At 38.1% G+C, this 72,089-nt stretch overlaps 1 protein-coding gene and 1 non-coding gene across 2 annotated transcripts; both read left to right on the top strand.

The window, feature by feature from the left end:
- The first annotated feature begins 13,692 nt into the window (after positions 1–13,692).
- LOC141636460 (small nucleolar RNA R71) lies at positions 13,693–13,799 on the top strand. Its single transcript, XR_012541068.1, has one exon. It is a non-coding gene; the product is annotated as a small nucleolar RNA R71 (small nucleolar RNA).
- A 29,919-nt stretch (positions 13,800–43,718) lies between these two features.
- LOC141628900 (uncharacterized) lies at positions 43,719–44,735 on the top strand. The gene has a single exon (XM_074441985.1). The coding sequence runs from the start codon at positions 43,719–43,721 to the stop codon at positions 44,733–44,735; it is 1,017 nt and encodes a 338-aa protein (XP_074298086.1).
- Positions 44,736–72,089: the final 27,354 nt, after the last annotated feature.

The following is a 72,089-nucleotide window of genomic DNA, read 5'->3' as shown; positions in this document are numbered from 1 at the left end:
CTTGTTGTCCTTCATGTTGGTCTTGATCGATAGCATTACCAATGTAGGGATTGAAAATCCCTTCAAACTCATCGTCTCAAAGATCACAAACTTCGTCTACTTGATCATTAAAAATCTCTTGAGTTGATAGAGACAACTCTCATCCTTTCTTGTTTTGGCCAATGAGGCCATCCTCTTCACTTGTCATGGGTGAGCTTTTCAAGCTCTCTTTGTTACAATTCTCTTGCTCTTTTGATGGATCATCATCAACTTTCTTTTTCCATTGGAATTCCGACCTCTTCCTCTCATCCTTTCGGCTATAATGATCTACCATAAAACAAGGTTCATGCAAACGGGGAGCTCTCATGGTCTTGTCAAGATTAAAAGTTATGCTCTCATCCCCCACTTCTAGAGTGAGCTCTCCATGCTTCACATCTATCACCGCACCCGCGGTGTGCAAGAAAGGTCTACCTAGAATGATTGGAATATTGGAGTCTTCTTCCATGTCAACAATGACAAAGTCCACCGGGATAAAAAGTTTCCCAACTCTTATGAGAACATCTTCCCATATCCCTAATGGTGTCTTCGTTGATCTACCGGCCATTTGGAGTATGATATTGGTACATTTAAGCGCTCCCATCCCTAACCTTTTACTTACCGAATACGGCATAACACTCACACTAGCCCCTAGGTCACATAAGGCTTTGTTGATTGTTGTGTCGCCAATGGTACACGGTATTGAGAAGCTTCCTAGATCTTTAAGTTTCGGAGGTGAACTCCCTTGAAGGATTGCACTACTCACCTTAGTGAAGGCGATAGTTTCAAGCTTCCGGATCGACTTCTTTTTCGTAAGGATGTCTTTCATGTACTTTGCATAGGCCGGCACGTGATTGATTAATTCCGGGAAAGGAATCGAGACTTTCAAATTCTTCACAATTTCCATAAATTTTCCAAGTTGGTCATCAAATTTGGGCTTGGCTTGACGACTTGGAAAAGGAAGTCTAATCACAATGGGTTCCTTCTCCTTGGCCTTGTCTTCACTTTTCTTTGAAACTTCTTCTTTTGATGGTTCTCCATCCTTGGAGTTTTGCACAACTTCTTCTTTGTCACTAGCTTCCACAACTTTATCCTCAACTTGCTTCTTTGGTGCTTCATACCTCGTACCACTCCTCAAGTGGATGGCAGTAACCGTTTCATGTCTTGGGGGATTACTTTGAGGTGGTAATTTCCCCTTTTGTCTTTGTGAGCTTGAAGATGCTAGTTGAGTCAATTGGGTTTCCAACATTTTGGTTTGGGTTTCCAATTGGTTGACTATCCTTTTGCATTTGGGTGAAAAACTCTTGTTGATTCTTTTGCATTTGGAGGACCGCTTTTTGAACATCAAAACCTTGGTCATTTTTTTGATTGTATGGAGTTTGATTTTGGTAACCTTGGTTTTGGTTGTAAAAGGGTCTTTGATTTTGGTTTTTCATGGGAGGTGGGGTGTATGTTGGTTGAGGGTTTTGAACATTTTGACTTTTGTATGAGAGATTTGGGTGGAATTTGGTGTTTTCATTTTAATAATTTGAGTAAGGGGTACCACTCTTGTATGCTTGAAAAGAATTGACTTGTTCATTTGTTCCCTTACATTCACTTTGGTCATGTCCCAAACTTCCACAATTCTCACATATCCCACTTGGGATTGATGAAGATGCCGCCATGGCATTAACATGATGCTTTGGTGATTTTGAGGCTTCTTGAAGTCTAGCCATAGCTTTTTCGAACTTCAAATTGATGGTATCAATATGAGCACTAAGTTAAGCACCCAATTGAGAAATAGAGTCCACTTCATGCTTTCCTCCTCTAGTAGCCTTGCGAGGTGTTGAACCATATAGTTGATATGTTTATGTTTTGATGATGTTAAAGTGTTTTACATTTTATATACTTGTTGCGTGTAATCGTTTGTTAAGTATTTTAGAACTAACCTTTTATGAGCAACAAAGAAGAATGTGACAATTGCGTAAGAAGTTCAAGAGCCTTCGTTCAAGATCAAACGATTCAAGATTCATTCAAGAACTATGTGAAGACGAAGTTCGTCTAAAGTTTAATCAAGCTTGGATGATGACGTAGCCTATACTCGAAGATCTCCTTGAAGATTAGAATAGTATAGGTGTTTATCTCGTAATGGTAATCAAGAATGAGTTTCTTGATTAGTAAAGTTATAGCTTTGCAGCTATAACATTACTAGTAAAAGAGCTCAATGTTATAGCTCTTCTACTATAACATTGAAAGGCTGAGTTTTTATACATGACTTATAATTATTTCGAAAATTGTTTTTTAATTGTTTAAAGTTTGTTTTAAATGTTTTAACAAAAGTATTTATATTATAAAGCCCGGTTTAGTGAGGAGTCCGGTTTTATAGTAAACGTTAATTGGTAGTCTTGATGGATCAACTTATGAGTTGGACCTTGCTACTAATTAGGGTTTATGTATAGCCTCTCTTAAAACCTAAATTCTAATCATATGTTAAGACTAGGGTTTGCACGAGTCACGAGGCACATGAGCCGTGACATCTCGTGTTACCTAGGATATATTAGGTAAAGATTTTATTCTATAATAATATCTTTACATATCTTATATATCTTACTTAATATATTTGTTTATGGTAAAAAATATTCTTGTTTTAGGAAATCTTATCATAATCTTAGAATTTATAGTAAAGATAATATTTGGAAAGATTATATTCTATCTTTTAGAATATTCTTTTTTATCTTTTAAGGCTTTTAGGAAAGAGATAATAAGAAGATATAATTTTTTTTATATCTGAATATTTAGGCTATTAGGGTTTGACAAAACCGTGTAGCCTACTCTTCCTTCTCCTATAAATACTTTGCTATTTACAACATCTAAAATAGAGACCTTAAGCATGAAAATTGTTTTCATCCTTACAAAGCAAAACCGTGTGTTTTAAACCGAAAAACCGTTTTGTTATTTTGAAAGGTCGTGTGTCTTAAAACTCGCATACTCGTTCTTCATTTATCGTTATAAGATAATAGTGCTTAGTTGAATTCTTAACTTGTTCATTAACGTGAATCTTTGTTAGAATCATTAGTGCTTTCTTATTAGCGTAAGTTAGTCAATCGAGTATTTAACGGTACTCATTGAGTTACAGCTAGAGTTAGTTGTACGAGTTGGGTTAGTAAATTTGTAATTCGTAGAAAGGTACTAAATTTATTAATCGAGAATAGTGGACGTAGGTTTCGACTTGTGAAACTGAACCACTTCAAAAACCCTGTGTCTCTTCATTCTTTCGTTTGTTTCGTTTATTACATTAGTTGATTAGTTAAAGTTTAATCAATAAACTTTAAATAATCAATTACATTAGAATAATCGAAAACGCTTTCAAAAAGTTTTAAATCCTCAATTCACCCCCCCCCCCTTCTTGAGTATTTTGGATCAATAGACTCTTCAATTGGTATCAGAGCCTCGTGCTCTTGATTGCCTAACCGCAAAGAGGCTGATCTATCTTGTTTTTCATTTATCTTATCGTTTTATATTCCGCTGCCTATCACGTGATAAATGGATTCCAAATATCTCAAGTGTCCCGTCTTTGATGGGAAGAATTACGGATTGTGGAAAAACATGATGACTCACTATGTGAAAGGACACGATTGGGAGTCTTTGCCGAGGATTATTCAAAACGGACCGCACAAAATTCTTGTGGCATCTGAGGAAGGCACTACCTATGAAAAGAAAGAAGAGGACTATGTCGAGGCCGACTACAAGAAGGCCGAAAAGAACTCCAAAGCGATAAGTCTTCTGCAAAACGGAATGACTTCTACTGAGTTTGATCGGTTCTCTTCATGTTCCGCGGCCAAGGAGATATGGGATGGGCTCGAATTAGCTTACGAGGGTACTTCCATTGTTAGGAAGCATCGAATAGATTTGCTTATGCAAAAATATGAGCTATTCATTATGGAGCCTAATGAGTCCTTAGATAGTATGTCCGCAAGGTTTTCAAGTATAATAAATGAATTAAAAAACCTAGGTAGGAAATTCTGCAGGGATATTGCTAGAAAGGTTCTTAGGAGCCTTACTAAGAAGTGGCGTGCTAAGGTCACTGCAATGGAGGAATCACGAGATCTTGAATCTCTATCCTATCAAGAACTCATTGGTGCTCTCATGGCCCATGAAATTACTCTTAACAAAGATGACGCTGAACCAAGTCGCAATAAGAGTATGGCCTTAAAGAGCGAAGAAGTTGACTCTGAACTAGAGGATGAAACTGTCTTGTTTGCACAACGTTTTAAAAACAAGATATTTCGAAATAAACAAACAAAATCATCCTATAACAACAATAACAACAAGCCATTCAACAAAAAGGTTAATGACTCGAAGGCGTCCTTCGCAAATAGAGGTTGCTTCAAGTGTGGAGAATCTGGTCATATGATCAAGTATTGTCCAACATGGGAGAAGATAAAGGACAGGACGAAGCGTGAAAAGACAAAGAGAGAATTCAAGCAAGTTATGATGGCTTCGTGTTGGGGAGACCTTGAATCAGAAGATGACGAGGAATCTGAAGACGACGAAGTAGCAAACCTGTATCTCAGCAATGTTAGTCTTGACCTAATCTCCGACAGTGACGATGAAAGCACAACTTCTCATTCAAACTATTGCTTTCTCGGAGAATCAGACGAAGACGACGATGAAGAGGTAAGTTATCTTGAGCTTAAAAAACGTGTTAGGAAATTGTCTAAAAGTGCTCTAATTGAATTCTTTGAACAATCTCTTGATAAGTGTCACGAACAGGATTTGGAATTGAAAGATCTAAAGGAACAGATTCTCGAAATCGCGGAAGAGAATCATACTCTCAAGACTAAAGCTAAGAAGTTGAAATCTAAAGTTATAGCTGAGAAAGCTACAACATTAGATTCTATTATGGCTGAAAAGAAGGAATTAGAGTCCAAAGTTATAGCTAATGAAGCTATAACTTCCGACCTAAAGCTTAACATCAAGCACCTTCAAGCCAAAGTTATAGCTAATGAAGCTATAACTTTAGAACTTAGAAAAGTCAAAGAACTTTTGGAAACTAAGGTCAAATCTAATGAAGAAGTTATCTTAGATCAAAAGAAAGAGATAGATTCTCTTTCAAAGCAATTGAAAGAATCTAAGACCGATATGATAAATGTTAAGAAACACCACACCGATGTTGTGTTCATTCTTAATAAACGATTCCAAGACTTTCGTGATAACTTTAAAAAGGACAACGATGTAGATCACACGAAATGTCAAGAGGAAGTTAAAACCCTAAAAGACCTTCTTCTACACGCTAGAAAGGTCCATGACAAGTGGGAAGGTAGCACAAAATTCCTAAACTTCCTAACCGAACAATCTGATAATAATATGAAGATGGGGTTAGGACATGAGTGCTACAGCCGTAGGGATCACTCTAAATGCAAATCAACACCTTCGGATTTCGATTTTAGAAAAAGGAAGTATTCTAATCTTCCTGAATACTGGATTTGCAATTACTGTGGTCGTACGGGACATATCCAAATCAATTGTGTCAAAAAGGCTCATGATTTACGAAAAAATGCCGAACATGCGAAAACTGTTGACACAGTTGTCGAGGATAAGGAAACTCCTACTAACGAACCTAACGAAGAAAGGAACAATAAATTTCGTTGGTTCTATGACATGGCCTTTGACTACTCTAAGAAACCTAGCACTTCACAAAACCCTTTTCGACCTCAACCTAGTAAACCTATTCACAAGGGAAGTAGTCAAGAGAGACCTAGAGAAATTCCTAGACCTAGAGAAAACCCTAACCCTAGAACTCCTCCTAAGCGAAACAAACCTAAGGTTAGAAAAACGGTCACTAAACATGTTTGGATTCGAAAGGATTTAGTATATAGAGTAACTAATCATAAAGGACCCAACTTAGCTTGGGTACCTAAAACCTGTATCTAATCTTTTCTGCAGGAAGAAGTGAAAGAAAACAATCAGTGGTATCTTGATAGTGGATGCTCAAGACACATGACCGGAGACAAGAATCTGTTTCTTTCACTCAAGCCCTTTAATGGAGGAAAAGTGACGTTCGGGGACAATAAAAAGGGAAAAGTAATCGGAGTTGGCAAAATCGGAATTTCTAAGTCTCACCCAATCAGTAATGTTTATCTCGTGGATGGTCTAAAACATAACTTGCTAAGCATATCTCAACTATGCGACAAAGGTAACAAAGTAGTGTTTCATACTGATAGTTGTCGCATTATTATCGAAGGAACTAGCAATGTTATTCTAGAAGGCCAAAGGAAAAGAAATGTTTATATGGTAGATTTAAATGCTGTGCCTACTAACACTTTTTCATGCATTAAAGTTACTCTTGATGATCCTTGTTTATGGCATAAACGGTTTGGTCACATTAGCTCACTAACCTTGAATAAACTCAAGAAGTGGGACTTGGTTGAAGGGTTACCTAATATCAAGTTCGACCAAGAAAAGATGTGTGACACGTGTGCAAGGTGCAAACAAGTAAGATCATCGTTTAAACCGAAAAGAGTAGTAAGCACAAATCAAGCCTTGGAGTTAGTACACATGGATTTATGTGGACCTATGAAGGTAAGGAGTAGAGGAGGATCCACGTACGTCTTTGTTCTTGTAGACGACTACTCAAGGTATGTATGGCCTATCTTTCTTCATTCAAAAGACGAAACTTTTGATGAATTTGATTGTCTTATGAAACGTGTTCAAAACAAATATAAGACTAATCTTGTATCTATTCGTACGGATCATGGCACCGAATTTGACAACCAAACTTTTATAGAATATTGTAGAGTTAATGGTGTAGGTCATAACTTTTCTGCACCAAGAACTCCTCAACAAAACGGTGTCGTTGAACGTATGCATAGAACTTTAGAAGATATGGCACGCACAATGCTTCTGTGTAGTGGTTTACCTCGTAATTTTTGGGCTGAAGCCATAAGTACTTCTTGCTACATCCATAATCGTGCTATGATCCGACCTATTCTCAAGAAAACCCCCTACGAACTTCTTAGAGGTCGAAAACCTAATATCTCCCATCTTCGTTGCTTTGGGAGCAAGTGCTTTGTACATAATAACGGTAAAAACCGTTTAAGCAAATTCGACCCTAGAAGTAATGAGGCGATCTTTATAGGATACTCAGATCATAGCAAGGCTTACAAAGTCTTCAATAAAAGAACTCTTAAAGTGTCCACGTTATTTTTGATGAAGATAACGTGTTCGATAAGCCTTTACAAGATGAGGAAGAAGACTTGGATGAACCCGACTTTCGTCTTTCAAGAGATGACCCCCCGGAATTGGAATTAGAGGATAACGAAATTGAGGGAATAAGTGATGAACTTATTCGTTCCTCAAAAGATAAAAAGGAGAAAGGAAAAGTTATAGTTGATGATACTATAACATTGACTCAAGAGAAGAACTCCCAAACCAATGTTATAGATGATGTTACTGTAACATTGAATCCAAATCAAGGTATAGAGTCCGAGGTTATAATCGGCTCAAATACAACACCTGGATTGGATTCAGGGGGAACTTCCTCTAATTCCGAACCAAATGAAGTCGGGACAAGCTCAAATAACAATGAAGAACCAAGCACTTCAACAAAGTGGAAATACAAGAACTCACACCCCATGGACAATATTCTTGGAAATATTAAGAAGGGTGTTCAAACAAGATGTTCCTTGAACAATTTCTGCTCTTTCTACTCTTTTTTGTCCATGATCACACCAAAGAACATCAATGAAGCTCTTGCTGAATCAGATTGGATTATAGCTATGCAAGAAGAGCTACAACAGTTCGAAAGAAACAAGGTTTGGCATTTAGTTCCTAGACCAAAAGATCGTACAGTCATTGGAACTCGGTGGGTCTTCAGGAAAAAATTAGATGATGCCGGAGTCATTGTCAGAAACAAAGCAAGATTGGTGGTCCAAGGGTATAATCAACAAGAAGGTATAGATTATGACGAGACCTTCGCACCTGTTGCTCTTCTTGAAGCTATTAGACTTCTGATAGCATTCGCCGCACACAAGGGAATGAAGCTCTTCCAGATGGACGTCAATACGACATTCTTGAATGGTTATTTACAAGAGGAAGTCTTCGTTGAACAACCCCCTAGTTTTAAGAATATCAAATTTGAGGATCACGTATTCAAATTAGATAAAGCCCTATACGGATTAAAGCAAGCACCTAGGGCTTGGTACGATCGATTATCTAAGTTTCTACTTGACAGTGGATTCAGTAGAGGATCCGTCGACAAAACCCTATTTCTAAAAAATGAGGGTTCTGACCTTTTGGTTGTTCAAATATACGTCGATGATATCATCTTTGGATCGACTAACCAAAGCTTGTGCAAATATTTTTCTGAGTTGATAACTTCCGAGTTCGAGATGAGTATGATGGGAGAATTATAATTCTTCTTAGGACTGCAAATACAACAAACTGATGAAGGCATTAAAATCGATCAACAGAAATATATCAAGGAGTTGATTCGAAAATTTGGAATGGAAAATTCACACGATATGCCTACTCCAATGGTCGAAAACAAGAAATTGACATTGGATGAAAACGGTAAATAAGTTGATGAAACTACTTACCGTGGGATGATTGGGTCACTGTTATATTTGACCGCAAGTAGAACCGATATTATGTTTAGCGTATGCGTTTGTGCGAGATATCAATCGTCTCCCAAAGAATCGCATATGACGGCCATAAAACGAATTTTACGTTACTTGATTGGAACGGCCAAATTATACCTATGGTACCCAATGGAGTGCAATTTTGATCTTGTCGGTTATTCTGATGCCGACTACGCAGGATGTTCTCTAGACAGAAAAAGCACGTCGGGTGTCGCCACGTTTGTCGGACCGTGTATCATCACGTGGGGTTCGAAGAAACAAAATTCGGTTGCTCTCTCAATCTTTGGAAGCCGAATATATTGCCGCAAGACTGGTATGTACTCAACTTTTATGGCTTAAGCAACAATTACGTGATTATGGTGTTGACGTAGGATGTATTCTTATTTTATGTGATAATACTAGTGCGATAATAATTTCTAAAAACCCCGCACAACATTCACGTACCAAACATATTGAAATAAGACACCATTTTATACGAGACCATGTTGAGAAGGGGAATATAAAACTTGAATTTTGTAGTACTGAAAAACAATGGGCAGACATTTTGACAAAATCATTAGCTAGAGAACGATTTGAGACTTTACGGTTGGAAATTGATTTAATTGGTGGTACCTAAGCTTCTATATTTGTTCAATCTTTTTATGACTGACTAGTTAAGTTAAGATTGTATGACTGTGTCCGTATATTGCGTTGCATGAATAATTTCGTTTATAGAAATATTTTTATCATAATATTCTATCTGCTATTTAGAATTTAATTGTTATACAAACTTATTCTTTATCACAATAAACAAAACACACCATATTTTTATCTTTCCAATTCATAAAAATCTTCCAAATAGCTCTCCTATACACGGCTCATACTTCCTACATAAAATCAATTTCCTAATTCTTATCTTATCACCATAAATTCCCATACCTATCATAACACCTATTCCTAATTAAAGACACTTACCATAATTGACCTCCACTTGTTAACCCTATACCTAGCCTACACCTATTTCTACCCTCCTTATTGCGTGTTACCCGTCCACCCAACCCCACTTGCATACTTTTCTTTCTCTCATATTTTTACCATCATCACAATTCATCTTCTTTACTCAAACCATCACCATCACCTCCTTTTTTCAACAATCACCATCATCATGAATCCATCTCATGCAAAAAATACCCGATCCTCAACCCGTCACCACTAAAACAGCCCCTTTCCTAACCAAACATCACCTCTACCACCACATGATCCTCGTTCCATTAATTGTCCTTCACCACAACCAAACCAAAATTCGCCCCTGTTTTGTAGTCGGGACGAATTGGTGTCCGAAGGCAAAAGACGCCGTCTTTTCAAGCGTAAAAATAAAGTAGTTGTTGATGATAGTGAAGTTGCGGAGGAACCCGAGGTGATAATTCAGAATGGTGTTGCTCGTACCTTGCTTAGGGATGCTTCCAAAGCCGCGACCAAGGAAGGGTTAAATCGTGTTCGGCTTACTCATGATGAAAGCATCTTAGTTAATCGAGTTTTGAGGTATTCCATTCATGGTGGTAGGTACTATCCGAAATCTTGGTTGGTTAGTGTTCCCGCTCTTGCTTTCTTTGTTAATTTTCTTGATTTTCAAGGGTGGAGTCACATTAGTCAGTTTTCGGGTCCTGTTTACCCAGTTAAGGTGATTCAATTCTTTTCTAGTGTCTCAATTAAGAAAGGAGTTTTTCATGCGGTTGTTAATGGCGTGGATGTGACGGTCTCTGTTTCGGATTTTTGCTCTGCTTTTTCGGTTCCCGATGAAGGAATTGAATTAAATCCTAGTCTTGAGTGGTCTAATGTTGTGAGTGAAAAGAAGTTGTTGGTAAAGAAGTATTTTGAGGAGATGACGGAGGGAGGTAATATTGTGGTTCGTCCTCTCTCGGCAAAAATCAAGTTCCTCTTGAACTTTTTGTGGAACACAGTGGTGCCGAGGAGAGGAGGCCGTGATAAGGTGTCGAGTATGAAGCTATAATGGTTTATTCTTGGTTGGAAGGTCAGAAGGTGAATTTGGGAAGTGTCGTGTTGCACCGTATAATTCAAACAAGTCTTACGGTAACTAAGGAGAAGTTGAGCACCACTATCGATTTGCCTTATGGTATGTGGGTGTCTAGATTGTTGGAAATAAAACGAGTGGTAGGGCCAGACAGTTACGGTGTTAGTGCGCGGGACTGTATGTGTGACAAGTTGATCAAGCTAATGGGTCATGTTGTTGATGGACCCGAGTTGCTTCTTACAAAAGATGTTGAGAAAGCCCCGGTGGATTCGGGTTTAGGAGCTATGGAGTCAAAGTTGGAGGGGTTTATGAGTGGCTTAATGGAAAAATTCGAGGAGCATTCGACTAATTTGGCTACGGTGTTGTCACGGGTTGGACCATCTCGGTCTTTAGACTCGGGCTTGGATGCTACTCGGGTGTACTCTTGGATGGAGGAAGTGGACAAGAGGTTAGCGGGTTTTGAGAGGGAGTTGAAGGAAATTCGTGGGGAATTATTCCCACACAGTGATCGTCTCACTTTCCTTACGAGTCAGGGTGGTTCTTTGGTTATGCACGGGAAAGCCATGGCGGGTGATCAAGCTCTCACGTTGGAGGCCATGAAAGCTCTTTCCTTGAAAGTGTTTAATTTTGAAAGGAGCATTGGTACTGTTTCGCAGCTGGTTTGGAGTTCGTTTGACCGTCTGGATGCCTTGGAGCACCGCACAAGACCCGACTACGTAAACCCGTATAAGACCCGTAACATTTGATCTCCCTGCCTTACCATAATTTGCCCTTACCTTAATTAGCTTTCTTTTTATTTCTTTTCATGGTGTGTTTAACAAACTTCTTATTCGGCCCATTTTGGCAATGCACTTGTGGTTATGGCCCAAGTGTTTCATTAGACCCAAGTGTTTCATTAGACATGTGTTTATTCGGCCCACTTTGGCTTTAACATGTTAATTCCTAGTTTGTATGATAATTATCTTTTGGATGCTTCTAGTCTTGCGTGTTATTTTTATTTCTTATGGAGTTTTTATCTCTTGTCTCGTCTTATATTATTCAAGTCATTTTTGATTTGTTCTTAACTTTTCGATGATGTCAAGAGGGGGAAAGAACGTCTCTAGTAAGCATCTACCTAAGCTTGCTCCTTGTCAAGACCAATTGTCTCTTAAAGTCCTTAAGTTTCATTTCTGAACAATTGTCTTGATCTTGCGTTAATCTTTATTATCAAGATAACGGTATTATATTGAGGGGGAACTTTTTACTTAGTCACAATTTTAGGAGACTTGCCATCATCAAAAAGGGGGAATTTGTTGAACCATATAGTTTATGTGTTTATGTTTTGATGATGTCAAGGTGTTTTACATTTTATATACTTGTTGCATGTAATCTTTTGTTAAGTATTTTAGAACTAACCTATTATGAGCAACAAAGAAGAATGTGACAATTGCGTAAGAAGTTCAAAAGCCTTCGTTCAAGATCAAACGATTCAAGATTCATTCAAGAACTATGTGAAGACGAAGTTCGTCTAAATTTTAATCAAGCTTGGATGATGACGTAGCCTATACTCGAAGATCTCCTTGACGATTAGAATAGTATAGGTGTTTATCTCGTAATGGTAATCAAGAATGAGTTTCTTGATTAGTAAAGTTATAGCTTTGCAGCTATAACATTACTAGTAAAAGAGCTCAATGTTATAGCTCTTCTACTATAACATTGAAAGGCTGAGTTTTTATACACGACTTATAATTGTTTCGAAAATTGTTTTTTAATTGTTTAAAGTTTGTTTTAAATGTTTTAATAAAAGTATTTATATTATAAAGCCCGGTTTAGTGAGGAGTCCGGTTTTATAGTAAACGTTAATTGGTAGTCTTGATGGATCAACTTATGAGTTGGACCTTGCTACTAATTAGGGTTTCTGTATAGCCTCTCTTAAAACCTAAATTCTAATCATATGTTAAGACTAGGGTTTGCACGAGTCACGAGGCACATGAGCCGTGACATCTCGTGTTACCTAGGGTATATTAGGTAAAGATTTTATTCTATAATAATATCTTTACATATCTTATATATCTTACTTAATATATTTGTTTATGGTAAAAGATATTCTTGTTTTAGGAAATCTTATCATAATATTAGAATTTATAGTAAAGATAATATTTGGAAAGATTATATTCTATCTTTTAGAATATTCTTTTTTTTTTCTTTTAAGGCTTTTAGGAAAGAGATAATAAGAAGATATAATTTGTTTTTATATTTTAATATTTCGGCTATTAGGGTTTGACAAAACCGTGTAGCCTACTCTTCCTTCTCCTATAAATACTTTGCTATTTACAACATCTAAAATAGAGACCTTAAGCATAAAAATTGTTTTCATCTTTACAAAGCAAAACCGTGTGTTTTAAACAGAAAAACCGTTTTGTTATTTTGAAAGGTCGTGTGTCTTAAAACTCGCATACTCGTTCTTCATTTATCGTTATAAGATAATAGTGCTTAGTTGAATTCTTAACTTGTTCATTAACGTGAACCTTTGTTAGAATCATTAGTGCTTTCTTATTAGCGTAAGTTAGTCACTCGAGTATTTAACGGTACTCATTGAGTTACAGCTAGAGTTAGTTGTACGAGTTGGGTTAGTAAATTTGTAATCCGTAGAAAGGTACTAAATTTATTTATCGAGAATAGTGGACGTAGGTTTCGACTTGTGAAACTGAACCACTTCAAAAACCCTGTGTCTCTTCGTTCTTTCGTTTGTTTCGTTTATTACATTAGTTGATTAGTTAAAGTTTAATCAATAAACTTTAAATAATCAATTACATTAGAATAATCGAAAACGCTTTCAAAAAGTTTTAAATCCTCAATTCACCCCCCCCCCCTCTTGAGTATTTTGGATCAATAGACTCTTCACGAGGTCTACTATATTGTGAATTATGAACCGCCATTTCGTCAATCTTGTTCCAAGTTTGATTATCGTCAACTTCGGTGAACATACCATTTGATCCCATGTTGAGAATGTTTCTTGAGTCTTCATAAAGACCATTCCAAAATTGTTGTACCAAGAACCACTCGCTAAGTCCATGATGAGGACATGAGCGACAAATTCCCTTGAATTGCTCCCAAGCTTCATACAAGGATTCTTCATCTCTTTGCTTAAAGCCCGTAATTTGAGCTCTTAGCATGTTAGTCTTTTATGGTGGGTAGAACTTTTTTGTAGAAAGCTAGAGCCAATTTCTTCCAAGAGTCAATTCCGAGAGTAGCCTTATCAAGGCCTTTCAACCATTGTTTTGCGGTACCAATTAGAGAAAAAGGAAATAAGACCCATCGAATTTGGTCTTGAGTTACACCGGCTTGAGAAATCGCATCACAATAGTCACAAAAAGTCTCCATGTGAGAGTGAGGGTCTTCACTAGGCATCCCCCCAAATTGGCTTCTTTCGACTAATTGGATAAATGCGGATTTGGCAATGAAATTTCCGGTTAAGTGTTGTGGTGTGGGAGTACCATTGGGTAGGTTCTCCTCGGTTGGTACGGAATGTGATGAAAATTTAGGCATTGTGGGTTGATTTTGTGTTGGGTTCTCCTCACCTTCTCTTGCAAAAGGGTTGACGAACTCAATAGCGTTTGGTTGAATATCTACAATCTCACCACTCTTCTAGCAAGTCTTCTATTTGTTTGTCAAAGTCCTTTCAATTTCGTGATCAAAGGGTAACAAGTTACCTTGTGATCTTCTAGACATGCAAAATATCAAACAACTTGAAAATAATTAGAACAAACCTTGAGGAGTTTTACTTCCCCAAGGCAAAGAAACACACAACTAATAACAATCTAAGAAAATCTAAATCAAGTTAAAACCGTCCCCGGCAACGGCGCCATTTTTGGTCGGTATTCCTCTTTGAGGTTTAGTTTTCGGTACTTGTCATTAGGAGCACCTAGACCAAAACAATATTTATAACTTCACAAACAACTATACAATTAGAAAAGATGCAAGTAAAGGTCGGATCCCAAGGGACGAGTATTGAAGTGCGATTTTGAATTGTAACTAGCGGTGTCTAGGGGTGTCACAATTTGGGGGTTGAATAGAAGATCACTAAACTAAATAGCAATGAAAGGAGACAAGCAAGATGATTAAAAAGGGGTGTAAACAATTGATAAAAGGCACTAGGGTGTCATGGGGTCATATGGGATTCATGGGAATTGATCATACAAATATATTCTCAAATTATAAGCAAGCAATTATTGTTGTGATGGATCGAGTTGGTTTATATCTTACAATCCTAGGAAAGTTTGGGTCCCAGACCGAATCGATTAGATTATACAACACCTACAAGTCGACTTAATCTTCCCTACTCAACTATATGCATGGTCTAATGAGACTCGAGTTGGTTTATGTCTTACAAGTCTCATTGAAAAGATAGGTGATGCGTAAAAAATGCAAGGATTCATAGGCTCGCATTTCATCAAACATAACATGTGCATAAGTTGAGATCGCAACAAGCAAGCAAATAACTATGAAAACATATTAATTTAAGCATGAATCATCCCCCATGTTGGTTTCTCCTAATTACCCATTACCCCTAGCTAAGGAAACTACTCACTCATTATCATGTTGAACATGCTAGCAAGGTTGTCAATCATACCAACAAAGTAAAACATGATAAATAAATGAAGATAATTAACAATAATTAAAAAGGGATTAAGAGAATTATACCTACTAATGATTCCAATAATAAAGCAAAGAATAATAGAAGTACTTGATGATTGATTGGAAGGTTGTCAATCTCCCAATAATAACCCAAATAATCTTCAATTACCCAAAATGAAAGATGAACAAAAGAGAGATTAAGGAAACGAGATTTGTATTAAGACTTGATTAAAAGTTGATTACAAGATTAAAGAGAGATTAGATTGATATAAACTACACTAGAGATTGCTAAGAAGAACATCATTATCTAATTAGACTAATGGGGTATTTATACTGGGGATTAGGTACACAAATTAGGGTTTACTAAGGGCTTAAATGACGATTAAGTCCTTGAGGAATCGCTCCTCTCAGAAAAATATGCGAGTCTCCTTTTTGCTAGTCTTTCCCGAGGTATGCGCATCCTTCATAGAACAAGTAGAAGATGGATTAGCTGTCACACAATCCGAGCGTCCAGAGCACGAGACGAGCGGATTGTGGGTCTTTTGGACGAGCGGATTTGTGGGGTGGACGGGAGGATTGTGGTGGTTTTGTACGAGCGGCCTTCTGAGGGAGACGCTCGGATTCCTTCTCTTGGACGGAAGGATTGTGGGTAATCCACTCGGATTGTAGATCAGCTTCTTCCTTTCTTCTTTTCTTCCTTTCTCTTCATACAATCCTTGAGGATTTCCTCGGGGATGCAAGGATCTTTTCTCATCATTGCCCATCTACTACAATATGCAATGTTGTTAGGATCAGGATTCTACTTTGAATCGATGGGAAGGGTAGGATCAAATCGGTAGAATCGGATCGTAGAATCGTAAGATTCTACAAATTCACTAAATATAATTTTTTATTTGGTAAAATTATATAATTGAGGATCAAAACACTTATTTATACCCAAAATATTTATAATTAATGAGTTTAGTATCATTTCATGAACATGTCTCTACAAATTACATGAAATTTGGATTTTACGATGTCATTATGTAAAAATATATTTTAATATATTTACTATCGAGTCGGATCATAGGATCGTAAGATCGTAGAATTGTATTATGATTCTACCTCTAGAAAATTTCAAATAAAGGGATCAAAACCTCAAACAATATGCAAAACAAAGGACTAAAGACAATAAATGACCCAAATATGAACTAAAAAGCATGGGAACAAGGCTAATTCGGGGACTAAATATGCTCAAATAATGGTCACATCAGAGAGACAAAGGTAAGACACTCACGCTAGCTCTAAGATCGCATAGCGCGTTATCAATCAAATGGGTCCCTATATGACAAGGAATTGAAAAGCTACTCGGGTCTGATTATTTGGGTGGTGTCTTATTCTGAACTAAGGCAGTCCCTACTTCAGTAAGAGGGTACCTGGGTAAGCAATTCGGCGAAAGGAACGTTGACGTGAAGGCTCTTCAGGATATCAGCAAAGTTCCCGAATTGTTGGTTAGCCTAGTTGTTCTGCAATCGCCTTGGAAAGGGCACTGTGATAGGAATTTCGAGCCCTTTATTCCTTTCTTCCAATGTCTCGACAGGTTCGAACTCATTCTTATTCGATCGATCACTTTTACCTCTCGATCGAGGTCTTTCAGCAGCTTTTTCACTCGATCGAGCATTCTCAGCCTCTCGATCGAGTCCTTCATTATCAACATTGCACGATCGAAGCAAAAGTTCACTCGATCGAGCTGTTTCAGCCTCTCGATCTAATCTTTAATTATCCACTTTACTCGATCGACCCTCAGATCCACTCGATCGAGCATTTTTATCCGTAATTCTACTCGATCGACCTCCAGAAATCAATCGATTATTTTCTTCGGATTAAGAATGGTTTCAGCAATGGGCGACTGTTCATCGTCAGCAACGACATCCTCCGAGTCTGGTATGTCCTCAACAGTTGACAATTTGGGTACTTCATTGGAAAGACCACTGCGCAGGTTAATCAAATTTATCGTCTCATGTGGATTCTTCTCAGATTGAGATGGTAAGTGACCCGACTTTCTCGTGGATTGGCTAGCGGCCAGATGAGCAACTTGGGTTTCGAGTGACTTAATTGATGCTTCTTTTTCTTGGTCACTCATCTGCAATTGTTTAGTCAATGATTGGAGCATCGACTTCAACTCAGCCAATTCACTAACTCAACTAGAGGAAGCTCCTTCATGTGGTGGTGGAAAGGATGGAGGCTTTTGAAATCCTTGTTGATCTTTGTGAGGAGGAACATAAGCTTGTTGCTTCTGCGGAGGACTAGGATTAAGCACATTCTGACTGGTCCACCTCAAATTGGGATGGACTCCACTTTGATTATTATAATAAGAACCTCCTCCTTGCCTATATTGCTGAAAGGCAAGGACTTGCTCTTTCTCTGTCAGACAGTCAACAGGAGTGTGACCGTCATTACTCCCGCATCTCTCATAAGTAACGGCTTCCTGTCTAGTCAACAAGTGAACCATTTATTGATCACTAGCATGTTGCAACTCTAACTTATCAAAACGGGCATTCATGGCTTCCAGCTGAGCCACTACAATATTATCAACTGAATGAACTGTGTGAATACCATCTCTCGGGTTCCCATATTCAGCACAATGGGTAGCCATCTCCTCAATAATTCCCCATCCTTTGTCATCATCATTGTTCTTCTGAAATCGCCCATTAGATGAGGCGTCCAATATAGCACAGTGGTCATCATACAACCCATTTTAGAACTGGTTGCATAAAAACCACTGATCAAAATCATGGTGAGGAAGAGACCGCACCAACTTCTTGAAACGACACCAAGCTTCATAAAAATTCTCATCAGGTGCCTGCTTGAAACTTGTAATTTTTTCTTCTCAGCTGATTGGTACGTTGTGTAGGAAAGTACCTTTTATAGAAGGCAAGGAAAAGAGTCTCCCAGTTGGTGATACCGGCTGCAGTACGATCAAGATCAGTGAGCCATTCACGGGACTTGTCGGTCAGAGAAAAAGGAAACATGACTTCCTTAATCTTATCCTGGGTCACTCCCTTAGTGGCGGGAATGGTAGAGCAATAGTCAGTAAAGACCTCCATATGTTTACGCGGATCTTCACCCGCCACACCCCGAAATAGATTTCGTTCGACCAAATTAATATAGGATGGTCGAATGTCGAAAGTATTACCATCCTCGGTCGCAAGCTTGAAACCTTTAGGGATCGAGGCAGCTGTGGGCTCTGAGTGACTCGCAATATTAGGCATCTTTACTGGCTTTATAGCAGAAATAGAGTGGTCTTCTTCACAAGGCGGATCTTTTGCAAACAAAAAATGTTGTAGCTCGGGTTCAAAAGTACTCAAGTCTTCCTTTTGAATCTTCCTTTTGTAGTCTTAGTCTATGCCGAAAGGATATTTCTAGCTCAGGATAAGCATGAACTAATTATGTCCTGTTAGGCCTGGACATACACAACACTGAAGGAAATAAGTGAGAACCGTCTCAAGGAATAAAAATTCCCTGAGACGGAAAGAAATAAACGAAACAACACAGACAGACAGGGCTATTGCCTCACCGGCAACGACGCCAAAATTTGATACGGTCGTAGTGTACCAAAAATAATACCTAAATATACTAACAAAAGCTAGTGATAAGTAGGGCCAATCTCCACAGGGAGGCAAGGTATCTATCTGAAAGTCCGTCTATCTAAGTCACAAATGGGGGTTTTAAATTGTTTACTAAACTACTGAAGGCAAAGGTCAAAATAAATAAAGCAAGAGCAATAAAGCAAGAAAATAAGATATAAACGATCAAATAAAAGAGAGTATGTCAGGATTTCGGTTCACCATGGCATTCTATCGACTCAGTTGCAAATAGCCTAGACAATCTATTGTGAAAAGGGCAAGGGAAAGGTCCTTCCGGTCCGCTATCCACCCTAGAATTCCACTAACTTAACTTCCGTCCTCATTAGGGTAGTCTACTGTTCATAGCAGGTCTGTTTATTCCAATCTTCCGATCCAGGAACAAAGTTAACTAAATTAATGTTATTTAGAAGCGTGCACTCAACTAAATATGTATTACAGTTATATTGCTATGGGGATAGATTCTCACATGTAAATTATCTAGTCTATTTACTACATCATCTTAATTCTACCATGGATCCCCTAATCCTAACATAGGGAAATTAGCTACTCATGTTTTTAATGTAATCAACAATAATAACAAAAGGCATGCTAATGGAAAACATGATTACGGAATAACAATCAAGCATAAATTAGACAAAGGCAAGAGTAATAATAAGAGAACAAGAAATTAAAGTAAATAGAGTATTGAGATTAAGGAGAAAGGAATGATTACAATCTAATAGAATCCAGCGTAAAGAACAATCCACCAAAGTAAGAGCAAAGTTATGAGATTAAGCAGTAAAGAGTGTTTCAAGATATGAAGAGAGGTTAAGCAGAAAAGTCAAAAGTGTTTTATGACCTAATTACGACTCCCTTATATAGGGGAGGGAAAATTAACATAATTAAACCTATAACGGATTACTAAAGCCCGTGTAACACAGCAATCTACTCGATCGAGTACTTTCAGACTAGCAAACACTCGATCGAGGTCTTCTCTAGCAAATATTCTCGATCGAGCACTTTAGGCTCTCGATCGAGTAACTCCATAAAAGCCATTTCGATCGAGTATAATAACCACTCGATCAAACTTCAAAGTCTGCCAAAACACTCGATCGACTCCCAGAGCATCTCGATCGAGTGTTTTCCACTGAGATCGGCCTTTAACTCGTAATGACAACTTCTTTTGACCACCCTTCACGCATTCCGAGGTATGACTCTTGCTCCAAAATCTCCGTCTCCTTACAATGCATGCTAAATGGGACGAATAAGGGTCATTTCCGCTACTTTCGGGCCCATTTCTACAATTAAGACAAAATAAACCAAAGTAGCCAATTCGGGGCATTTTGCAATACAAAGCGACACAGAAAGGCATAGAAATGCATGTAATAAGAGGCTAAAAAGTCTATATAAATTGCACGTATCGCGGGTCATTTACCATCCCAACCTGATAAGAAACATCATGAGACGGTGTATTTAATTAATTTGAGGAGTGGTCTTTCCTATGAAGGACCTAAAATGTCGACTAGAAGTGATGACTCCGACCCGAAAATTGATGTTGCTGTGCAGAAACAGTCGTCTTTGGACGAAAATATGCTGAATCCGAAGAAAGTACTCGATCGACTCATTTCAGGTGGTCGATCGAGAGAAAAAGATGTGAAAATTACTCGATCGAACGGTTCTGATGTTCGATCGAGCACTCTTGAAATAGAAGCTTTCGATCGAGTAAGTGAAAGTACTCGATCGAACAGAAAAGATGAAGAAATTACTCGATCGAAGGGAAAGCATGCTCGATCGAGTAGAAATGAAGCTGATCGTGTTGATTCTTTGGCAAAAAGAAATGAAGGTTTAGAAATTCCCATCACAGTCCCTTTCCCGAGGCGATTGCAGAACAGGAAGGCTGAACAACAGTTCGGTAAATTTGCTGATATTTTAAACAGCCTTTGATGTATCACTTTTATATACACTTTTATAGCTCCTTTCATACCATTTTATATATCGTTTTCGTGCCTTTATATCATTTATATGCCTTATTTCAATGAATTGTCGATACTGCCATTATTTTGTGTTTCAATGCAGAAATGACGCATTATGAGGATAATCAAGCTAAGATGAGCGTAGCGGAGATGGCATAGTAGGATACACGAAGTATGGCACGAGGAACGAGGAAGCATGAAGGCTAGAAGTGAAAGAAACGAAGAAACAGTCTGTGAAGTTGGTTCCTCGATCGAGCAACCGTCCTCGATCGAGTCACCTCAGGCTCGATCGAGGAACCTCTCTGGCAGATTACTTTCCGGATTTTCCTAAAACATATATTTGTATTATAAATTAGAAACTCGTCGGATATTATTAAGTTACGCTTTATTTTACTGAGACGGCTGATTAATCTCTCTAGCTTTAATCTTTCCTTACTACGGTACTAATCTTTCTTCAGTAATTAATCATTCAAGTTTATGTTATTCGATTATTATTCTTATTTCATGTTCTTAATTATGTCTTCATTTATCATTATTGTTGTTATTGCTTTAATTATGAGTAGCTAAATTCCTCATCTAGGATGAAAGGGATCTACGTTAATTAGAAAAGGGAAATTGATTAATTGCTAGTGAAATCGCATAAGTTGTCGTTTGATTATTGTTCTTCTTCTAGTTATTAAACTTAGGCCTGAGTTGTTAATTAGTGTAGAGAATTAATCCTTTCACCGACCGGGTTAGAATTAATATAGGCTGCGATAATCAAATAGATTGTATCTAATTATAGAGACCGCATGTTAGAATCGATCTAAAGGGCATAATAGAGTCGACCGATCTTATGGCCTTAGACAACTTGGTAGATCTAGCAATTGATTAATAGACCCCATATAATTGACCTAGTGAACCGGAAATCCTAGACTTTTAATATCATTTTTTAAATCTCTTTTTATTGCTCGCATTTAGTTGGTTAGATAACAAAACAAAACAAACCCCCAGAAAACGGTTACCTTAGACAATTTAAATAATTACAGACTTAAATTTTACCGCCTCCCTGTGGATTCGATACCTATCCTACTGCTAGCTATTCTTGTTAGTCTTGAGATAGTTTTACTTTGATTTGGTGATACGACTTTAGCCTTATCAAATTTGGCGCCGTTGCCGGGGAGGCAACAATTGTTTAGTTTGTTTGTGTTTATTTTGTCTCTTTGTCTCAGGGAACCCAGTTCCTTGAGACGGTTCTCACGCTTTTCTTGTTAGTTCCGTGAATGCCCAGGTCTAATAGGTCCGAGATTATTCCTTTTGATCCTGAACCGGAGAAGACTTTTTGCTACAGATGGAAATTTAATCAATAAGTGGGTCAAGTAGAAGACTTGAGTATACTTGACGTCGAGACGGCGAGCTCAACACAGTCAGCCGATCAATCCTACGAAGAGGACGACATTCCTATTCCCGAGATACCAGTCGAAATCGCTATTCCCGAGACTACCATCATGCCTACTCTAGCCAGTCACTCCGAACCAACCTTAGCTTATATCCCACAAGGATTTAAGCTGCCCACTACTGACAATGGAACTTTTGAGATTCGGCCATCTTACATCAACTTCGTGGAACAAAATATGTTTGGAGGGGTAGCTGCTGAGGATCCTACGACACATATGGAGAAATTTGTCACCTACTGCTGTTCTATTCCTTTAACAGCTGGAGTGACACAAGATCAGGTTAAGCAGGTGCTCTTTCCTTTCACTCTGAAAGATGGAGCTGCTGAGTGGTTGAGAGATCTGGATATGGAGAATGAAGGAATTATAGACTAGAATTCCTTAGCTCTTTCTTTCTACAAGAGGTACTTCCCACCTCAAAAGACTAATGCATTACGAAGTCAAATTACCAGTTTCAAGCAAGGAGCTGCTGGAGATTTAAATGAAGCTTGGATTCGCTTCAAACGTTTGGTCCGATCAGTTCCCCATCATGGTTTCCTTAAGTGGTTTCTTTGCAACCAGTTTTATAACGGGATGTACGACGATCATCGTGCCCTTTTGGATTCTTCTGCTAATGGGAGGTTTCAAGACAACACCAATGATGATAACGCGTGGAAGTTGATTGATCAGATCGCCACCCATACTGCCAGGTATGGAAATCCTAGGGGAAGCACGCGAGGAACAGGGTGTTGATAGTGCTCTTGCAGCGCAATTAGAGACTATTTCTGCCCAGATCGCAGAGATAAAGACTACCCAATCATTGGGTGGTAAGGAGAGAGTTCATGATATGAGTCAGCAAGTAGAGGAGTCTTGTGCTAGATGTGGTTTAGACGGTCATAGTGCAGCTGATTGCTTGAGTACATTAGAGCAGGTTAATGCCTTTCAAGCTTACAGACAAGGTGCACAAGGTACACCCTTCTCTAATTTTTACAATGAAAGAACGAAGGAGCATCCATTCCTTCAATGGTCTAGCCAGAATGTGCAAAACCCGCAGCAGCCACAGAAGAATACTTATGTCCCTCCCAACAATCGTGGTAATCAACCACAAGGGGGATATCAAAGGCAAAATCAAGGAGGCCAGCATTTTAACAATCAATATCAACAGTCTCCTCAACAAACTCCTCAACAAACTCCTCAACAAGCTCCGAACAATGAGATGACATAGTTGTGCAATCTTTTGCAACAAACTTTGTCAATGCAGCAGAAGCAGACGGCTCAAATTTTTGAGCTGATTGCCCATAATAAGATGCTAGATAATCAAGTGGCTCAGATGGCACTTCAAAACCCATCAAAACAGGCCGTGGGTCTTCCTCCTCAAGGTAAACAAGCTCATGAGCAAGCTAATGTTATTCAGTTGAGGAGCGGTACTACTTATGAAAATCCGACCTGCAAAGCCTTAATGACGTGCCTATTACTGATGATGAGACCCCTTATATGCATCCCAAGGGATTGGGTAATTTGGAGCTTAGTGATGATGAAAAAGAACCTGACAAACTTGAAACACAAGCTGACGATAAAAGCAAAAAGGACGAAAAAGCTGAACCTGCTGAGGTTCCTCGATTGAGTCAGCCCAGGCTCGATCGAGGAACCAGTGTGCTCAATCAAGTCATCTACAGGCTCGATCGAGGCACCTCCTCGACAGACGACGGTGTTTCAAAACTTGATTCTAAGGTCAAGCGAGCCGAGCCCATTACTATTACACTACCTTTTCCTCATCGGCAGCAAAAATCCAAGCTGGACAAGCAGGTCGGTAAGTTTATGGAGGCCGTGAAGAATCTACAGGTAAGTGTTCCCTTCACTGAATTAATTACTCAAGTGTCGGCTTATGAAAAATTCATGAAGGATATTTTGACAAGGAAGAGATCCTTTGATGCGGTGGAAACAATTGCTTATACTCAGAAGTGCAGTGCCATGTTGCCAATCAATTCACCACCTAAATTAAAGGACCCAAGAAGCTTTTCTATCCCTTGTCATATTGGTCATCTTGATATTAGTAAAGCTCTTTGTGATTTAGGAGCTAGCGTCAGCGTTATGCCTTATTCTATTTGTAAGAAATTAAATATGGGTCCCTTGACAATTACTAATATGACACTGCAGATGGCCGATAGATCTGTTAAACACCAATTAGGGGTGTTGGAGGATGTTCCCGTTCGTATTGGGAAATTTTTCATCCCTGTTGATTTTGTTGTCTTAGATATGGCCGAGGACAACCAAATCCCTATTATCCTGGGCAGACCGTTCCTACAAACTGCGGGGGCGGTTATAGATGTTAGGCAAGGGAGATTGACTCTAGCTGTGGGGGATGATACGATTGTCTTTAACTTGGAAAAAGCATCAAATCATCCCATGATAGAAGAGACTTGTCATAGTATAGATGTTGTTGATTTTACTATTGATGAGTGTCTTCCTATGTGTTTGGACAGGGATCCTCTGGAGATTGCCCTAGTCAAGGATTCAGCTGATCAGACGGGTTCATGGAGTCCAGAAGTTCATCGGATTGAGAAGCTTCTAACTGGAGAGGAATGCCCCCATCAAAGGGTATATAGTTTGGGTACTGCACCTAAGGTAACTGAGGTAAAGAAACCTGAACTAAAGCCCCTCCCCTCTCATCTTAAGTATGAATTTCTTGATGACTGTTAAATGAACCCAGTGATTGTCAATGCTAGCCTAATTGAAGGTCAACTATCTGCTTTGTTGACTGTTTTGAGAACTCATAAAAAGGCCATTGGGTATAGCATTGATAATCTAAAAGGTATTAGTCCTGATTTTTATATGCACCGTATTCATTTGGAAGAAGGCCACAAGCCTAGTGCACAGGGTCAGAGACGACTAAATCCTCCAATGTAGGAGGTGGTGAGAAAAGAGGTACATAAATTACTTGATGCTGGTATTATCTACTCTATATCTGATTCTAAATGGGCCAGTCCTGTCCAAGTTGTACCTAAGAAGGGAGGTACTACAGTAGTAAAGAACGATAAGAATGAATTGATTGCTACTAGACTTGTTACAGGGTGGAGGATGTGCATTGACTATAGGAAGTTGAACACGGCCACAAAGAAAGACCATTTCCCACTTCCTTACATTGACCAAATGTTAGAGAGATTAGCATGTCATAGTTATTTCTGTTACCTAGATGGCTACTTCGGTTTCTTTCAGATACCCATTCATCCAGACGATCAGGAAAAGACCACTTTCACATGTCCATATGGTGTATTTGCCTATAGGAGGATGCCTTTTGGTTTATGTAACGCTCCTGCTACTTTTCAGCGTTGTATGATGGCCATATTTTCTGATTACATAGAGTCTATCATGGAAGTCTTTATGGATGATTTCAGTGTGTATGGTACTAATTTTGATGTTTGCTTGAGAAACTTGACTAAAGTTTTGCAGCGTTGTGAGGAGAGCAACCTTGTTCTCAACTGGTAGAAGTGACACTTCATGGTTACTGAAGGGGTGGTACTCGGTCACTTGGTGTCAGGTAAGGGTATTCCGGTGGACAAAGCTAAGGTTGAGGTAATTGAGCGACTCCCGTACCCGGTTAATGTTAAAAGTGTGCATAGTTTTCTTGGTCATGCAGGGTTCTATCGCCGCTTTATTAAGGATTTCTCTAAAATTGCTCAACCTCTAACTCGGCTACTTCATAAAGATAAACCTTTTGTGTTTACTGACGAGTGTGTTAAGTCCTTTGACAGGATTAAACAAGCTCTTATCTCAGCTCCCATAATCCGATCTCCGGATTGGAGCCTTCCTTTTGAGATTATCTGCGAGGCCAGTGACTATGCAGTTGGAGCTGTTTTAGGGCAGCGAAAAGATAAGGTGTTACGTGCCATCTACTATGCAAGTAAGACTCTTGATGATGCGCAGATCAACTATGCTAGTACGGAGAAAGAGCTTCTTGCAGTTGTCTATTCTTTAGACAAATTTAGAGCTTATCTTGTTGGTTCTAAAGTTATTGTTCATACTGACCATGCAGCTTTAAAATATCTTTTAACCAAACAAGAGGCTAAGCCACGACTTATTAGATGGATTTTATTATTACAAGAGTTTGATTTAGAAATTCGTGATAAGTCTGGTGCTGAGAATGTTGTTGCAGATCATTTGTCTAGGCTGATATTTGCAGGAAGAGAGATTTTGCCCATTGATGACTCTTGTCCAGATGACCAACTTCTAGCTATAGCTGCAAATACTCCATGGTTTGCAGATTATGCCAATTATCTGGTAGGAGGTATGCTTCCTCTTGATTTATCCTATCAGCAGAAGAAGAGATTTTTGCATGACGTGAAGCGGTATTTCTGGGACGATCCATATCTGTTCCGGGAGTGTGCGGACGGTATCTACAGACGATGTATTCCATAGGGTGAGGTACGTACCATCCTTTCTCATTGTCACTCTTCTTCTTATGGTGGTCATCATGGTCCTTCTAGGACATTTGCTAAGGTAATGCAATCGGGTTTTTATTGGCCTACTATCTTAAAGGATGCTACTAATTTTGTTCGTTCTTGTGATGCATGTCAAAGAACGGGTAATATCTCGCAAAGGCATGAGATGCCTCAAACTGGAATCTTAGAAGTAGAGATTTTTGATGTTTGGGGCATTGATTACCAAGGGCCGTTCCCTACTTCTCATGGGAATCAGTATATATTAGTAGTTGTAGATTATGTTTCTAAATGGGTGGAGGCAATTGCCACCCCCACTTGTGATGCTAAATTTGTTGTTAAGATGTTTCAGAAAATTATCTTTCCACGGTTTGGAATGCCTCGTGCGGTGATCAGTGATGGAGGAAAGCATTTCAATGAACGTCATCTTAATTCTCTTTTGAAGAAATATGGCGTTACACACCGCAGAGGATTGGCTTATCATCCTCAAACCAGTGGACAAGTAGAGGTTTCTAACAGAGAGCTGAAACAGATCTTGAAAAGGTAGTAAGCAAGAACAGAAAGGATTGGAGTCGAAAGCTAGATGACACTTTGTGGGCTTACCGTACTGCATTCAAGACGCCGATTGGCGCATCGCCGTACGGTCTAGTCTATGGCAAATCTTGCCATTTACCTGTGGAGCTTGAGTGCAAGGCTATGTGGGCCATAAAGGAGATGAATATGGATCCCTCACTAGCGGGTGAGAAACGACTGATGCAGTTGAATGAGCTTGATGAGTTTCGACTACATGCCTATGATAGTGCTCGAGTGTACAAGGAGCGAACGAAGAAGTGGCATGACAAGCATATTTTGCCAAGGGAATTTCATGTTGGTGAGAAAGTTCTCTTATTTAATCTCGTTTGCGTTTGTTTCCAGGTAAACTGAAGAGTAGATGGTCTGGACCGTTCACTGTAGCTGATGTGAAAACATTTGGGTTAGTTACGCTGCAAACTGACAAAGGAGAGACCTTCAAAGTGAATGGGCAACGATTGAAAGTCTACTATGAAGGAGCGTATGTTGGGGTAATAGAGGCTCTCGACCTCTTTGGCATTGATTCTTCTTGCTGATGAAGAATTACAGTCGTGCGGGACCGCAAAAACCAGCGCTACCGAGAGGCAGCTCGGATATTGTAATTTATTAATTTGTAAATTAGGATTTAAATTTAAAGTATTGCTTTTATTTTCATTGAACTTTGAGAGGTGAGAGGAGGAAACTTGATATGCTTTCAAGTATTTTGTGCAGATTTGACGGAATTTGAAGTTAAGAATAACAAAGAACGAAAAAGGACGCCAACAGTTAGTTCCTCGATCGAGTCAGGCTGGGCTCGATCGAGGAACCAGTGTGCTCGATCGAGTGCAAGTGGGGCTCGATCGAGGCACCTAGAAGAGAATTAAAATCAATTACGACGAGAGTTGGCTAGTCCTGATTTTGGTTCCTCATTCGAGTCACCTCAGGCTCGATCGAGGATCCTTGCTGAACCCGGTTCCGCGTTTTTCCCAAACCGGTTTTATGCTTTAATTGTTATTACTTTTTCCAATTCTTTTCTTCTTTTCGTCATTCTTACAACCTATTTCCGCCTCTACTACTCTTTCTCTCTTCATTCATCATCAATCATCATTAAATCTCTCATAAAACTTGGGTTTATTTGCTTATTAAGTGCTTACATCAATCTATTGTGCTTATTTTTGCAATTTCATTGCTCTATTTGCTAAGGTAAGTCCCGATTTGCTCTCTTTTGTCCCGGAAAAATCTGAAATTTCTTGCTTAAACTTGAGTTTATTACTTTGAATCTTCCATTGCTCATAGACAATTGCTATTTCCTTGCTTTTTAGCCTTTTATTTGTTGAATTTCATGCGTAATTTGCTAATTTGGGAATTAGGGTTCTTCAAAATACGGGTTGAATTTATGCATTAAATTGGTTAGAAATTGTGTTCTTATGCTTGGAATCTTCATTATTTGATATATAATCATGTTCCCCTAACTTTTTGGATGGTTTACTTATGATTTTCGGTCTTAAAGCATGATTGTTTTACCCATATTTGCCAAAAAACGGAAATGTTTTTGTCTTATGGTTGGGGTATGATTGTATACTTGCTTATTTTGCAGAGAATGTCATCTACTAGGCAAGGAAACAAGAGGTCACGTGAGAGGAATGCTCCCAACCGACAACCCGAGGTGATACCCGAGGTAGTGGAGTCTTCCGAGGAGGAGGACTTATCTCCTTTTGATGGTTATCCTTTTGTTGAGTTCCGTGACAAGGAACAAAGGGATAGGTTCGAATTTTTGATGACAAAATCCATGAGTGCTACTAGATGTGTGGATAGGAAAATTTTACAAACCTTGAAGATTGATGAAACTTTGTATGGATTAAAATCCATTAATAAGGGGAAATCTCACCAACGTCAACTTCAATTCTCTTCTCAGGAGTTTGAATCTGACTTGGAGGAGATTTTGGAGGAAGAAGAAATTCCAGTCGATGATGTTGTTGAAAAAACTGTTGAGGATGATAAGCTTGTTCAAATTACGCACGCAGATGTCGCTGGTGAGGTCAATTTCTGGTCTACTTCTGTTTATTGTTTTGTTCTTGGAGCAAACCCTCCGAGCTCTGTTCTTACGGGGTTTGCGAAGAGGGTTTGGCAGGGACAGGGGATGGATAAGATTTCGTTCTTACCTAACGGCATATTCCTTGTTCGCTTTAAAACTAAGGCTCAACAACAGTTTGTATTGAACAATGGTCACTTGATGTTCGATAACAAACCGTTAATTGTTAATGAATGGAAACCAGAGACGGAATTAATTAAGCATGATGTTAAGAAAATTCCGATTTGGATGAAATTGTTTGGATTGGATGTTAAGTACTGGGGGCTTGAAAGTCTTAAGAAGTTGTCTGGGATTGTTGGAAAGTACATTAAGTGTGATGATTCCACGCTCCATAAGAACTTCTTAGGGTTTGCCCGTATTATGGTGGAAGTGGAAATTGGACAGAAATTCCCTGAGTCTATCAAATTTTTGGATGAAAGTGGTAAGACTCAAACCCTAAGGGTGGGTTACGACTGGTTGCCTCTCAGTTGTAGCGCCTGTAAAGGGATGGGTCACCTTGCTGAGCAGTGTAGGAAGGGACATGAGAAGCAGGTGGTGAAACGAGTATGGAAGCCTAAACCAGTGGTGATTCAGCAACAGAAATCTAAGCCTGTGGCTGTTCAGAAACCACAGAATCAGGCTAAGCCTGCTCAGAAGGAACCAGTGCTGCAGGTAGTTCATCCTGTCTCTGCATCTGAGACTATGTTGACTCCTGTTCTGGTACAGAAAACACCCCTGGTTGAAAGTTCATTCCCTAGGCGTATCATAACCAAACTTATGAGGACTGATACAGGAAATAGGAGGATCTTCTCTTATAATGGGCTCTCTGTGATGGAGTCCTTGTCACAGTCCTTAAATAAGTCTAGGTTGGGGATAGCAGGAAGTCTGAGGCATGAGAAAGGGGAGTCTAGTAAGACTGCTTCTGAATATGGATAAGATTGGAATGTGGAACATTAGAGGCATGAATCTCCCTACTAAGCAACATGAAATAAAGAGATTCTTGCTTCACAATAAAGTAGGACTGTTTGGCTTATTAGAAACAAAAATAAAAACCAAAAATTGGAATAAAGTTAGAATAAATTTGTGTGCAGACTGGGCTATTTGCATAAATACTAGTCTGCATAAGGGAGGGAGGATATGGCTTATTTGGGATCCAAGCTCTTTTGATGTGGACATTTGTGATGTTACAGTTCAGTGTATTCATGCTAAAATTCATGATAAAAGTAGGAAGAAAGTTTTCTGGATGACCATGGTTTATGGTTTGAATCATGCTCATGAGAGAACAATGTTATGGGATAGCCTGAGGAGCTATCATAATATGATCTCTGGTCCTTGGCTGGTTAGTGGTGATTTTAATGCAGTCATGGCCAGAGATGAGAGAATAGGTGGAGCTCCCATTTCTAATGCTGAGATTCAACCTATGTTACAGGCTATTCAGGCTTGTAATCTTGCTGATTTGAGTGCCAGGGGATCTTTTTTCACTTGGTCTAATAAGCATGAGAGTGATACAAGAGTTTACAGTAGAATTGACAGGGTGTTTTGTAATGCTGATTGGAATGATTTATTCCCTGATGGGTATGTTCATTTTCTCCCAGAGGGCACATTTGATTACTGCCCATGTTTGATTCATTTGGAGGTAGAGCAACAAAGGAGAGGGAATTACTTCAAGTATTTTAATATGTGGTCTTTGGCACTTGGGTATTCTGATATTGTCAGGACTGGATGGCAAAAGGACTGTCAGGGGACACCTATGTTTAAGGTGGTCACTAAATTGAAAGGTTTGAAAAAGGGATTGAAGGAACTCAATAAAGAGCATTTTGATAACATTGATAATCTTACTCAAGTTGCTGAAATAGCTTTGAGTAACTTTCAGAAGCTATTAAGAAATGATCGTTTTAATGACCACCTGTGTCATAATGAGAAGGAATGTGCCAAGGAAGTGAATGAGTTAAAGAAGGCAAGATTGCTATTTCTTAGCCAGAAGGCCAAGTGTGACTGGATGAAACTTGGTGATGAGAATACTTCGTATTTTCATGCTGCCATCAGAAGAAGAAGGTCGAAAAATAGGGTTTTTCAGATAAGGGATATGGACAATAAGCTATGTTCTGATCCTTTGTCTATCCATGAAGCTTTTACCAAGTATTATCAAAAGCTTTTGGGTTCCTCAAAAGCTGTACATCCTGTCAATAAAAAATTGGTGCAAAAAGGAGCTTGTTTAAATGAGAGGCACTATGCTATTTTAAATGCTCCAGTGGATCACGAGGAGGTAAAGAATGCTATGTATGCCATTCCAGGGACTAAGGCTCCTGGCCCTGATGGCTACAGTAGCCAGTTCTTTAAAGATAACTGGGATGTTGTGGGAATGGATGTGATTGCTGCTGTGCAGGATGCTTACCATTCTGGGAATCTTCTGAAACAAAGTAATAACACGATCATTACTCTCATTCCCAAAATTGAGATCCCTGAAACAATGATGCAGTTTAGGCCAATTGCCTGCTGCAATACGGTTTACAAATGTCTTTCTAAGGTGATTTGTGGAAGATTAAATCAAGTGCTCCCAGATATTATTAATCCTTCCCAAAGTGCTTTCTTGAAAGGTAGGGATATCGTTGGTAACATTCTTATTTGCCAAGATCTGGTGAAGTTGTATAATAGGAAAAGTTGCTCTCCTAGAATGCTCATGAAAATTGATTTGCAAAAAGCATATGATTCAGTTGAATGGGCCTTCATGAATGATATGATGCTTGCTCTTTGGGTTCCCTGTACCTTTACTCGTCACTCATTATGCAGTGCATCTCTTCCCCTTCTTACTCTCTGTCTCTGAATGGAGACATATTTGGTTTTTTTAAGGGCAAACGAGGGCTTAGGCAAGGAGACCCATTGTCTCCCTTATTGTTCACTCTGTGCCTGGAATATCTGAGTAGAGTTTTGAAGGTTGTGCAGCATCACCCTGACTTTAAGTATCATTCCCTGTGCAAGAGGATTCAATTATCACATTTATGTTTTGCTGATGATCTCATGTTGTTTTGTCATGGAAATAGAGCTTCTATTGCCTTGCTCATGAAAGCTTTTTCATACTTTTCCAAAGCTACTGGACTCTCTATGAATAGAGGTAAATCTAACTTCTATTGTAATGGGGTAGATGGCAGCTTGATTAAAGATATTGAGGATCTCACTGGAATGCAGCATGGCTCTGTCCCATTCAAATATTTGGGAGTTAATGTGTCTTCTAAAAGACTGTCAGTTTTGGATTGCCATTACCTAAATGAGAAAATTGTTGCCAGAATAAGGAGTTTGGGGTCTAAGAAACTATCTTATGCTGGTAGATTGGTGCTCATTCAATCTGTATTGAGCACTCTTCATAGTTACTGGGCCAGGATATTTATCCTCCCAGAAACCATTATTGGTAAGATTGAATCCATTTGCAGAACTTACCTTTGGCATGGGATTGATCAGAAAGAGAGTCCTGTATTGGTGTCTTGGTCTCAGGTCTGCAAGCCTCTGAAACATGGTGGGTTGGGATTGAGGGACCTGCATAGTTAGAATATTGCTGCCATAGGCAAATATGTGTGGTGGGTGGCAATGAAGACTGACCATCTCTGGGTCCAATGGGTCCATTCTGTGTATATAAAACAGACTGGATAGCATGATTATGAACCTGGTGCTGGGAGCAATTGGGCTTGGAGGAAGATTTGCCAAGTCAAGAATATATATAAACCTTATTTATCTGGTTCTTCTCAGGTAGAGCAGTACACTATTAAGCAAGGTTATCAATGGCTTAAACCTGATGGTGATAAGGTCAGATGGTATCCTTGGATGCTAAATAGTTGGATCATTCCTAGGCATACCTTCTTGTGTTGGTGGGTGGCTCAAAAACGATCGCTTACTCGGGATAGACGAGTAGAATGGGGATCATTCAACACAACTGTTTTTTTGTGGGATTGAGGAGGAATCACATGAGCATCTTTTCTTTGATTGCATTTACGATAAAATGTGTCTGCACTGGTGAAGGACTGGTGCCTATGCCCTTTGCCGATGCTGATTGTATCAACTGGTGGATAGAATAGAGACACAATTCTGCTTGCAGGAAGAAGATAGTGGCAGTCATTATGGCAAGCCTGATGTCTCAGATTTGGCATTGTCGTAATCTAAGCAGAGTGGATGGACTGATTTGGCGACCAAATGTTTTATGTAGTAAGGTCAAGCATGATGTTGTAATGAGGCTAGGACAGTGTGACATTAAGTCTAGAAATAGTAGAGTACTTGGCTGGGTTACTTACTTAACTACAGCATAGAACATTAGTGAGAATGGTTTAGATGATTAATGTTGTATGGTGTATGGGACTCTTTTCATTTTAATGAGAATCTTACATTTCCCAAAAAAAAAAAAAAAAAAAAAAAAAAAAAAAAAAAAAAAAAAGAAACTTTGTATGGCATGTTCGTTGAGATTGGTTTACAGGGTCTTTTCCTGCTTCATGAGTTGTTTTACCCTGCTCTGACCCTTGAGTTTTTGAGCTCATTTGCCTACTTCCCCAGTGACCACCTTATTAGGTTCAGGTTACTTAATATAGAACGGTCTTTGACCTTTGACCGTCTTTCATAAATCCTGGGGATTGACAAACACACTGATGGTGATTTATATAATGCTAGTGGGATGTCTGCAATCCGATACTTTCCCTTGTTTACTGGCTATGGGATGCAGATGTTAGTAGTATGTCTTTGTTGGATGTCCAACATGTCTGTCTTCGATTGTTTCTATGGTATTTGAGCTACTTACTCTACGGGAGGCACGACAAGAGCAAGGCCTCCACCATTGAGGTCTTGATTCTTGCTAGTTACCTGAACCCTTATCGGGAGAGGACATTCCAGTTTTCTCCCCCTACTCTTGTGTGCTCAGCCTTTGACCGTATGATCGGGAGATATAGGGATCTTGATTGTGGTGCCCTCGTCACTAAGATTGCTCGGGCTGTTTGTGATTTTCGGGGAGGTGATCCCTACGAGCCTATGGATGACCATGAGCCTCTTGTTGATGACGACCACTTGCGTTATGATATCTCTTACATATACATTAGGAATGGGAAGGACCATTACTGGAAGGTCCAGGGTCAGTTTTACATGCTTTTGCCGTATGACCGTTTGCCGGCTGTGGACCCTCTTGAGGAGAGTACAGCTAGGGAGAGACCCCCACCTGTCACTTATCTGATCCCACAGGACCTCTTGGTCACTTTTTCCAGTTCCAGTACTACTACTACTACTGGTGGGCGTCGAAGACGTCGCCAGCCTGCCACCCACTTGCCTGGCTCTTTTCAGCCCGCTCCTCCTTCTACAGCCTATCCTACCCAGGGTTATCACTTTGACCCAGTCCTTGAGAGAGAGGTGAGGATTTATCAGGGCATTAATACCGCATTGACTGAGCGGCGTATGTGGGAGCAGATGGAGGCTATGACTCTTGCTGCAGGTGGACAGTACACGGGCACTTCTCCTAGCCACTACACCACACCTGGTGATGATAGCCGTGTCTTCCACCTTTTTGGAGTGACTCCTGCCGAGTTTGGATAGTTTAGTACTGATTATGGTGCTTTGGGTCGTCCTTTCTACACTCAGTCCGTCCCCATCAGCCTTCTTCTGTTTTCCCGAGGATGTGGGTGTCCCTTTATCACAGCGTGGGTAGTTTGGTCAGTTTGGAGCTTCTAATTCTGCTGCAGCAGCTTTCCCAGGGGGTGGCCGTTCTAGAGGCCGTGGTAGACGAGGTGGCCGTTCTAGAAGCCGTGGTACCCCTGCTCCTGACCCTGAGCTACTGTCTTTGTATGCTGAGATTGATGATTTTGATGAAGCTAACCTTAATGATGATGGAGCCCAGTAGTGACCAGCTGGTCACTACATCCCTCTCTTTCCAGCTGGTTTGGGGTAGGCTACTGCATTACAGCTGGTATTATCTTTCCTGTTTTTATTTTATTGCATTTCTTATTTTCCCCTCTTCCCTTTGTTAGTTGTATCCCATAGGTTGTTGGATTTCTGTGTGATTGTTATGCTGTAGGCGTCACAATGGGGACATTGTGACATTTAGGTTTGGGGGAGAGTGTTTATTTCTGTTGTGTGTTTTATTTATTGTTGTGTGTGAAAAAAAAATCCAAAAAAATTGAAAAATTTATAAAATACAATAACATGTTTTATTTATTTTGAGTCGAGTCTTGGTGAATTGTTTAGCAATGATGATAATTTGCTTTGTCTTTGCATTTGAGTCCCATTTAGTTGTCCATGTACATTGTTTTGACCTGTTAGCTATGATGAACAAAGTTCTTTACTCAAGTCTTGACCGTCACAATATGCCTTATGCCGAGTAGATTTGACTATATTTTGTTGGTAAACCACTTAAATTTCTGAGGTCTTTAGAGCTTCCTAGGCCGGAAACATTAATAAACCGGTCTCATTGTTATTTAGGCTGAAAAGTGTGGTCTCCTTGTGGAATATGTAATATCAAACTGCATAAGTGTGACATTAGTTTCTTAGCTTTTGCGCGTTAATATGATTGAGTATATGAGGAAAGGCGGTTCTTCTTGTTCAAATATGCCATACATTACCCAGTTTTTGTTAGCCCGTTTGAACCATGTAGCCATTTTATATCCTATTTCTTAGCTACATTCCAGAATTTGCCTACCTTTTTCGGGATAGTCGCAGTTGCTTGAGTCTTGATTGTTATATCTGCTTTGGTTGGGTTGGGACTTTTATTGTCATGTGGGTAGTAGCTATCTTTTTGTAGCAATTGTGTGACCTCCTATGTTGAAAAAGAGAAATATTATGAAGAAGGAAAAAAAAGAAAAAGAATTCGAAAAAAAGCACAAAAAAAAAAGAAAAAGAAAGAAAAAAAGAAAAAAAAAATTATTGCTTCATCAAGTTTTGTTAGGAGGTCATGAGTGGTAATTACTAGAGTCTAATGCACATTTGGAGAGGTCTTTCATTCTCTCATATGTTGTCAAAGTTGAGATAATTTCTCCAGTTGGATGATTGTTCTGTTTATTATTAGATTTGGCTATTGGTTTAGCGCTGCAACTACCGTCTGAGCCTCACATACCCATACGTGCTTATGCACAAGCCACTTCTATACCCATGCCACTTTACCACCATTATGTCCTTGATACATGTACTTGGTCTGTTTTGTGAATGCGCACTAGTTGGAGAATCTTCTATCACATTAGATTGCATGCATATCTCATAAGTTGAGTGAGTGTCTTTATTCTTTCTATCTTACATATATCTCACCCCTTATGAGTGCATGAGTGAAACCGCAAGAATCCAACAAAATTGTCTTGCAAGGTTGAAAAGCATTTGGCTGAGTCTCGGTATCATGTCACATCTTGAGTAAGAGCTGCGTTAGTCTATTACCCGTGCCTTTAAATTTGTTTTATTGGCACAATTTTTGGTCATTACTGTTGGAGTTAGTGTCCTCCACAATAGTGCGTTAACATATTAAATCTCATTAATGGAATATCATCAGATATTTATTTATTTGATCCTCGTCAGTTGATTAACGTAAATCGATAACGGTTGGCTGACTAGAGTTTGACGTTATTGTCGTGAGACAGCGGTGATCAACTAACCCCTTTCGGTCACACCTAAAGGAACGAACCCCAATAGACAACTTACTTAGTCCCTTGATTTGTAGACTAAAAAGTTAGTTGATTATTTTTAGAGAGATTTCGAGTTGCGAACTCGAGGAGAGGCAGTTATTATTTAATTATCATAATTAAATAATAAGTTTTACAATTTATTTAGTCCCTTGATTTGTAGACTAAAAAGTTAGTTGATTATTTTTAGAGAGATTTCGAGTTGCGAACTCGAGGAGCGGCAGTTATTATTTAATTATGCGATAATTAAAGAATAAGTTTTGGGAAACGGGTTTTAGTTAATTAACTGTTAATTTACTAAAATTGTACTAATTGATTAATGTGATTAATATTAGTACGTAAATAATATGTGTAGTGGTACACGTATATTTACGGAGTGAATTGGACGAATTAATTATGGAAGTATTTAAACATGATACAATGTTTAAAACAAAAATTACACGGATTTGTGCGACAAATATAAGAACCAACATGGACCCGTAAATGGTCAAGTGGACCGTGTAAAATAAGAGTAGTGGATGATTACTCACATAATCATTTCACCTTGTTTTTTATACTACCATAATTTATCTTATGTAAGAGTTTACATGTGATGTAAAATAAAAACATAAGACAAAATTTCTCCACTCCCTCACTCCACCTCCACCCGCCACTTCCCTTCCTATATACTCCATCTATTGTTCACAATTTACACTACCTCACTTCTTCACTCTACCTATTTGCATGTGAACAATTTTTATTCATCTCTCTAAAATAATTATTAATCACTACTAAGTTGTTAGTATACATACATTAATATTTACTAAGAAAGTGAGTAAAGTTACAATATTATCAAGGATCTAAAATTAACAAGTTACTAGTCAATACTTGTTATTATTTTAGGTTAGTTCTTGGGTGCAACAAGAAGGAGATCTTCTAGTTGAAGATTTGTAAGGAGGATCTTCCATTTGGTTTAAGCTCAAGAACAAGCTAGTAAGGTGAACTAGTTTGTGCCCTTTTTACCACAAATTCAATGTAAGGGAATTGTTTTTCCTTATACTTTCTTTTTATACTTTCATATTAGCATGCATGTTACATAGATCACCTAAATGACAATTTATGAGATAAATTAATTTTATTAGAGAGTCTAATATGGATCTATGATCTTTTAAGTGGTATCAGAGCTTAAGCTTGTAATTTGCATGTTGATTTTAAGCATTTTAATGAATTATGTGATAATTTATAAAAACTCAAAAATTTTGTTAGAAGAGGTTTTAGCACGAAATTTTTGGGACATGCATACCTACTGATCTCAAAAGGTTTGTCGAATTGTTTGGTGATTTTTGAAGTTATTTTGCTATTTTTAATGTTTTTTTGGTAGAAAACCGAGTCAAAATGCCGTATTTTAGTTAAAAATTGACTAAAATTAGTTAAATGTTGATTCGGTGCATGGATTTTTATGGTAATTCATGCATGTTTTCTAATGATTTTATGCAAAAAGTTGAAGGTTGGTTCGAATTTTTCGCATGTTTATTGATTTTTGAGTTAAAAGTCGATAAAAGCCAAATTAATTAATCATAATTTTGAAACTTTTGATTCTACCCATGATAAATTTATGTACATTTAGGAATATTATTTAAATGTCAAAAGTGATTTTTGTATGTGTGTTTTCACTTTGTTTTGATATTTATTGGTTTTAGTGGTTAAAAACCGATAAATATCGATCTTTTTCTTCACAAAATTTATCCGGATTTTCTGGGCAATTTTTTTGACATTTTGGTGTTCTTGGGAGTGTTCTAGAATACTAAAAAAATTTTTTTCAAGTTTTTGGGTAATTTTTCAATTATTTTGGATTTTTACTTATATATTATGATTTTATTGATTAAATTAGCAAAATATCACCAAATCAAACTAATAACTTATCATAAAATTAGTGAGGACTAATTTTGAGGTTCGAAACAGTTTGGACAATTAGTTTGGACTTAAATGAGATTTAAGAGTTAATTATTGATTTTTACATGTTAAAAATCGATTAAATCCACAAAAAAAAAACGAAATTGAATTTTTCAATTTAGGGCGGTTATCAGTTAGAGAGAGAAAGTACGTGAGAAAGCTCTTCAGCAATGGCGAAGAACAAAACAACCAAACCTAATTCATCCACCGCTCAACAACCTAAACAAACTACTAATAATAATAATATACAATCAATTAATACAGATAAAAACAAAAATAATGATACTAATAAGCCAAATATTAATAATAATACTGGAAATTCTTCAATTGATCGAGATGCGGAAGTAGCGAAAATAAGGGCGGAGGTGATTGCGATGTTGCATAGGGCAGGGATAGCGATACCAGCAGCTGAGACTGTTCCGGAAGTACCTGTGGAGGAATCAAACCTTCAGAAGGATGTGCAGGAACAGGAATAAGTGCAACAACCAACGCCAAACAATGAAGAGGAAGGTATGATGGTTAACCTTACATTAGATGATGTTAAAGAGGAAATTGAGTACTGGTCTTTTGCGATTTTTGGATATGTCATGGGGGCAAATCCTCCATGGAGAGCTATGGAAGGTTACCTTAGGAGAGAGTGGAAGGATTATGAGATTTCTAAAATAGCATTCTTACCAAATGGTTTATTTGTGGTGAGGTTTGCTACTATGGAACATAGGAAGCTTGTGCGGGAAAAAGGAATGTTTCTATTTGATGGGAAGCCTGTGATTATTAGACCTTGGGAACAAAATACTAAGATTACCAAAGTCTCAGTGAAAACTGTACCTATTTGGGTGAATCTGATGGGTTTGGATTTGAAGTTTTGGGGAATAAAATGTCTGGAGAAACTGGCATCCATAATAGGGAAATTTGTTAGGGTTGATGATCTTACCTTGGACAAATCACTGTTGGGGTTTGCTCGTGTAATGGTAGAGGTGGGCATTGATCAACATTTTCCTGAGAAAATCATGTTTAAGGATGAGATGGGACAGATTGTCACAGTGTTGGTTGAGTATGATTGGCTTCCAGTCACTTGTGCCAAGTGCAAAGGAATATGACACACTGAGAAACAATGTAGGAGGGGCACTGGTTGGGTCAAGAGACCTACTCAACCAATAGCACAGGGACCTAATAAGCAGGTTTGGAGAAGAAGAGAACCAGTGGACACAACTACTGATTTAGTAGGGTTCCCTAAACTACCTCAGGGTGCTGCTGGTGTGCGTCTGGGTCCTCAAACTGGGGAGAGTAGTAAAGTACAGAATGCTGGGAAGAAGGTTATGATAACTCCTACCAATACTCCGGGCATAGCTGATACCAGTACTATCCTCACCCCTGCAAGGATCCTGACACGGATTACCAGGCATGAATCAAGGTTACCAGGAGTAAAGGAAAGTGCCTTTGTTGTGAACTTCAGTAAGGAAATGGCTAGTACAACACAAATGGTTGACAAAGGAGGAGGAGGGGAGGCTTCTGCCTCTCATGGGTAGTTTTGGTGTGTGGAATATAAGGGGCCTGAATATTTTGACCAAACAGAAGGATATTACTTGGTGTTTACATAGTGCTAATGTAGACCTATTTGGGCTCCTAGAGACCAGGGTTAGGCCTGGATCTCTAAATAAGGTACTTGCACTAATACACAAATCATCATAGACATCAGACATTTTCATCAATAGGCATCGGATTTGCAACTGATGCACAGTTGACACATGTATATTCTTTATGCTTATGCATCAGTCTTAAGTCTGATGTCTATTCGAAAATAGACATCAGTTTTAATTTTATCCGATGCCTATTCATGGAATATGCATCAGAGTTTTACTAAAAACCGATGTCTATTGCATAAATAGACATCGGTCTTTAGCAAAATCTGATGTATACTGTTCTATTTAAAAATAAAAAAAATATGGGTTTAATAATGAATAACCTACATTCCTTTCACCAATGAGACCAACAAAACTGACTAGTATGCAAATAAGTATTGTATACACACAAATATTGTATATATACAACCAAACCCATCATCCACACAAGCTAATGAAGTACTTTACATTACTAACATTCAGAAAATAGTATGCTCCTAAATCAGGCTCCTCGTCAATTTCGTCTTATGAATTTGACATAGTATCTTGAAAAATCATATCCAAGCTTAAAGAGACGCTGCTTTTCTTCCCATTTCAAATTATTGAAGATTTTTGTGACATCTACAAAATGACAGTTGTCCATGTACCTAAAGATCCAACAAAATGTCAGCATTCTCAAAATTATATCAAGAAATCCACCTGCATAAGCATGCATAACGGTACATGTATCCAAAAAGTTCAAGAATAATCAGATAATTATCAAGTTAATTATAAAATAAATGATACAAGAGTGAAAATAGAAACTCTAAAGCATAATAGAAAGTTTATTCTTATTGAGGCAGTAAGTGACTAACAGTCCAGAAATTTCCAAGCGAAAAACACATAGTCGCAAACAACTAGCGTACCAGACTATTACAGTGTCGCAAGCCGAACATCTGGGAAGTGGAACCCAAGCTAGACTACTATGCCATCAAACTTGACTGAATTACATTCAAATAAAAGACTAAAGTAGACATAAAAACACTAGTAGAAAAAGTAAATGGAGGGTTACCACATACAACCTTGTGGTTTCACTTGCAATTTACATGACTCAATTATAGCATTCTCACCAAACATTTAGGATTCCTAAATATTATAGCAATCACTAAAATACACAAGTAAATGAAAATCAACAACACAAATGCCTACATGCTACAGCTCAATGACAAAGAGCACATAAAAGTAAGCAGAAGAACCTCAAGAGAGGGCGATAGAACTTGTGACTGACCTTCTTCATCTTCCTTTTTAATCAACAAAAGAGCAAAGCTATAGAGATAATTAATATATATCAAGAAGCAAGATCAATTTATTGTGGTATAGGACGCCTCTCATTAATCTCTACCTCTAGGCTCTAGCCACCCCCAAATAGCATTTCATGAAATCAACGCAATGCTCACTCGACTCTCAGAAATTAAAAATACTAAAACGGAAGAACCAATCCACTTATACACATGAACTTGACCGTTCCTAATTTCTTTGCAAGATACCATGATATATTTATGCCTTGACGAAAAGCTATCCAGTATCAACCGACAACAAGAGAGATGATAAGATAACTATGGTATAAGATTAGCTACTAAGGGTAATAATATCAGACACTCACTTGAGAATCAATGTAGAATGAGCCAATTTCACATTCGCACATGCTTACTAGATGATAAGTAGAAACAGAGAATGCGTCTACTATCTGCAATTAAAAGAAAACAAACCAAATTATACTAATCTTGCCCATCATTATCACTTAAATAAGTGAGCATAATATATCCTTTGTTACTCCGTTGTGGTACTCAAAAAATGAAAACATTTTGAGGATGGGACCTAAACATTAGAGCTTCCTCCATCCAATACCACAGATAATATATCCTTTGTTACTTGGTTCAAGATTTCTCAAATGAGACACACCTGTTCGGACGGTGTGCTCTCTAAGAAATGGTGTCACTTACTCACTAGTCACTACCAATCATTACATTTCGCATATTACATATACTAAAGAAAATGATACAAACCAAATGACGTAAATTATGTCCTTGGATACAGATTACCTATATCAACATTTTGCTTCTGGGATGGCACTATAAAGCATAGAATGTAATCACAAGCTAATATGATGATAATTACACTAACTCAAGGGAGATAAACTAGAGAGATTCCATATTTTTTCCTTAGAAATGGCACTCCATGTTAACTTCTAAGCACCCAATTACCAAACATCATAAGTAAGCAAACTAACGATTACACTAATCAAGCTCAAACAAAACAACTGTGACCAGATCAAAGTTGGCATCTTTATGGCACATGAATAATTGATATCAACCCAAAATTAGAAGAACAGCAAAAAAAAAAAAGCTCAATCTAAGAATATGTCGAATCCAGGAGCAAAATAAATACCAGAGCCACACATGAATATATAGCATTAAGATGCAAAAGCAACTAATGATTCTAAAACTAATCATATCACTTTAATTTCTACTTCATACAAATTTCTAAAACTAAAACGAATCAGATCCCTTTAATTTCAACAAACAAAAACAATAATAGATGTTAACATCAAAACCCTAATTAATGAATTTCACAATTCAACCTTAAAACTATAATTCACAAAGTATGAGAGTAGAGAGTTGTACTACTTACATATTGGTGGTAACCGATGGCGACGCGACAGTGGCTGAAACAAGACTCTGAACAGCGAACATGGACGAACAACAACGAAGGGCGACACTTTTTCTCGAGGACAACACGGTGGTAGTGGTGGTTGATGTAGGCGGAAAGTGGCGGAGTGGTGGTTGTGGAGGTGGTGGCGACGAATTTGGAGGATGAGGGAAGAAGAGGAATGGGTGATTTGGGAATATAGGGTGAATGTTCTATAATGTTCTATGGAGTAAATCAGGATTGTTGGGTCTTAGATTTAAAGGATTTATTTGGGGAATTAAATCGACATCGGATATTATAATATCTAATGTCCTTTAAAAATCAATTTAATAGGCATCGGTTTTTTAAAACCACGGATGTATATTAAATAGTATAGGCATCAGTTTTTCAAAAAACTCTGATGTCTATATTTATACATCAGTTTTTTTAAAATCTCCGAGGTATATTAAGTGATGTCTATAGCGTTTTTTATAGTAGTGTTGATAGTTTTTGCAATGGGTGGTCTGTCATTACTAATCATCAGTATCATGATGGAGGTAGGATATGGATGATATGGAAGAAGGAGAAATATGATATAGATGTGGTGGAGATGAGTGAACAGTTTATTCATGCCAAAGTTAGAGATATTATTAATAATTACCACTTTTATGTTACGTTTGTTTATGGCTTCAATAAAATTGAAGAGAGGGTTCTTTTGTGGAATGATCTTATGAGGGTGGCTGTTATGGAACCTTGGATTGTTCTTGGGGATTTTAATAATGTCTTGTATATGGATGAGAAGATTGGACTTCCGGTTAGAGAGTGTGAAACTATTCCGTTCCAGAACACTATTGATAATTGTGGGCTTCAGGATATGAAGTCCACTGGGTCTTTCTTAACGTGGAACAATAAGCAACCCAGTGATACAAGGGTGTTTAGTAGGATTGATAGAACTCTTGTTAATGATGAATGGATCAATAAGTGGCCTGACTATTTTGCTTATTATGCCCCTGAAGGAGATTATGATCACTGTCCTTGTTTCATTCAATGCAAGGATATGAATGTAAAGAAAATTCGACCTTTTAAATTTTTCAACATGTGGACTGAGGTTCCTGAATTCAAGTTTGTTGTTGAGGAAGGGTGGAGGTTTCATGTACAGCGCACAAAGATGTATCAGCTGGTAAGAAGGTTGAAATTACTAAAGTTTCAGTTGAAGAAGTTGAACAAAGATCTCTTTTCTGATATAGAAAAGAACTCTGACATAGCATACGATTTGTTGATGAATGCTCAAAAGGAATTACAGCTGGATCCTCATAATAGGCAGCTCATGGATAAAGAACAAAACCTTCGTGCTAGTTATCAGATGATGCATAAAACCAAACTGGACTTCCTGAAACAGAAGGCAAAATGTGATTGGGCTAAGGAAGGGGATGCTAACACTTCACTCTTTCATAGAGCAATTAAGCAAAGGCAGATGAGTAATAAGGTCTTGCAAATTCAGGATATGAATGGGAACCTGTGTAACACTCCTGAGACTATTATACAGGCGTTTGTGGACTACTACCAGGAGCTGCTTGGCTCTTAAGGAACTACTGAGGACGTGAATACTAACATAGTGGCTAGAGGTGTTACCTTGGACAATGAGGACTGGAATGCTTTAAACCAAACACCTACTAAGGAAGAGATTAAGAAGACTCTATTTGATATACCTGATGGAAAGAGCCCAGGGCCTGATGGGTACTCGAGTTGTTTTTTTAAAGCAGGGTGGGACATTATGGGGGATGACATTTGTGGGGCCATCACTTATTTTTTCAAAGGAGGTCAGCTCCTGAAACAGATGAATAGTACCACTTTGGTGTTGATTCCTAAGGTCAAAAACCCTACTACAGTGAAGGAATTCAGACCACTGGCGTGCTGCAATACCATTTATAAGCTCATTTCTAAAGTTCTCTGTGCAAGGATGGCTGTATGTTTACCTAAACTGATCAACCCAGCTCAAGCAGCATTTGTAAAAGGACGCAGTATCATGGGTAATATTCTGATTAGACAGGATTTAGTACGACTATATAATAGAGCAAGCATTTCTCCTAGGTGTATGTTGAAGGTTGACTTGAGGAAAGCTTATGATTCCATAGAATGGAACTTTGTGGAACAAATGATGTATGCTCTTAATTTCCCCAAGAACTTCATTAACTTGGTTATGCAATGTGTTACAACCACTACCTTCACCATCTCTCTCAATGGTCATACTCATGGTTTCTTCAAGGGTATAAGGGGATTACGTCAAGGAGACCCTCTATCTCCTCTGCTTTTTACTTTATGCATGGTATACTTGAGTCGACTCTTGGATACAGTAAGTAGAGGCCCTAATTTTAGATATCATCAATTATGCAGAGGGATCAAAATGACTCATTTGATGTTCGCGGATGACCTGCTTCTATTTTGTAAAGGGAATGTGGCTTCTATGTTTACCATTGTAACTGCTTTTGACTACTTCTCTAAAGCTAGTGGGCTCAACATTAACAATGATAAAACTGATATCATTTTCAATGGAGTTCTGGCTGATGTGGAGAATGTTATTCTGAGGAAGACTGGTTTTAAGAAGGGAAGCTTACCTTTCAAGTATTTAGGGGTAAATATCTCTCACAAAAAACTTTCAAAGGTGGATTGTGCAGTTTTAGTGGAAAAAATGGTGCAAAGAATCAAGGGGTGGAATAAAAGACGCATTTCTTACACTGGTAGACTGACTTTGGTTAGATCTGTGTTGGAGACTTTGCATCACTATTGGTCTCAGATTTTTGTACTACCAGTTGGGGTCATGGATAGGATTAAAGCTTTATGTAGGAACTTCCTGTGGGAAGGGACTGATTGCTACTCTAAATCTCCCCTGGTTTCTTGGAAAATTGTTTGCAGGCCTGTGGTGAATGGTGGACTAGGCATCATTGACAGCAGGCTGTGGAATATTGCTACAATTGGAAAATTGGTATGGTGGCTTGTGTCTAAAAAGGATATCTTATGGATTAAATGGGTTGATCAAGTTTATCTGAAAGGAAGGGAATGGTACACATACCAACCTAGTTTAAGCAGTTCCTGGGCTTGGAGACAAATTTGTGCTGTTAAGGAAAAATTCAAAGATGGGTATATTGCTGGTAAATGGTTGGGCAGCAATGCGGAGTATACTATCTCTTCTGGTTATGATTGGCTTCATCATGAGAATTGGCCTAAAGTACAGTGGCATAACATAGTTTGGAACAGATTGAACACGCCTAAGCATTGCTTTAATGCTTGGCTAATTCAGCAAGGAAGACTTCTAACTCTGGACAGGTTGTGCAGGATGGGCATCACTGATCAGAAAACGTGCTATCTATGTGGAGTTCATCCTGAAGACCATGATCATATTTTTAAACAATGCATCTTTACGCAACAATGTCATGATAGGACTCTGAATTGGCTGCAAATCCAGGTCATTGGCAATGGCAATGCTCAAGATATGATGAGAAACAAGAGGTTTTCTGCGTTTAGGAGGAAGCTGCTAAGTTCCCTGATGGTTGCTTTACAGTACCACATTCGGTATGCAAGAAATTTGTGTCGTGTGGAAGATAGGGTACTGCACCCTAAAATCATTATTAGAATGGTACAAGAGGATGGAAGATTAGCTTTAATTAAATACAAATATAGTTTGATGTCTCAGTCTGATGTATGCTGGTGTAGACAACGTGGTCTGATGTAATAGCTAGCTGATTGAGTTGGGCTTGGCTCCTTTTGATAAAGGAGCGTAACAGAATAGGTTGTAATTGGTGATTATCCCGTTGTGGGATGAGGTTATAATATGACTTACATTTCCACCAAAAAAAATAAAAAAAATAAATAAATAAATAAATCCACAAAAACCGAGATGGATACCAACGAATGATAGATAGGGCGATTTTGGCATCATTTTACAGCATTTTAAGCATATTTATTTAATTTGAATGAATGATTGTCATTTATTTAAAGTATTTATCTTGTTGTACCTAGTATGGCCTAGTTAATTTTAATCTTTATTACCCGAAATGAATGGGAATATCGATTTATTTGTAATTAAATACGATCTCGTATCGTCGGTTTGTAATTAATTAATAGTTTTATTTATTTTATTAATTAATGTATAATAGGAATAGCTATGTAATTCATTTGTAATAGTTATTTTTACCGGCGTTTCCAAAAGACAGATTACAACGAGACGGAGTCTATTTTTGGAAGGTGTTCCAAATCCCACAAGGAAGAGCCACTTATGGAATGAAGAGGCAAGGGACCAAGAAGTTGGTTTCCGAAATGTAATAGACTAGTTTTTATTAACTAGGTGGCCATACTAGGATTTATTTATATGCTTACATGTTTGCTTGTTTTATTTTCGCGCATGCCAAAATCGTCATTCACATGCATTTTATTTTCGCGGTTGTCAATTCACGTCATTTACATTCACCGAATTAATTCACTTATAAGGAATTTATGACTAAATTGACAAGATCTCTCACATAACTAAAATTGAGATTAGCCTTACCAATTAGTAACACCTATGAATCTCTTGTTCATTAGAGCCACGCTCGCCCAAGCGGGGTGTTCTCTTTTTACCTTGGGTAAGTAGGGTGGTAAACGGTTATCACACGCTAAAATTGGTTGGACTCAACGGGATATAAGACAGTCTTGTGTTCCGGGGCTAGTAGATGAATTTGAGGAAATTCGTCGACCAAGAGTTCTAGAGGTAGAATTAGTCAACGTGACTTACCGAATTTATGCAATTATGGGATGTTTTGCCCAAGCGATGCTCATTTTTGTTTAATATTTGGGTCTTGGAATCATTTATATAATTTAGTAGGAAGTCATTATATAAATGCTAAAACTTGCTAAACATGTTTTTACAAGTAATTTTTTAAAACAATGAATGTTAATTTTTCCTTTTTGTTGTAGCATTTTAATTCGCAATGGCAACTTCATCAACTCCATCGACTACTTCACTAGGCAAAGATTCATGGCTAAGGTCCATAATGGACAAATGTATTTTAAAAGATGACGGTAATAACTTTCTTGAATGGGAATCCAACATCAAAAGTGCCGCGTTGTCCGACAATGTGCTCACTTACTTGACCGATGCTCCTCCAATCGAGCCCGGTGCAAGAGCTTCATCGGCGGTGCGGACCGCATATGATGACTATGTGAGGATGTTGAATGATATCAAGAATGTGTTGATATGGTCAATATCCCCAAAGCTCAAGCTATCATGCATTTCTTTAAATGCTTACGAGATTTTCACTCGTATGATTACTATGTTTTCACAAACACCAAAAGTCCGTCAATACGATGCGGCGGCACGCTTTTTTGAAGCTAAGCTTGAGAGGGGCCAAAAGGTTGGTCCCCATGTACTCAAAATGGTCGAATATGTTAACATACTAGAGCGTCTAGGGTGTAAGATTCCTAAGACTCTTGTGGTGGATCGTATTCTCCACTCACTCCCCACCAAGTTTGCCCACTTTAGGGTAAACTACAACATGAATGACATGGATAAGAGTTACCATGAAATTCATGCACTCCTCACCCAAGCAGAGAGGGATATGGAGGCTAGTGGGAGTGAAAAAGGGGATGTATTAACCATGAAGTTAAAGAACATGTCCCTTGGAGTCAAGAAAGGAAAATGGGAAAGAAAAGTCTCAATTCAAGAAATCGTCAAAGAAAATTGACAAGGGAAAGGGGAAGGCCTTTGTGAATGGCAATCCCAAGGCAAAAAGTGTCAAGCTCTCCGAGGCCAGATGTTTCCATTGTAATGGGAAGGGGCATTATAGGAGGAGTTGTCCCAAATACTTGGAGGATCTCAAGGAAGGGCGTATGACGCCTATTGGTATGATTTCCTCTCTCTATGTGATAGACGTTAATTATGCTTGTACTTCCACTTGGGTACTTGATACCGGATGCGGCTCTCACCTTTGTAACCATTTGCAGGGTTTAAGGGACGTGCAAGCATTAGCAAAAGGTGATGTGGATCTCCGCATGGGTAATGGAGCTAGAGTAGCTGCCATTTCCGTGGGGACCTATGTGCTCACTTTAGCTAGTGGTTTAGAGTTGTATTTAAATAAGTGTTATTTTGTACCAACTTTAACTAAGAACATCATCTCCATTTCCACGTTAGACGCGGAAGGCTTTTGTTTTATGATTAAGGACAAGTGTTGTACTTTTTCTTTTAATGATGTGGTTTATGGCAAGGCCATTTCAATTAGAGGCATTTATGTTTTAAATGATGTTAATGACGTTTATCATGTGGAAACTAAAAAGCTCAAAACGGGTGATCCAAACGAATCCTACCTTTGGCATTGTCATTTAGGCCACATAAACGAAAGACGCATTAAGAGACTTGCTTCATCAAATGTGCTCAAACCATTTGGTTTCGAATCTTATGGTACATGCGAGTCTTGCCTTCTAGGCAAGATGACTCGTGCACCTTTTGCGGGAAAAGGGACACGAGCTAGTGAGGTTTTGGCTCTCATACATACGGATGTGTGTGGACCATTAACCATCACCGCTAGAGGAGGTTTTCACTACTTCATTACTTTTATTGATGACTTAAGTAGATATGGGTATGTCTACTTAATGAAGAACAAAAGTGAAGCCTTTGACAAGTTCAAAGAGTTCCAAAAAGAAGTAGAGAACCAATTGGATAAAAAGATAAAGACCCTACGGTCCGACCGTGGTGGTGAGTATTTAAATATTGAATTTTATTCACACCTAAAAGATTGTGGTATAGTATCACAATGGACTCCTCCTGGCACACCACAATCAAATGGTGTGGCCGAAAGGAGAAACCGAACATTACTTGATATGGTTCGTTCAATGATGAGTCTAACTGAGCTTGCTAGTTCATTTTGGGGTTTTGCCCTCTTGTCTGCAGTATTTTCACTAAATCGAAGCCCGACTAAAGCGGCCGATAAGACTCCATATGAGATATGGACAGGGAAAGTCCATCATTTGTCGTTCATGCGTATTTGGGGTTGCGAAGCATACGTTAAGATCAAGTCTGACAATAAGCTTGCACCCAGGTCTGACAAATGTCTTTTTGTAGGATATCCTAGGGAAACACGTGGCTATTACTTCTACAATAAACAGGAGAACATAGTTTTTGTGGCTCGTGATGCTGTCTTCCTAGAAAAAGAGTTTATTTCTAGGAGACAGAGTGGGAGAAAATTTGAACTTGAAGAAGTTCGAGAGCCACAAACCGAAAATGAGGTAGAGGAGAACGTGGAGGATAGCATTCCCTCTTCCTCTGAAACGGTAATTGTTCCTAGAAAGTCAAGTAGGATTTCTAATCCACCTGACTGTTACCTTGGTAACATCGAAGAGGATGGTGTTTTGTTACTTTTTGAAAGTGATAAAACCACTACCTACAAATCGGCCATGTCTAGTCCCGACTCCTCGCTTTGGCTAGAAGCCATGCGATCCGAAATGGATTCCATGTACGGGAACCAAGTATGGGACTTGGTGGATTTACCTGAGGGAGTGTGACCCCTTCAGTGTAAATAGATATATAAAATTAAGCTCGGTGTGGATAAACATGTGGATGTTTACAAAGCTAGATTGGTGGCAAAAGGTTTCACCCAAGTTCATGGTTTACACTATGACGAAACCTTCGCTCCAGTCGCTATGCTTAGGTCCATTAGGATAATCTTAGTGGTTGCCGCATTTCATGATTATGAGATTTGGCAAATGGATGTCAAAACCGCCTTCTTGAATGGGATTCTAGAAGAAGAGGTGTACATGATACAACCTGAAGGTTTTGTGGATACATCTATCCCTAAGAAGGTGTGTTAGCTCAAGAAGTCCATTTATGGTCTTAAGCAAGCATCTAGGAGTTGGAATCATTGCTTTGATCATGTTATTAAACAATATGGTTTCACTAGAAGTGTGGAAGAACCGTGTTTATACATGAAGTTTAGTGGGAGTAAGGTTGCATTCCTTGTCCTATATGTGGATGACATATTGTTCATTGGGAATGATGTTCCATCACTCACTTCCATGAAGGAGTGGCTAGGGAAACACTTCCAAATGAAGGACTTGGGAGAGGCACAACGAATCTTAGGTATCCGGATCTATAGGGATAGGTCCAAGAGGATACTAGCATTGAGTCAAGAAGCTTATATTGTCAAAGTTCTTGACCGGTTAAATATGAAAGACTCCAAGAGAGGATTTCTACCTATGGGCCAAGGGATAACTTTGAGCAAGTCACAGTCTCCCTCCATCCCTAATGAAATTGAACACATGAAGACCGTCCCTAATGCTTCCGCTGTTTGGTCTATCATGTATGATATGATTTGCACTCGTCCCGACATTGCGTATGCCTTGAGCATGACAAGTCGGTATCAAGCCAAGCCTGGTGAGAATCACTGGATAGCCGTAAAGAACATCCTTAAGTACTTGAGAAGGACTAAGGATACGTTCTTAGTGTTTGGAGGAGAAACTTAGTTGCGTGTAAGAGGTTACACGGACGCAAGTTTCCAAACCGATCGGGATGACATGAAATCCCAATCCGGCTATGTGTTTATGCTAAATGGAGGAGCTGTTTGCTGGAAGAGCTTCAAGCAACGCATTACTGCGGATTCTACAACAGAGGCTGAGTACCTTGCAGCGTCTGAGGCTGCAAAGGAAGCTGTTTTCATTAGGCAATTCATGGAAGGGCTAGGAGTAGTCCATTCCGCCAAAGATCCTATCACTCTATATTGTGATAATAGTGGAGCTATTTTTCAAGCCAAAGAGCCTAAGTCTAGTAACAAATCTAGACATATTGAAAGGAAATACCATGTAATTAGAGATTATGTGGAAAGGAAGGAAATTGACATTTGCAAGGTTGGGACAGATGATAATATTGCTGATCCTTTAACCAAGCCTTTATCAAAGGCTAAGCATGATGGTCATGTCGTCGCTATGGGATTGAGACGAGTACCAGATTTTCTTTAGATTATGGATATGTAATAATTGGATAGTGTATCTTTTATTATATATATGATAATCACATTCATTATTTTCGTATTCATTCTTTTATGAATCTTTTATTTAGTGTGACTAAATTTTAATACCTTGTTTATCTGAATAAGTTGTGGAGACAATGTTGAACACTATTCAAGTGATAAGATGAACATTGTATTTTGTCCCTAGTCACTTTATGAGGTGACGTCTCGGAGTGACTAGATTGTAAGTCGATTGATGGTTGTTCAATACCATAAGGTCATATGTGATGACTGGTCAATTACAGAGGCAGAGTGTGTGACACTTTGCTGGACAGTGACCATTTAGAGAGTCCCTAAGTTCTATTATAGATGCCTGGTCGTGGCAGGGGTCTCTAAGACGTTCTAATGAGTCGATTCTTTTGACTGGAGACTATTATCTGAGCAGGTGCAGTTTTCGAGTGACTTTGGTTTTTGTCGTAGGTCGTGTCGTGAAAGGAGGCCAAAAGGGCATTTACTAGGTCATGGTGAGCTGTATTGTGCAATAGGATAGATAGGGCATACAGGAATTGTCCACCCACGTTAGGTAACTATATCTAAAGGCCACTCGAAGAGTTAATGACTACAAATGCGTGGCCACGCTTGGAATTAATCTGTGAGAGATTTTTCCGGTTAGGTAGTCACACTCCCGATCGAGAAAACCACTCGCGATGTGTTCATGTGCAAGTGCGACCTAAAAGACACCTTGCATTGAGTGGGAGATTAAAACGGACAAGAGAATTGGTAGCGCACACCTTGTGTCGGACAAGTGGGAGATTGTTGGAGTTAGTGTCCTCCACAATAGTGCGTTAACATATTAAATCTCATTAATGGAATATCATCAGATATTTATTTATTTGATCCTCGTCAGTTGATTAACGTAAATTGATAATGGTTGGCTGACTAGAGTTTGACGTTATTGTCGTGAGACTGCGGTGATCAACTGACCCCTTTCGGTCAAACCTAAAGGAACGAACCCCAATAGACAACTAATTAGTTGTATGAGATACAATTTATTTAGTCCCTTGATTTGTAGACTAAAAAGTTAGTCGATTATTTTTAGAGAGATTTCGAGTTGCGAACTCGAGGAGCGGCAGTTATTATTTAATTATGCGGTAATTAAATAATAAGTTTTGGGAAACGGGTTTTAGTTAATTTACTAAAATTGTACTAATTGATTAATGTGATTAATATTAGTACGTAAATAATATGTGTAGTGGTACACGTATATTTACGGAGTGAATTGGACGAATTAATTATGGAAGTATTTAAACATGATACGATGTTTAAAACAAAAATTACACGGATTTGTGCGACAAATATAAGAACCAATATGGACCCGTAAATAGTCAAGTGGACCGTGTAAAATAAGAGTAGTGGATGATTACTCACATAATCATTTCACCTTGTTTTTTATACTACCATAATTTATCTTATGTAAGAGTTTACATGTGATGTAAGATAAAAACATAAGACAAAATTTCTCCACTCCCTCACTCCACCTCCACCTGCCACTTCCCTTCCTATATACTCCATCTATAGTTCACAATTTACACTACCTCACTTCTTCACTCTACCTATTTGCATATGAACAATTTTTATTCATCTCTCTAAAATAATTATTAATCACTACTAAGTTGTTAGTATACATACATTAATATTTACTAAGAAAGTTAGTAAAGTTACAATATTATCAAGGATCTAAAATTAACAAGTTACTAGTCAATACTTGTTATTATTTTGGGTTAGTTCTTGGGTGCAACAAGAAGGAAATCTTCTAGTTGAAGATTTGTAAGGAGGATCTTCCATTTGGTTTAAGCTCAAGAACAAGCTAGTAAGGTGAACTAGTTTGTGCCCTTTTTACCACAAATTCAATGTAAGGGAATTGTTTTTCCTTATACTTTCTTTGTATGCTTTCATATTAGCATGCATGTTACATAGATCACCTAAATAACAATTTATGAGATAAATTAATTTTATTAGAGAGTCTAATATGGATCTATGATCTTTCAATTACTTTGTTATAGATGTGGATAGCTGGGATTTGTATGTGCCTAGACATTTGCTCTGAGTTATTCATTCACCATCTGTTTGTTGTCTCTTGTTTGGTTTGATTGCTTTCCTTGAGGACAAGCAAAGGGTTGGTTTGGGAGAGTTTGATGTATCACTTTTATATACACTTTTATAGCTCCTTTCATACCATTTTATATACCGTTTTCATGCCTTTATATCATTTATAAGCCTTATTTCAATGAATTGTCGATACTGCCGCTATTTTGTGTTTCAATGCAGAAATGACGCATTATGAGGATAATCAAGCTAAGATGAGCGTAGCGGAGATGGCATAGTAGGATACACGAAGTATGGCACGAGGAACGAGGAAGCATGAAGGTTAGAAGTGAAAGAAACGAAGAAACAGTCTGTGAAGCTGGTTCCTCGATCGAGTCAGGGAGGGCTCGATCGAGCAACCGTCCTCGATCGAGTCACCTCAGGCTCGATCGAGGAACCTCTCTGGCAGATTACTTTCCGTATTTTTCTAAAACGGTTATTTGTATTATAAATTAGAAACTCGTCGGATATTATTAGGTTACGCTTTATTTTACTTTCAGACGGTTGATTACTCTCTCTAGCTTTAATCTTTCCTTGCTACGGTACTAATCTTTCTTCAGTAATTAATCATTCAAGTTTATGTTATTCGATTATTATTCTTATTTCATGTTCTTAATTATGTCTTCATTTATCATTATTGTTGTTATTGCTTTAATTATGAGTAGCTAAATTCCTCATCTAGGATGAAAGGGATCTACGTTAACTAGAAAAGGGAAATTGATTAATTGCTAGTGAAATCGCATAAGTTGTCGTTTGATTATTGTTCTTCTTCTAGTTAATTAACTTAGTCCTGAGTTGTTAATTAGTGTAGCGAATTAATCCTTTCACCGACCGGGTTAGAATTAATATAGGCTGCGATAATAAAATAGATTGTATCTAATTATAGTGACCGCATGTTAGAATAGATCTAAAGGGCATAATAGAGTCGACCGATCTTATGACCTTAGACAGCTTGGTAGATCTAGCAATTTATTAATAGACCCCATATAATTGACCTAGTGAACCGGAAATCCTAGACTTTTAATATCATTGTTTAAATCTCTTTTTATTGCTCACATTTAGTTGGTTAGATAACAAAACAAAACAAACCCCCAGAAAACAGTTACCTTAGACAATTTAAATAATTAGAGACTTAACTTTTACCGCCTCCCTGTGGATTCGATACCTATCTTACTGCTAGCTATTCTTGTTAGTCTTGAGATAGTTTTACTTTGATTTGGTGATACGACTTTAGCCTTATCAGCCTTCACGTTAATGTTCCTTTCGCCGAATTGCTAACCCAGGTACCCTCTTACATGAAATTTATGAAAGAAATTTTAACTCGTAAGAGGCATATTAATGATCATGAAAAAGTAGCTTTGACTGAAGTGGGCTTTGCCCTAATTCAAAATAAGATACCACCCAAACTGTCTGACCCTGGTAGCTTTTCTATTCCATGCCATATAGGGACCCATTTGATTGATAATGCATTATGTGACTTGGGAGCTAGCATGAGTGTCCTACCGTTGTCTCTCGCTAAGAGACTTGGTTTGACTAAGTTTCACTGTACCAACATGACTGTGCAGATGGCCGATCGTACCTTATCATGGCCCTAGGTGTCTTAGAGGACATACCTGTAAAGATCGGGAAATTCTTTATTCCCGTTGACTTTGTAGTCTTAGACATCCCCGAATATTCTTACACTCCTATCATTTTAGGACGACCATTCTTATTTACTGCTCGCGCAGTGATAGATGTTGGGGGAAAGACTCTTACTTTTCAGGTAGGTGATGAGGAGCTAATTTTCTATCAGTCCAATGTTCGTAGGGCCCCTATGCAGATTCAACCTTGCAATGCACTACCCTCTATAGACCCTGACACAGATTCTCCAGTTGATAATATTGAGTCGTGTGCTACGATTTTAATACCTCCGCCTCAGACTGAGAGCAATATGGAGGACCATTCTGTTGTTTCTATTGTTGTAAATATAAACAGAGTAGACATTGGAGATCATGTCGATAAAGGTACAATGAACGCCAACCCCACTGATGGGAATGATGCTAAAGTAGATGCCAAAGAGAAAGGCTGGAACAAGGAAAAGAAGAAAGTGAAGTTGTATGTCGACGCAAACTATTCTTCTACAACCAGTTCAAATTCATGGAGATAAAAAAGGATGATCTGTGATGCTGAAGGGACCTCCTCCAGTGAGAAGCCCTCCTGTGGGCTGTTGAAGTGTTTTGGACGTTAAACGGGAAATGTCCCGTTGTAAAAACTTTGTAATTTCGAGTTTTGTTGGACATTTTAATTGCTTTTTAGACATTAGCGTAGTTAGTTTTTAGCGTAGGACCGAATATAGACTGCGTACTATTTATTTGGTATTTTCAGGGAATATTTTTCTGAATTTTTATGCAGGTTTGGGGAAGATATGCTACATTGGGATGCGTGCCAAAGAAATAGGCCTCGATCGAGTACTTTTTATACTCGATCAAGCAGAATGCCTAGGTAAAGCCCTCGATCGAGTAAACAACAGTACTCGATCGAAATGTCCAAATTGAGGGTTCCTCGATCGAGTTGTCCTGTACTCGATCGAGAAGAAATGAGAAGCTAAAGTTCTCGATCGAACAATCTTCTGTCTTCGATCGAGTAAAATCACAAGGGAAGGAGGAAGCTTTCGATCGAACAACACCAAAGCTTTCGATCAAGCAAAATATCGAGGAAAGGTCTCGATCTAGTGGTTTCAAATCACTCGATCGAGTGACTATTGCTGACTAAAGCTCGAGGGAGTTCTCTAATTCCCTAATCTATTTCATTATTCACTTTACTTTCTTCTTCTTCCTTTTTCGATAAAACCCTCAAATCTCCCCAAATCCCCATTTTCTTCCCCTAATCACCAAATTAAATACCCACAATCGCTCCTTCCAATAATTTCGACCAAAGCCCCTTGAATTTGCTCGCTTTTTGAGGGTTTCTGAGAGTTTTTGCGTTCGAAAAAAATCGAACTTTTTCGATTGTTTTTGTGCTTCTTTGTTGATTTAAATTTCAATATTTAGTGGGTAATTCGACAAGTAAGTTCCTCTTCCCTATTCTTTATTGGTTAATTGCATTTTTAGGCTTCAATTTTGCAATTAGGGTTTCAAAATTTTTGAAATTTGGGGGAAAATCGTCTTGTTGTTTGATTATTTGTTATTATAACTTGCTTGTGATTAATATGATGGTTAGTAGTAGTGTTTCCGCCACTTCGTCTGTTACTGCTCCATCTACCTCTGAGACGGTGGTCCCTGCTGCCACCATCGTCACTACCCCCGCTGTCACTGTTACAACTGCTGCTACTGCTTCTGTACCGTCCTCGGTATCGACCCCTGCTGTGTCGACACCCTCCATCACAGTTCCGTCGTATGCCCTTGTCCAGAGACCGCCCTCTGTCCGCGCTCCTGGACTAGCTACTTTCGCCCTTGCTGTTGCCACTGCATCAACTTCACGAGGGGGAAAGGGAGGGGGTTCTAGAGCTGCTGCTCGTTCCACTGCTAGGTTCGTAGCCGATGACTCGTTGGATTCTATTGCCGAGTATCCACATGTACGATTTATTAACCCTCTCCATCGTCTTTGTTTTATGCATTTGATGGACTGTGATATTACCTCTACACGTTTTTTATGTCGTTCTTCTTTGGACAAGTTCGGGATTTTAGAACCCGTGGCTGAATTATTAAACGAGACTAGGATGATGGGTTTTACCACGATGAGAGCGCTCACATATAAGCAAGTGACCCTCGAGTTTTTTATCTCTTTTACTTTCTCATCTGCTGCCTATGACACTGACCCGGAGAGCTCTTGTATTTCATTTCGACTGTTTAACCAGACCTTCACTTGGACCTTAGTTGAGTTGGGAGGAGGTTAGGTTTGACTAGTGACGACCCTTAGGATGCTCCTAGGAAGCTCCTGGCTCTACTTTGGTGCACTATTGCACAAACTCCCTTTGACCGAGGAAGGTGGCTCACGTCCATCTTCCCCTAGCCCGTTACTTTCTTCGTCTCCTCGGGGAGACAATCTTTGGCCGCCACGAGCCTAACAACGTTAATAACATCGATTTGTCCATTTTAGCGGGCTATTTGAACATTGATAGTGTTGGCCCTTTCGTTCTTAACATTGCTAATCTGATAGCTCAACATTTTGTCGTTGTCGGCCAGAAGAGGAAGGGCACGATTTCCTATGGTGGGTTGTCATCCCACATTGCCCGTAGCCTCTTAACTGACTATCCCCGTGGCCTGACACATGTAGATAAGAACGTGTACATTGACGTTGACGCCATACTGGCGATGTTTTGGTTAGCTAAGGACCAACGGAATGGAAGATTAGTGGTTTCGAGTCCGTGACCTTACCTTTTTCCCGACCTACCCTGTCTTTTACCCTTGACCACTGTGTCGGGGAGGTTACCTCCACCTCTACTTTCTTACCACCTTTCAATTTCTCATTCCAGTTCTAAGAAGCAGAAGAGACCTGCGACTGGAGAGGGGTCCACACCGACTCAGGCTGGGCAGACGTCCACGTCCACGACCACGCCTACATCGACCCCTATCCCTACTCCTTCTGTTACCCAGCCGGATTTACCGGCTAACTTTGTTCCTCCTCCACCCTTTGAGGCGCCCGAGGTCGTGGACCAAGGGCGTCGTGATGGTTTACTCCTTGAGATGTGCAGTCAAGTGGCTCGTATAGAGCAGGAACAAGAATTTGCCTTGTTCCCTCTATACGAGTACCACATGAGGAGAGGACGTCCCGTTCCAGATGGCTGGCCACACCCTTCTTTCTACCAGTACCCGGCGGAGGGGTACCCACAGCCGAAGAGCGAGGCGGAATCAGCTGAGCAGGAGGAGAGGACGAGAGCTGACGAGAGGAGGAGACGGGAGCAGGAGCGTGACCCCGACTACACGGTGGTTGGTGAGGAGGAGGAGGCTGACGAGTAGCTACTGGTCTACTCACTTCCTCAGTTTTCTGGTAGGTTTGGGGAAGTTCGTACATATTGTGAGTATTTCTGCTTTTATTTATTTATCATCTCCATTTATTTATTTATTCCATTCATTTATTGGCTATATTTATCCCATTCCCCATATATATACTGCTGGTGTATGCTGGAGGACAACGAGGGCGTTGTCCGTTTTGGTTTAAGGACGATATTGCATCCTTGAGTCTGCATTTGTTTTGCATTCACGTTTATTTTCTGCTTGCATTATTGTTTTAATTTCATAAATAATCAAAAATTAAAAAAAAAAATCATAAAATTCAAAAATTTCAAAATTATTTCACGTTTATTTTTGCGCTTAGGTCGAGTCGGAACGGTAGATTTATGTGATGATTTTGCACTATGTCTTGTCATTTTACTTAAGCCTTGCAACAGTTTGTCATCTTATTAGCTTTGTTATGCGCATATCTACGAGTTAATGTTAAAAATATAGCTGAACATATAGACTTGACCTGAAAAATTTGGCAACCTACTTAAAATTTCTAAGTTTTTATAGTCGTATAACTGGTGTCACTTATGACCAGTTCATGTAGGAATTGAGAGTAGTATACTCCTTGCATAACATGTTCATTAATTTGCACTTTTATGAAATTCGATTGCTTTTTGCTTGCATACATTCGGGTTTGTGGTCAGTGTCACATGTTGGGAGGCGCTTGCAATTTTTCCCTTTCTTTCATTTTCACCCATTTAGCTCCACATTAGTCAAACTTAGCCTTTTTGACCCATTAACTACACCCAAATTAAGCCTACCTGTCAAGCTAGTTTACTGTGTTTTGTGGTACATATTTTGTTGATTAAGTTTGGTTTGTATTATATCGTTATGGAGTTGGTAGAAAAGAAAAGGAAGGAGGATGTGATGAAAAGGAATTGAAAAAAAAAGTTGAAAAAAAAAAGTGAAAATTGTGGGCAGGAAAATGAGAAAAGAAAAAGAAAAACGTGAAAGAAAAAAAAAGGACTGTGTGAAATGAAAGAAAAAAAAAAGTTTGTTTGAGACGGTCTTGCTCCTATGCTTTACTTATACCTTTTGAGGAGTTGTTGCTTCGGTTGAGTGAGTTTATGTGCCAAATGAAGGGCACTTGTGATTGATTTTATAGTTGGATAGGAATTGGATGTTGTTACATGATTTTGTTTAGGTGCTAGCTTGACGCTTTACCTCCACATTTTCCATAACTATTTTTGCCTATTCTTACCCATAGCCTCACTTTCCCATAACTTTTGTAAGCGCTCGCCTGTGACAGACACTGTTTGGTTGGAATGTATGTATGGTGATTAGAATTGTCTATCATTTTAGTTGCAAGCATGTTTATGTGGATCGTAGTTTAGGTGAGTGACTATTTTCTCTTCTTCTCTTACATTTATATACTTACCCTTTGCTTCATGAGAGAAGAGTGACCCGTGAGAGTCCAATTTAAAAGGTCTTGCAAGGTCGACAGTTCAGCTTATTTATAGACATCATACAACTCGTTTGCGCTTGACTGTTGTAGCTATAAATGTCAGTTTTGTTTGTATTAAACGGTTTAAGTGGACAAGTTATAGCTAGCTCCGAGTTTTCATTTTCGTTCCATTAGTTTGCATTTAGTTTACTTGAGGACGAGTAAAGGTTCGGTTTGGGGAGATTTGATACGTGCAATTTATATAGTCTTTTTGGCCTTTTATGCACGCATTTCTATGTCATTCTCATTGTTTTGTGTTGCAAAATGCCCCGAATAGGCTACTTTGGTTTGGTTTGTCTTAATTGCAGGAATAGACCCGAAAGTAGTGATATCGCACCTTTTCCAGTCCTTTTAGCATGCATTTATGGAGATGGAGGATTTAGAGCGGAAATGTTGTGCCTCGGGAAGCATGAAGGAAGATTTGGAAGCTAACCAAACAAAGTGTCAAACTGGTGCAGTGGCTAGTCCTCGATCGAATGGTTTTCTGTTCGATCGAGGGGTTTTGGTGGTCAAGGAAGCTCGATCGAGTCCCTGCTGTACTCGATCAAAATGAAGCATTTGGTGTTTACTCGATCGAAGCCCTAACTTGTTCTATCGAGAGGAATTGCTGAGATGTTGCTCGATCGAGGAGTCTCAAATCCCTCGATCGAGTACTTTGCTGTTATACGGTATTTTATTCCGTGATTAGTTAATATCTTATTTAATAAAACGCTTCCCTATATAAGGTGAAGACGCCATTAGGTTAAAAACATCCTTTACACTCTATTATTCTCCTAATTACTCTAAAGCAGATTATTACTTTTTTCCTTTGCTACGTTACTTTTGTTCTTAATTTCCGAATCTCAAGCTTGTAATCTTTCTTCACTCTTTACTCTTAATTTAATTCTCTTTGCTTTCTTTTAATCCTTGTTCTTAATTTTTGTTTATTTATTATTATTATTAGTTTATGATTCATCTTTATTGCTCATCTATTATGTCTCCTACTAGTTTATTCATTGTTATTGTTTGTTTCATTAATAGCATGAGTAGCTAAATCCTTTTATGTTAGGATTAGGGGAGTCATGGTAGTGAGTTGACGATGTTAAGAATAGGTTAGATGAATGAATTGTGAGAACTGTTTTATGACAATATAATTGTAATCGTTTAGTTGAGTGCACGCTTCTAAACTAGTTAAATTGGTTAAATTCAGACCTAGATCGAAAGATTGGAATGAACGGACCTGTTATGAACAGTAGACTACACTAATGACGATGAAAGTTAAGTTAGTTGTATTCTAGGGCGGATAGCGGACCGAAATGACCTTTCTCTTACCCTTCTCACATTAGATCGTCTGAAGTATTTAGGACTGAGTTTGTTAATTCCCTTGGTAAACTGACTTCCTAGCATACTTGTCTTTATTTGATTACACCGTTTATTTCTCTTTATTCTTACTGCTCTTTTCTCTTGCCTTAATCCTTTTAGTAGTTAGAAATCAATTCAAAACCCCCATTCGTTACCTGACAGACTTAGATAGCAGATAGATATAATAGCCTCCCTGTGGAGATCGACCCTACTTCCACTAGCTTCTGTTAGTTATTTTAGATATTTATTTTTGGTACTAAACGACAGGTATCAAGAGTGACCCGTGAGAGTCCAACTTTGAAGGTCTAGCAAGGTCGACGGTTCAGCTATTTTCATAAACATCTTCATAACTCGTTTACATTTGACATTGTTGATATTTTGTTAATTTATTGCATTAAACTGGTTTAAGTGGACAATTTGTAGCTAGCTCTAAGTTTTAATTTCGTTCCATTAGTTAGTTGCATATAGTTTGCTTAGGGATAAGCAAATGTTTGGTTTGAGGAGGTTTGATGCGTGCATTTTATATAGACTTTTTGTACCGTATTTGTATGCATTTCTATGCATATTTAGTAGTATTAAGCTACAAATGTCCCTCGAATAGTCTACTTTGGTTTGTCTTGTATTATTTTCAGGTATGAACTGGAGAGGAGCATAATCAAGCTTAACACCTGTCCCTATGCATATATTTTGGAGATGAGTTGAGTCGGAGCTTGGAAACTACTAATTGTGATGCGCGTAGAAGTAAGGTAGCTAGGCGCGCAAAGGAAGAGCTTCAAATTACTAGTGCCTAATTTTAAGAGTCATATCTCGAGTTCTACAACTGCTAATCAGGTGATTCAAATTGGAGATGAAACTTATCCTTTTAGCTTTCCAACGGCGTGAAAATCGCTTGTTTCCGACAAGTAACGAAGAAATGGCGGCCGTTTGAAGTTCAGTGCGCGAAGCAGGAATTACGCACTGAAACCACTCGATCGTGTACTTTAGTGCTCGATCGAATACTTTTTGTGTTCGATTGAGTACTTTGATTCTCTCGATCGACTACCTTGATTCTTACTGTACTCGATCGAGTGCTTTAGTGCTCGATCGAGAGCCTTTGAGGAAAAAAATACTCGATCGACCAACTTTATGTTGCTCGATCGAGCAAAACCAAGTCTGACGTGCAGGATTTATGTCGAGACTTATTATATTTAGCTATATTATATTATTAGATAATAAAATCTCTTACTATATAAGAGAAAAACATTCATTAGGTTAAGGATTCGGAACTTTTCACTGCTTGAACCTCTATTACGTTGCTTTGTTCTTCTTATTCTGGATCTATACATGTAATTATTTTCTCCTTTCTCTTTAGTTAATTTAAACTATGGAATTCCCTTAATTGTTTTCCTCTTTATTTCTCCTGTTGATTATCCCTTCTTACTCTCTTATCTTAATTAGTTTAATTATTATTTCAATTTAATCATTATGTTTAGTTTAGTTATCGTTTCAATTATTGTTATTAGCATGATAATTAGTATGAGTAGCTAATTCCCTTGCTAGGATTTAGAGGAATCAATGAATTGATGATAGTTGCCAAATAGGTTTGCAGATTTGTTGTTGTTATCATGTCTTTGTTGTTATAAGTAGCATTTAATGATGATTAGACGGTTAATGCGCATAATTGTTCTAATTGTTTTTGGCAAACTCTGACGTAGATAGGAAGATTGGAAGGAGTGAGACCCGCTACAATTCTTTAGGATACTCTAATGAGGGCGGAAGCTAAGTTAGTAGTATTTTAGGGCGAATAGAGGACCGGAAGGACGTATTCACTGCCCCTTAGACTTATACATGTGATTGATCTGTGACCTTAGCTGCAATTATTTGGCATTCATTGATGAACCGACATCCTAGTCCCTTTCTCTTATTTTCTAGACTCTTTATTTATCGTTGCTTTAGTTTAGTTTCCAATCAAAACCCCCAATTGTGACATTTGACAGACTTAGATTAGCAAGTAGATAGCAACATAGCCTCCCTGTGGATTCGGCCCCGACTTTCCTAGCTGCATTAGTTAGAGACCTTTAGGGTTTATGTTTGATAGGATTGCGACAGCCTGATCATCGATTACATAGGCAGATTGTGAGACGATTTGTCGGACAGTGACCGTTTATAGAAATCTTTTATTGCTGGGTCGTGGTGAGGATTTATATTTATTCCTTCGAGTCAATTCTTTAGACTGGCGACTATTTGTCTGAGTTGGTGCGGTTTTTCGGTGGCTTTGGTTTTTGCTCTAGGTCACGCCGTAAAAGGAGGCCAATGGGCATTTATTGGGTCATTGTGATTTGTATCGAACGAAGAAAATAGGTCAATAGGATTGTCCATCCATGTCATATTTTATCTCAAGGTCACTCGAGGAGAGGTGACTGAAAATGCGTGGCCACGCTCGGATGAGATCTATAGTAGATTATCCGGTCAGACAGTCATTCTCCTGATCGAGAAAACCACTTCATGATATGATCACGTGCAAGAACGACCTGAAAGACATCTCGCATTGAGTGGGAGATATTTATGGACAAGAGAATTGGTAGAGCACACTTGTGTCGGACAAGTGGGAGATTGTTGGAGTGATTGTCCTCCACAATAGTGGGTCTACATATTAAATCTCGTACAAGGAATGTCAAGGATTTATATTTATATATTTGTCATTTGATCAACGTTCGTGTGACGGCGGTGATCAACTGATCCCTTTAGGTCACACCTATAGGATGATGCCCAAATTGGAAATATTAATTATTTGTATACGATACGATTTAATTAATTCCTTATATTTATTGATTTTTTATAAGTCATGTGAATGTATTATTTGATGACGGGTTACGAACTCGGGCCAAGAGGATTTATTATATAATTGTGTGATGATTATTTAATGAATATATAACTAGAGTTAATTTATTAATTTTATACGATATATGTATATGTTTTGAGGCGGAGGTAATTAGCTAATTAAATTTACAAGAGGTTTTAAAATTAGCTAATATTGGTTCATAAGACACATTTTGTATTAATAAAATGGTCTAATAAATACTTAATAGTTGATTTGTATTTAGTTGTTAATGTGTATTATTTAATTATTGAATAATCATATTAATATTTAATTCTATAAGATAATTAAATATAAGACTTATAAGCATTTATGGGACAAATGTCGAAAAATGAAATGGACCAAAAATATATATAGTGGACCGTTTTTTTTGGGCATTGGACATGTGTCTTATAAGATGACACATACACCTCATTTGTCCCCTTCATTTTGCCTATAAATACCCCACCTTATACACATATTAGGGGTTGAAAAATATGAAGTCCGAAATTCTGCTACTCTCCTTGTGTTGGATGGTTTTACTAGAGTAGAAGGAGGTCAAATTTCTTCATTTTTCTTCCCTTAAAAACCTTGATCAAAAGTTGATTATCATCATAAAAGCACGCAAAATATTAATACATCACAAAATATTATTAGTGTAATAATATTAGGTAATACTTGTAATACTACTACTATTATCTAGTCTATAATACTACTCCCTCCACATATATTTGTTCTACCCATTTACTTTATACACGGTCTCCTAGGCGACGCTTTGACCGTGATTTTAACCACCTATACATTATTTGTTTCGGTTAAAAATAGTTTTTTATGAAATATTTTTTTATATAAAATGTAACAATGTAAATATCGTATTATAAATTGATATATTTTATGATGTATTTATGGTCAAAGTTTCAATACTTTGACCTCCAAAAAGGTAAATGGGTAGAACAAATAGATGTAGAGGGAGTAGTAGTTTTTGGGTTGATTCTTGGGTGCAATCCTTAGGAGACCTTCTACTTTGAAGGCTAAGGTTCTAGGAGGATCACATCCATATCAAAATATAGCACAAGAACTACAAAGATAGGTGATCTTTGTGGTGCCCTATTTGCCTTTATACCCAATGTAAGGAAATATTCATCTTAAATCTTTGCATGCATGTAGTTTTACACCACCTAATAAAATTAACAAGTAATTTTATTAACACTAGAATAGTCTAAAATACTAACAACTAGGTAGTTATCCAGGGGTATGATTTAACTGGTTGATAAAGCAATTTATGTTGTTTAAGGTTATATGATCGGTCGATTCTAATATGTCCTTTAGGTCTAAACTTAACATGTGGTCGCTATCATTAAGTCAGCCTATTCAATTGTCGTAGCCTATATTAGTCTTAATCCGGCCGGTAATAATCTAAATTCGCAATGCTAATTAACTAATCCAGGCCAATAATTAATCAATTAGGTTTAAGACAACAATTGAACAACAACCAAAGCAATTTAACTATCAATTCATTATATAATCCCTTTCTAACAACCTAGATCCCCATTCACCCTAGATAAGGAATTTAGCTACTCATTATAAGAGAATTAACAACAAAAATAACAATGAAAGACATAATTGAAAGCATGTAAAGATGAAAAACAAGCAATTGAATGAACTAGAACTTTGAATTAATAATAACTGAGAAAAGATTAGCAATACCGTAATTAGAGAGTGCTTAGATCTAAAATAATAGCAATAAAACTAAACTAAGGGTTTCTAGGAGTTTTTAGAGTAAATAAGACGTAAAAATATAATAGGGTATGATTTGGGTATTTATACTAAACATAAACTGATTTAGGAAACTTGCGCGAAAAGTTTTCAGAATATACTATACTCGATCGAGTCTATGCATATACTCGATCGAGTACACCACCACTTGATCGAGTTTATGCATACTCGATCGAGTACTCCATGTTTCAGCTCTTCTCTTCGTCTAATATTCTTCAATTCTCTTCATTTATTCTTCTAGATTTCCGTGCCATGCTTCGTGTATTCCTTCATGCCATCTCCGCGGTGCAACATTTCATTCTTTTCTCCACAAATGCATCATTCCTGCATTAAACACCAAATCATTGAAGTACAACATTCTAATATAAATGGCATATAAACAATGTAATTTAGTACGAAAACCGTATCAAAAGTAACTAAGGATAGGCAAATAAATGTATATAATTATGACTCATTAGACGTAGACTTTATTAGAGTTGTTTATTGTAGTTGAGTTGCATAATGTATAATTCATCTTGTGTAATTCATTTTATGTTAACCATTAAAGTTGGATTCTTAATAAATCTTTCTTGATTGGCAATTTTGTACACTACCTCGGAAAACCGAGATGGTGACACTCCTAATTACCTTGGCCTAGTAATTGGGGATGTTACAAAGTGGTATCAGAGCGACGCTTTTGGAACCTGAACCCAAATGAACTTAGGTGTGCCTAATAAAATGAACCCGAATACAGATACTAGGAGCCTCGTTGGTACAATTAAGTAGACGTGTAACACCCCATATTTTATAATAATATTTTATTCGGATAATTCTTATTAAATTAATTACTTTGATGTTTAATAATGTATTTTGAAAATATATATTTATAGCTTCCGTTCTCTATTTTATTATTTCACGTTTTGACGATTTTACTATTTTAATTTGATAGCTACTTGTCTTATATAAGTTCTCCTTATGTTTTAATATGGTCCAACCTGATCTGTAATTAGATAATCCAATCTATGAGCTAATGGAACTAAAGCCCACTTGTTAACTCTTCTCTTAGATAAATACAAAACCTAAGCTAGCAATTAGATTGCTCACCCTATTTTTGTTTAAGTGAGGAGTGCCGCACGCCACTCTCCTCCTTTACTCTCTTTCGATCTCTTTTCTCCCTTTGAACTCTATTGTTATATATATTTCCTTCATCCAAACTCATACATAAATTATATTTTCATAATTTTGGCTCTTACCTTTACATTATATTCTCTTTGAAGTATATTTATGAGGATTATTTGTATGGACCTTTAGACCTACGTTTTGGGTTTCTTATTTTATGCGTAAAGAAGAAAGAAGAGTCTTTCATGGTGTTTTCATGAGTAAAGAAGAGGAAGCTCTTTTAATGTCGTTTTTATGAAGATGGAGATTATATTGTGGTCTTTATTGCGTTACAAAGATAACTAGATAGGTATTTCTCTTTTAATTGTGTTTATGTCAATTGATATGATCAATATGATTTAACGGTTGTTTTGTATGATTGGTACCATGTTTGATGGTTTATTATCATGAGTAATATGTTTCGTATGTTTGCTAATGTTTTAATGTTTTAATCGTATATCGTTTGTTGCCTAAGCGTTATTTTAGGCGTTGATGTGCGCAACTAGGGTTCACGAGTGAAACCCTAGAGGCTGCTTGACTCACGGCCAACAGTAAGGCTCAGGGTTATAGTTCAAGTTAGTATAACCTTGAAATATGAATCAAGGTTATAGCTGAAGCTAGTACAACCTTGAGTTATGACTCATGTTATGGTTAAAAGTAGTATAACCTTGGAAATATGAATCAAGGTTATAACTGAAGCTGGTATAACTTTGAAATACGAGTTAAGATTATGGTTGAGACTAACGTAGACCTGACTTATGGCTCAAGGTTATGGTTAGAGCTAGTATAACCTTGAGTTTCCTGTCAAGGTTATGGATGAGGTTAGTGTAACCTCAGGTTATATGTTGAAGTTATAGTCGAGGTTAATGTAGTACTACAGAGTAGTTGTTGTCCTTGCTTGGGCAATGTGTGTTGTAATTGTGTGGAACTTTAATTGTGTTGTTAAACTTCAGGACGAAGTTTGTCTTAAGGGAGGTAGAATATAATACCGATGTTTTGTTGTGCAACGGCCTTGTGCCCAGTCTTGTGAGTTTTACTTTTGGCTTTGTTTTGGGTTGTGTGGTGAACTTCGGGGACGAAGTTCTTTTAAGGGGGAAAGACTGTAATACCCGGTATTTTAATATTTGGTAAAAGGATAGTCAACGGGAAAAATATGAAAATGAGTTTTATAAATTATATTTATTAAATTGTAATTTTACGGGGTTATGTTTTGAAGACGAAAATAAATGATAAGATAATATAAGACAAGCGTGATTGGCGACTTGGCGTACACTGGTACTATAATAGGAATAATAATAATAATAATAATAATAATAATAATAATAATAATAATAATAATAATAATAATAATAATAATAATAATAATAATAATAATAATAATAATAATAATAATAATAATAATAATAATAATAATAATGATAATAATGATAATAATGATGATAATGATAATAATGATGATGATAATAATAATAATAATAATAATAATATCAATAATAATAATAATAATAATAATAATAATAATAATAATAATAATAATAATAATAATAATAATAATAATAATAATAATAATAATAATAATAATAATAATAATAATAATAAAACATATTAAAGAGATGGGAACTTCCAAGAAACTTCCTACCTTCTAATTTTCCCTATAAATAAAACCTAACCCCTCTCCATACATCACTTTTCCTCATACAATTTATAAACACTAATAATAAAAGAGAGAGAGAGAGAGAGAGAGAGAGAGAGAGAGAGAGAGAGAGAGAGAGAGAGAGAGAGAGAGAGAGAGAGAGAGAGAGAGAGAGAGAGAGAGGAGAATTAGAAGAAGGGAGAAAATCATCATCTTTTATTCATCTCAAGGTAAGTTGTCTTAAAACCGTTTTGTAAGTAACCCATCTTATAATTAATTTATCCTACTGTCTTAAGCCGATGACCACCCTTCGACCATCGTGAGATTTGACTCGAGACCACCGTTGACCAGCTGGGCATGGTGGTTTGACCGTGGGTGGGTTATGGGTTAAGGTTTGGTTGTTGTGTGTTATCGACCCGTGTTGCGCGTAAAGACAATGCCTTTGACCATGGTTGTTGCCGGTGATCTTACCGTGGGCCAAGGGAGGCTATGGTGGTGGCTAATGGTGGAGGCAAGAGGACTGTTGGTGCGAAAAGCGAGTAGGTGTAAGGTAAGTGTTGAGGTGTTGGTGTGGGATGAGTGTCGGGTTTAGGGCACTGGTTTGTGACCATGGGAAGAGTCGTTGGTGGTGTTGATGGTGGTGGCTGACCAGGGAAAACAGCGGGGAGGTGTTGCTGTGGCTAGGTGGTGTATGGGTGTGGTATGGAAACCGTGTTGTGAGGTTATGTCGGGTGGTTGTTGTTTGTTGTTGTTGTGTTGTTGTTGTCTAGTAGGGCACTAGTTGGGACCATGTATGGAGGCTTTAATGGCGGCGTGTTGGGGCTGGTGGGTACCGTGGCTATGGCAGGTTGTGTAGGTGGCGATGAGGGGTGGTTTAACCGTAGCTAGGCCGCGTAATAAGGGTGTTTGTGGGGGTGGTATTGCACACGGTTAAACCGTGTGTGTTTGGGTGAATTGGGTTTGTTTCAAGACGGGATTTATTATATTAATTATGTATTGTTTTGCGATTAGAATTATTTAGTAATTATATAAAATGTTATTTATGTTTAGGTGACGGTCTTGTTAAAGGATAATATTAATTAGATTGCTTGAGTTGTTTAATTGGGATTTGCTGACCAGGTAGGATAACTACTCAACTTGTGACATGTTTAATAAGTTTGTGAATAATATGAGAATAATGTGAATTGGATGATTTATGGGTTTATTGGATGGATTATTGTTAGATGCCTCAACTTTGTGTCTGAGAAGTATTAATTGGTTATTGTTATTACATATTTTGGCATGGCATATTGCATTGGTTTTCCTAGGCTCATTCTGCAGGACTTGTCTCTGAGATGTTTGACTACCTCAACGAAAGGTTGGGATGATGTGAATACCCCAGGCCAGGGATTGGCGGGATGAACGGGAGGTTCGGGTGATGAGCTCAATTGCATTGCATATTATCATGGCATATCATAGCATATATTATTATTGTTGTTTAAGTTATTCTACTCAACCGTTTGGTTGACATTATATTTTGTAAATACTTGTGATGAACCAATTACTGGGGAGCAGATTGACTGACAGGTACTTAGTAACTTGGCAAGGGAGCATCGGACGAAAGCAGGATGAACCTAGGCGTCTAGTCCACTTAGATCAGACTTTATTTATTTTACATTAAGACTGTTTATTTATTCCGCTGCAAGTTATGTAATTTATATTTTAGTACAGTTAGTCGTTTTAGTTGTAATAGAACGATTTAAAGTTATTATTTAAATAAAGTACCTTTTGGATTGTTACCTTTGTGTATACACTGCCTCAGGAAACTGAGATGGTAACGGTTCCATTTATCTGGGAATGCCTAGTCAAGGCTCTTGGATAAATGGGGTTGTTACAAAGTGGTATCAGAGAGAACGTTCCTAAGTCCTAACCAATGAACAATAACGAACTTAGGATGAGTCGAATAAAATAAACCCCGGGTAAAAACTGTTAGGATCCCCTTAGTACGGTTAAGCAGGATCCCTTAATTCGTATCTTTGCCCTCTTCGTTTTGAACCGGTTACCTCGAAAAGGTTAAGGGAGTGGGGTAGCTAGTGAGAAAGTTATATTTTAAGGGTCAGTTTATATATGCAGTTTAGAAAATCTCAAATCTTTCTGTAGGATGAGAAAGTTGAAAGGTAAGTACAATTGAGATGGAAAATGATGGCCTAGGGCCGTGTATGGATATGGATGTGGATATTGTTGATTTTGTAATTGGATTATCTTGTGAATTGCCTTATGAGATATTTTTATGACTGGATTTTTATATGAGCATAAATTGTGAGATATGAATGATTGGATTTTATTAATGTGTGCATTAAAATTACATGTCTAGTGATATGCGGTACATATTTCCCCGAAACCATTTTTGCTAATATTGTTTAGCAATGGAGATATTTAGAGTGTGATGCCAAGTTATGATAGTTTAACATATGTGGATTGCTAGTAAGGACATATGACTTGGTAGAGAATGTAGTATGACTGGAACTTTGACATCTCTGATTTTTACCCTTGTTTCCTTTGGCTGCCATTTCTTGCCTGTTTATTATCTACGTACGAAATTTTTATGTGTGATATCCATGTGTGTTAGCTTTCGGTTGCCGCTGAGTTCATACTTATATGTTTTACGGTTTAGGAGAAATAAATGTTTTAGTGGAT

Source organism: Silene latifolia, chromosome Y (assembly GCF_048544455.1).
Source record: "Silene latifolia isolate original U9 population chromosome Y, ASM4854445v1, whole genome shotgun sequence".
Lineage (NCBI taxonomy): Eukaryota > Viridiplantae > Streptophyta > Magnoliopsida > Caryophyllales > Caryophyllaceae > Silene > Silene latifolia.
This window is presented reverse-complemented; position numbering and strand designations above follow the sequence as displayed.

Bases quoted from the DNA above. Each gene is read 5' to 3' on its own strand.
- LOC141628900 (XM_074441985.1), top strand. From the start codon at position 43,719: ATGATATGGAAGAAGGAGAAATATGATATAGATGTGGTGGAGATGAGT.